The sequence below is a fragment of the Gracilinanus agilis genome, chromosome 3 (genome assembly GCF_016433145.1).
Source record: "Gracilinanus agilis isolate LMUSP501 chromosome 3, AgileGrace, whole genome shotgun sequence".
Classification (NCBI taxonomy): Eukaryota; Metazoa; Chordata; class Mammalia; order Didelphimorphia; family Didelphidae; genus Gracilinanus; species Gracilinanus agilis.
Window position 1 is genome coordinate 673,365,702 of NC_058132.1, and position 72,089 is coordinate 673,437,790.

A 72,089-nucleotide genomic window follows, 5' to 3' on the forward strand; every position below is an offset into this window, starting at 1 on the left:
ATCATGTCACCATGGAAAAATATTCTCAATAAAATGTAAAAAAAAGGGTAATTGATGGATTCTTTATATTTTTAGTTTCCCTTCTTGTTCAAGAATTTCAGAGCATTTTTCTTTCACTAAGGTGTATAAGTTCTTGTTTGTTTGTTTGTTTTTAATCATGCTTTTCAGGCAATCTGATGATTCTTAAATTATTTCTCCTGGATCCGTTTTCCAGGTTGTTTTTCCAGTGAGCAATTTCAAATTTTCTTTTTTTTTTTATTGTTTCCTGCTATTTATAAAATCATTAGCTTCCATTTGTCCAATTATATTTTTAGGGAGCAATTTTGATATTTTGTACTTCCTTTCCTAGGGAGTTAATTTCCTGTTTGAATTATTGCATTTCCTTTTTTAAGAAAACTGTTTTCTTTAGTAAGTTTTTGTTCCAAGCTTTTGATTTTTTCTATATTTTTCTTCTCCAATTTTTCTTCTAAGTTTCTTATTATTTGTTTTTTATATCCTTTTTTGGAGCTTTTTAGAGGTTCATTTTGGAAATTACATTCTTTTCCTTTGAGGCTTCACATATTTTCATTTTTGTATTGCTATCCTTTTTTGAGCTTTTTTTTTTGGTCATCTTTTTTTTTGTCGAAATATTTTTCTAGTATCAGGCTCATTTGAGGGCTATTTTTTTCCCTTGACTTTGTTGTTATGCTGAAGCTTAACTCTGTTCCTGGGGTTGAAAGAGTACTACACCACACCTATACTAAGATGTAAGATATGCGTGATGTTGGAATTGGCTCAGGTATTTCTTTCTTAGATTCAGCAGAGGTGGCCTGGTTGTTCTGCTCTATAGAGGTTTGCAGTCATTCAGTTCATCTGGTTTCAAGTTGAATTCTGCCTAATCCTGTTGAGGTCGAACTTTGTTGACTAAGTTATTTTCTTCCTACTGCTTGTTTTATGTTGTATTGGCTTCTGCTGTTACCCTAGTGAAGCTTGTATCTTATAGGGGGCCATGCCTCTATATGATTTTTTGCGGTCCTGAGCGGCGTGGTGGCATAGGATGGTTAAAGCAGGAGAAAGAAAATGAGAACAACTAGACTAGAGGTTAGCCCATGCTTTCCAAATTCTGTGGGCTTGGGAGTTTATTATATACTGGTTTCAAACAAAGAACACAGCTATGAAGGGGTAACAGATCATACATAACCCATTAAAGTCTAAAGAGTAAAGGTATAAGTACCAAGACAATGGCCAAATTCCAACCATCAATTAGTAGGGATAATTCTGGGAGAGGAAATATTTTTATGGAGATACTCACTTATTGAGTTCTGTCTTCCAGGATTATAGGCACCTGGACAAATAAAGTCAAGACTAAAAGCGCCATACTTATCTAAGTATGCAGACTTATCTTAAGTAATGTTTGTTAGGGTTCAGGCTTCTTAATTATCAAGGAGAGGAATCATTAACTCAGTAGATGCTGGTCTGCCACTTCAAAGTTTTCCAATAGGAGTTCTAAGAAAGGTGGGGATCAAAACTGAGTCAAAAGAGGAGCCTCAGATTTTTACCTTAGATGGCCCATTCTGTCTGCATTCCTGACATGCAGTGCAGAAAAATCATACGCACAGTTTTACTTGCCGATGATTTTGTAATGGGATCCAGATAAAATATCTGTAACAGACTCTGTTTCTCTAAATGACTCCTAATAGCCTCTTGGAGGGATCAAGTTGATTTTGGATTAACCTACCTGCTGGTACCAGAGCTTTTCGGGGCTCAGGTGACCAGAACCAAACACAAAGACTGCCTCAGTCTGGATTGGTCACGTAGGGAATCCAGATAACAGGCCCTAAATTTGATCCTATTTCTCCAAAGGTTTTAATATATCGAACGGCTTCCCACAGTATCTTTTCCATTGTTACTTGTTCTATATAGAATTTGACTTCCACTAAGACTGGTAATGAGTCTATCCTCTCCTGGGTTCTCTTGAGGGTTGTATAGGACTTTATCCTTGTACCCCAGTGAAATGAGTCTTCCTTGCTGTCATTCCATGATTGTTCTGGATCAGAGCACTGTTTCATTCCTTCTATTGGTTCTGCTGCATCAGTATTCATTTTGAAGTCTTTTTGATCTTCCATGGTTATTTGGAGGGTGGTTGGCTGGCTTCAGGCATTTTTTACTTTGTCATCTTTGCTTGATCTTTTCAGTATTCTCCATTTTTACAAAATTTAATATTTATTTCCTGACACTCTATAATCCATTTTATCTCCCTCCTTTAAAAAAAGAAATAGGAGGGGAAAGAGAACCAGATGCAGATAGTGGTAGATCCACTTAGGGAGTCCCCCTGAATACCCAGCCAGGTATTCTAACCTCCGGTTAGTGAGAGTGAAACAGAATCACTTTCCCTCACTGGGCCAGTTGCGCAAATACCTTGGAGACAATTACATATATATATTAAAAGGGGTTACAAACTGAGGACCAGAACAAAGGGTCCCTAACTCTAAGGGATCTAGCTATTTTCCCCAAATCCTCTACATCCTTAGCAAGAGGGAGCCTTCTGGTTTTCTAGCTAACTTATCAGCTCCCTGTTTCTATCTAGGTGTTCTCCAAAATCTGACTAAGCTACCTACCTGTGACCCTCAGTAGTTGGCTAGATTTATTTACCAAAAGTATTCTCTGAAAACCATTATGATTAAGCTCAAAGGGTAAAACCTCAAATCCGATCTGATGGGATTTTTTTAGATAATACCTTCTGAAAAGCACAGCAGGTATGGTCAGATCCTTATCTAGATCTTTCCCAGGTAAATAGAATACCTCCAAAGATGAATTAGGAGAATACTCCTTCTCCACAGTCAGGTTGAGGTAGATGAGCTCTGATAAGCCTGCCTTTCCTCTACCATTCCCAGATATGAAGCCTCAGACCTCCTACAGAAAGTCACTACTGTCTAGCAGTTGTCACTTCCAATGTTCCTTCTCTGCCTTCTTCCTGCTAAAATCCCTTCCCTTGAGTTCCTAGTATGTGCCTTAAAGACAGCCTTCCACTTCTCTTAAATCTTATTCTATCTCTATCCTTTTCCCTTTAAACCTTCCATTCCCGCCTCCCCAAGAAGGCAGGTAATATAAGTTGTACAAACATGAACACATAATACGTATTCCCATGTTTGTCAATGCTATAAAAAAAGACACATATTGCTTACACTAGAGAGAAATTCATGAAAGAAATATGGACAAGAATGGTATGTTTCAATTTGCATTTGGAGTCTGTCTGGTCCTTCTATAGTAGTGGATAGACTTTTTTTTTGTTATGAGTCCCTTGTAGTTGTCCTGGATGCCAGTGTCCTTTCTAATGTGTGGTTCCTAGAACTAGACACCATCCTTCCAATGTGCCCTCACGTGTTCTGGAAGCTATGAGTCTATTGCCCCTTCAGTTGTGGATCTCATGTTTCCATCACTACAGCCCGAGATTCATTAGGATTTTTGGCTGCCATACTATTCTGGTGACTCATTTTGAGATTTCAATCCATTGAAACTTTCATCCAAGGCTCTGTCATGTGAATTCTAGTCTCATTATCATACTTTCAGAAATGTTTCACACGTAGCCTGAGGCAGCAGAGTGAAGTTGGCATTATTCAAAATATGCAAATTCCCTTTTGTATTTACTTAGATGTGAACATATTGTTTCCTCTGGTAGAATGTCAACTCCTGGAGGTCAGGGACAATTCCTTTTTTTTTTCCTTTTGGTTTAGTGGTCACAGTACCAAAATAGTTTCAAAAGAGAGATGACTATTGATTAACTGATCAGTAATTAGCAACAATACTTCATATTTAGTGCTTTAAGATTTCCCTAATGTTTATCTCCCAGTAGCTTTATGCAGTCAGAAATATAAGTATTATTTCCCTCGTTTTGGAGTTAGGAAAACTGAGGCTTTAAAGAAATGAATTGATTTTTCCAGGGTTCTATGATGTTTAAGTTTCAGAATAAGTTTGGTTTATTATTGTGCATTGCACATTGTATGTTTCATAACTGTTTAGTCATTCATAAGTTACAAAAAAGGAAAGAGTTTATTCACTGGGAATTCTCCACACTAGTGAAATCACACAGTGGGTCCAGAAAAATGTTCTACTAGAGTATTGTAGTTCCATCATAAAATATGGCTATCCAGCATACAAGGTAATAGGGAAGGACCTAAAGGAATTAATATAGAAGGAAACTAATAGAAGCCAAATAGTTTAAAAACTAGTATCTGTTCTTATTAAATTAATTGACTAGAAAACATTTCCTAAATACTTACTCTAAGTCAAACTATGGTAAGTACAGAAAATAGGGGAAAAAGGCAAGTGATCTGATTATGAAATTTCAGTTTTGCCTGGAAGGAGACAGTACATAAATAATTTTATTTATCCATTGCTTCTCAATTTTTTTGGTTCTATCTTGTCAAAAGAAGAGGGATGGATTTTGGTAAGATTTTTCATCTTTGCTTATTATGTTTATTTAATTGTGGTTTTTTTGTTGTTCACAGTTATTAATTAAAAAAAAGTTTAAAAAACTCAGTGGCCTTACACTGCCACATTTCCTTTCATTCTTATTCTAAGAGGCAAAAGAAGAATCAGGAGATATGAGTATAGGGGAAGCTAGGTGGTGTAGTGGAGAAGGAAATGGCAAACTATCCCAGTATCTTTGCTAAATGAGGTCAAGAAGATTTGGAAATGACTGAAAAGTGACTGAACAACAATTTAAAAAACAGATTTTTTTTAATCTTGGAAAGATCTTAAAGGTCATCTAGTTCAATCCGTTGTTTTACAGATGAGAAAGTGACTCAACAAAGGTCAAGTGATTTTTCCCAGACTGAAATATAATAAAGGATTGAGTCAAGATTTGAACTCAGTCCGCTGAGTATAGACAGAAATAATTATTATAACAACAATAACAATCAGTTTTATAATTAAAATAACAATATTAAGAAATTTATAGAGTATGGTGCTTTATAGTCATTAATGAAATTTATATAAATTTTCTTATTTGAGTTTCATAAAAACCCTGTGAGTTGGATACTAGAGATATTACCATTTTACAGATAAAAAAAACAAAAACTCAGGGAGCCTGAAGAATTTGCAAATTTAAGAATTTTGTGTTTTATTCTAGAGCAGGGGTTCTTAACCGTGTTTGTGTGTGTGTGTGTGTGTGTGTGTGTGTGTGTGTGTGTGTGTTTGTGATAGACTGCCCTTTGATAGTCTGGTAATGCCCATGGAATGCTTTTCAGAATAATATTTTTAAATAATTGAAGGATATCTTACATATCAGTTGGATGTTAATGAAAATAGAGATGTAATTTTTTCTCCATCCCAGTCCTATGGCCCCCTGAAATCTCTTCATAAAAAGCTCTGGATTTCAAAAGAAGAAATGTATTTTAGAGACAAATTGGAGCCAATGGAGATTTTGATCATGCAATAGGACATTTTTCTAACTGCATTTTAGAAATATTACTTTGTAACTCGTGTGGAAAAATGTTTTACATAATGGAACATTTAAAATCTGTATCAGGTTTAGAGCAAGGGAAGGGAAGGAGGAAATGAAGGAGGGAGCCCATGAGGGAGAGAGTATCTAGAACTCAAAATTAAAAAAATATTTGAGATTGTATATAATTGGGGAAAATATTAAATATAATTATTAATTTTTCTTTATTTTTTAATTATTTAAATAAATTATAATATTAAAATATTATTTAAGAAGCAAATATCATTTTGGCAACTGAGTAGAATAGGAACTGAACATGGAGGAGCAATTCTCCAATTATAGGGCTGATTGGTGTTTTTAAAATTTTTTGTTACTACAAATAGAAAAAAGGGATATTTTTATAGTAGGTCTTTTATATTTTCTTTGCTTTTTAAAATGTTTTTGGGGTAGAGTTCAGGGAATGGAAATACAGGGTCAAAACATATGATTAGTTCTGTGGCTTGTTGTGTATTTCCATATTGCTCTCCAAAACACCTGCACCAGACTGCAGGCTCACTACCAATCTAGCCCCAGAAGCCAAAAACAGAGTGGGAAGGTGTGATTGCATTTTCTCTAAAGGGCAGTGGGTCACGGTGGAAGGATCCAGAATGTAATGTTAGAGAAGCTCTGTTTAGTTGTTGGATCAGGTACTTACTAGCAATGATTCTTAGCTTAATTGGACTTTGGTTTTTTCATTGGCAAAATGTGGTATTGGACTCCATCTAAATCCTGTGGCTTTTCTTTAGCTTTAATTATTTGTCCCTAGCAACAGAATGCAAACTGTGAGCAGGGAAAGAAAGGTATGGGACCAGGGCACATGGAGGAAGCCTGAAAGATGCGCCTAGTGTTTGTCTTTTTCAGTGTTTGTCATGCATATTAAAAAAAAATTGTTCCTCTTGTCAATGTACATTGGCTCACAGAATTATATAAAAACTATTATCTGGTAAAAAAAAAAAAACAGTGAACAGAACAAAATTTTTTCTATATACATAAATAACTAGTAAGGTTATTTAAGGGCAGTTAATTGGCACAGCAGATAAAATGCCAGACCTAGAGTCAGGAGAACTCATCTTCCTGAGTTCAAATCTAGTTTCAAAAATCTATTGGGTGGGTAACCTTAAGCAAGTCACTTAATCCTCTTTGCTTCAGTTTCCTCATCTGTAAAATGAACTGGAGAAGGAAACAACAAACCATTCTAGCATCTTAGTTGTGTGACCCTGGGCAAGTCATTTAACCTTGTTTGCCTCAGTTTCCTTATCTGTAAAATAAGCTTGAGAAGGAAATGGCAAATCAATCCAATATTTTTGTCCAAAAAGTCTAATTGGGGTCATGAAAAAACAACTGAACAATAACAAGATTCCTTTAACTAAGATATAACCGGGTTCTCAATAGACACCAGAAGACCACAGATCAGAGTTACAAGGGACCTTAGTAGCCACCTACCCCAACCTCCTTGTTTTTAGCTAATGAAACTGAGACCCAGAAAAGGCCCCAGAGATCCTCCCAAGGTTATGTAAGTAGTGCCAGAGATGGGATTTGGTCTCAGATCTTCTGACTAGGCATCCAGTAGTCTATCCAGTGTTCCAAGATAACTCTTTTCTTTAAAATGAGAAGGATGGACCTGTAAGATACCTCTGTTCTCTAGAGAAATAATCTTGTTTCCAGCCTTGCCTCTAAAGACATCATCAAAAGCAATAACTCGAGTGAAATGGGGTTTGCTATCATGGGCAAATACCATTGCCATCATCCAGGGGAAATCTTCCCAAAGATGAGACCTTGCAATAGACTGTGTGGGTGCAGCATCCCCAATTTCCTCAGTAGCCATGAGGATGAAACTTGCTACCCCTAAAGAAGGTTCTCATTGCCAAAGTCCTTTCCATTGTCAAATGTTTAATCATTTTTCAGTCATACCCAACTCTCCAGGACCTCATTTGGCGTTTTCTTGGCAGAGATACTAGAGAGGTTTGCCATTGCCTTTTCCAACTCATTTTACAGATGAGGAAACTGAGGCAAAAAAGGTTAAACGACTTGCCCAGGGTCAGACAGCTCATGAGTATCTTAGGCTGAATCTGAACTCAGGAATATGGGTCTTCCTGATTCCTGGCCTGGCACTCTATCTACTGAGCCACCAAGCTGCCCTAAACATTAGAAATAGACATGGTTTTATCAATAGAAGTGATGTTCTTGAAAACATATTATCATCATATTTGTCACTGCACCCTTAGGACTGTGGGGCTTTCCATCTGACTACCTTTTATTAACGTCTCTGCCATTAGAATATGGGCTCCTGGAGAGCAAGCACTGTTTTCTATTTCTTTTTGTAATCTCAGTGCTTTGTGCAAGGCTCAACACAGAATAAGCCTAACTAAATGCTCTTTTGTTGTTCCACCCAAGCATTCCTTTAAGATGAGAGGGTTGGACAGGATGACCTTTGAGCTCCCTTTAATCTACGGAATAATTTCTTTGTGATCTGAAAATTGAGTTCTATTTCTTGCTTAAGCTTAGCAAGATATTTCCTATGAAGTGATCATTATTTTTGGAAATATTAGAATTATTTGACTGAGTTAAAATCCACTAAAAGTAAAAGCCTTTGTAATGTTTTCATTGACATAGGGTTAGGCACTGAGCTTATAATCTTATTGATGGAGCATTCTCTCAAGTGAATAGATTTCTACACCATAGAAGGACCACAACTTGTAGTCTTAGAAAGTTGTCTAGAGCAGAGGTGCCAACACTTTGCCCTATCTAATTAGTGCCCCAGGAACTAGATTAAAATATAATTGGGAAATTTTTAACAATCCACAAAAAAATACAATAAAATAAAGAGAGTATTCATTTGTGATTTTTCTAAGTCAGTATGTGGGTAGGAGGGTTCCTTCTGGATGATTTTTGGGTCCCTGTTTCTATTTGAATTTGATAACTTTGGGTCTCAAGCACTGAGAGATTAAGAGATTTGTCCAGTTACACACCTACTAGGTACCAAAGGCAAGCCTTGAACTGGATGCCTTTTGGTTCCAGACAGCTCTCCTTCCCATTGATGACTTTACATTGCCACTTGATCTAGAAGGAAAAATAGAAATAATCCCTGCACAAGAGGTCATCCAGCCTTTGCTCAAAGAGCTCAGTGGAAGAGGGAATGATAAGGACTTCGGAAACTTAAGTTAGAAAGGGTGTTCTGTGAGCACACAGTCAGTCCATATATTCATACCATTCAGCCTTTCCTTAACGACTTCAGAAAAATGGGAACACTAGGCTTCCTGGGACTGCCCATTCCACTTCTTTGATACTCCAATAATTGTTAGGCAACTTTCCCTGACATCTTCCTCCTCCTCCTTCTAGTTTTAGCTCCTGGCCAAGTTGAACAAGTCTGATCCCTCTTTCACATGACAGCCCTTTGAATATTCAGAAACATCTATCATGTCCTTCTCCATGAAAAACCTCAATTTCTTTCCCTAGTGGCTCATATGGCAGGATCTCAGGGTGCTTCTCCATATTGATTACACTCCAGTTTATCAATCTGAACAGTTCTTTTGAATAGCTCTAATCCCCCAGGTCCTCCTGCAAACTGAGATCACCACCTGCTACCTCAAAGAGAAATGCATATTCAGAGCAAGCCTTTGCTAGACTGATGACTGGTCTGAGCCATTTAAATGGAACATAATTGTTTAGTTCAATGGGTCACAGTTAATGCATTCTTGCCTTCTTGTCACATGAATGCCTACAGATGGCATTATGGCCACATAATACAGAATGGGCGGCCTATTGGATAGCATTTGAATAAGTTTGCTTGACCTGCCAGTCTTAACCTAATTATTGTGACTGACAGTCTGAAGGAACTGCTAAATGTCAGAAGCTTCATTTCCCCCCCAGAAAACCACAGAAGACAATAGCTCTCCTGACTCGAAGGTTCTGGCTCTAGTTTCAAAAGGCGGGCAGCAATTCAGACACCCACCAGCCGTGGGTATAAAGTGACAAAATATGGAGAAAAAGGAATTCCAGTAGATGCTGAGCATGATTTAAGCTCTGTCCAGGCCAAAAGTAAATTTTCAGCTTTGGAAAATGAACTCCTTCCTTCTGACATTACATCATGGATCCAATGATAGCTTCATGTGCGGTGAAATCAGTGATTCTGCTTTGGAAAGCTCTGATCTCTACTCCTCACCTATGAAATATCCACCCTCTGCTCTGGAGGAGTCTAACATCAGAGCATCACTCATTCCTTCTATGGCTTTTGTCTCTGTTAAAATCCATTTTGGGTATGCATTCCTCTGCGTACATGCTACTTTTCCCAAGTTGTAGGGAGGAAGAGTGAGGAAAAAGCATTTATTAAGTACCTTCTATGTGGCAGAAACTGTCCATTGAAGCACTTGAAAACATTATCTCACTAGATATAACAACCCTGTGTGGTAGGTGGTATTATTATTATTATTATTATTATTATTTTAAACCCTTACTTTCCATCTTAGAATCAATACTGAGTATTGGTTCTAAAGCAGAAGAATGATAAGAGCTAGGCAATGGGGGTTAGACTTGTCCAGGGTCACACAGCTAAGAATGTCTGAGGCAAAATTTGAACCTAGGATCTCCCATCTCTGGGCCTGGCTCTCAATCCATTGAATCACCCAGCTGCCCCTGGTAGATGATATTATTAATCCCTATTTTAGAATGGTGGAAATTGAGGCAGACAGATTAAGTGACTTGCCTAGGGATATCACATAGTCTCAGCTGAGATTTTAACTCAGATCTTTCTGCCATTGTGACCAGTGTTCTATCTACTGCACCATCTACATGCCCTGATTCAATATGTTGCTCAATAATTTTTCAGTTTTGACTGATTCTTCATGATCACATTTTGAATTTTCTTTTTTAAAATAAAGTTTCTTTTTCCCAGATGATATGTCAGTATAATTTTTAATATTGTTTTTCTGATATTTTGTTACCTATGTTCTTTCTCTTTCTTCTATGCCTGATCTTTTCCTAAGAAGGCAGGTATTGTGAACCTTTTAGAGACTGAGTGTCCAAACTGCAACCTTCATGCTGCATGTGTTCACATGGGAAGGGAAGAAGTGCTCCCACTGGGCTGCTGGGCAGAAAGGCAGGTGATGTGAAAAATATCCTCAGACATAGTGGAGAGGGTGAGGAGAGCAGCTCCCACTGGCATGCATGCCATAGATAGGTTCACCAACACGGATATAGGTTGTGAATATATCTTTATAAATATAGATAGATAAATATATATATTATGTATTTGTTTATATTTATGATACATTTTAATTAATTCATATATAATAATATATATACACAACCTATATCTGTGTTGGTGATACATTTTTATATAACATTCAATATAATATATACACAATATATAAACAACAAAGATATAACATATCTTTATATAATAACATATAATATATATTATGTAATGCATATTTCCAAATTTATCATGGTATTTAAGATAAAACATCTTGCTTACATTAGAGAAAAATTCATAGGGGAAATAAAGTAAAGAATAATGTTTCAATTCTCTCCCCAATGGATCTGGTTGTTCTTCCCTCTCTGAGTGAATTCCAATGAGCATAAGATTTAAGTATTACCTGTTGCCATCCTCTTCCACCCTTCCATTGTATTGGTCTTCTCCTCTCCTCCCCCTGTGTACTTCTTTATGAAAAATATATTTACCCCATTTTTTCTTTTCCCATTTCTCTTATTGTTAGCCTTTTTTTTTAACCTCTAGTTTTCTATATATTTTTTGACATATCATTCTTCCAATTTGTCACTGTAACCTCTAAGTATACTTCTTCTAGCTACCCCAATGGTTATAGCAATTTTTAAGAGTTACCATTATTATCTTTTTATATAGGAATGCAAATCATTTGAACTTATTGGGTCCCTTAAAATGTTCTTCTCCCTTCCCCTCTCCCTCCTTTTATTAACTGCCTTTTGATGATTCTCTTGAGTTCTGTATTTGGGCATGAAATTTTCTGTTTGTCTGGTCTTCCCTTCAGGAATGCTTGAAAATCTTCTATTTTATTAAATGACCTTACTTTCCCTGGGAGAATAGTCAATTTTGCTGGGTAGTTGATTCTTGGGTGTAGACCCAGTTCCCTTGCTTTCCAGAATATCATATTCCATGCCTTCTGGTCCTTCAGTGTGGGTGCAACCAGGTCCTGTGTAATCCTGACTATGGCTCGATGATATCTGAATCATTTCTTTGTAGCCTCATATAGTATCTTTTCCTTGGTCTGGAAGTTTTTGAACTTGGCTATAACATTCCTGGGCATTGTCATTTGGGGATATAATGCAGGACTTGATCTTTAGATTCTTTCATTCTCTAATTTACTCTCTTGTTCAAGAATAACAGGGCAGTTTTCTTGGATAATTTACTATAGAATGATGACCAGGCTTTTTTCTTTTTTTCTTTTTTTTTTTTTGTCATGAATTTCTGGCAATCCAATAATTCTTAAATTGTCTCTCCTAGATCTATTTTCCAGGTCTTTTGTTTTGTCAATGATGTGTTTCATATTTTCCTTAATTTTTCATTCTTTTGATTTCATTTTAAAGACTCTTGCTGCCTTGTGAAGTTATTTGCTTCTAGTTGTTTGATTCTTATTTTTAAAGACTGAATTTGATCCCTGGCTTTTTTATCTTCCTTTTCCTTTTGATCTATTTTTCTTTGTAGGTCATCTTTCACTTTTTTTTGCCTTGTTTTCAAGCTGGTCAATTCTGGCTTTCAAGATACTATTTTCTTGTTTTAGTTCATGTGTCTCTGTTTCCAGATGACCTATTTGCTTTTTATCTTCTTTCCCCAATTTACCTCAGCCTCTTAATTGTTTTTGAATTGTGTTTTGAGTTCTTCCAAAGCCTGAGTCCAATTTACTGGAGTTCCTGGGTTTTTGCTTGGCTTTCTTTGGTACTCCTCTGTTCCATTTGTTCTTTGTTCATTACATTAATGGAATCTGTGGACTGTAATTTATTTTTTCTTTTTCTGTTGTTTACTCATATTTTTTTCCCTTTCCCTCTCTCCTTATTGGTGGTATTCTTGTTCCTCTGTTTATTTGCTAGATCTGTGAGTTCAGGCTTTTCTGCCCTGAAGGTGCTTCTTCTCTGTTTTGCTGATTAACTGGATTAGGCTGATGGAGCCATCCTGTTGTATTAATGTGCCCTGAGGCCAAATCTTCCCAACTGCCAGCAGAAGCTGAAGGTGAAAGTGAAGGTGTGGAGGCTGAAGGTTGTTACCCTTATCCTCCTTTCTTCCTTTCTGCCAGCTGCCTTATTGCCAGATGCCTGGTCAGAGCCCCGAGCTTTCCATGGTGGTACCAAGGTACTCTGTCTTAGTTTCAGCTTTTCCCTAGGATCCCAGTCAACCAGATTCTTACCACAGGTCTCAGAGCAATAGATGAGGGAGGGTTATTGGAGATTGAGTTTCTCTGCCCTCTGAAGGCTTTTATCTGCACTATTGATAGGCTGCATTAATCCAGTTGACTTTTTCTGCAGAGCTGAATGTGCCCTAAGGCCAAAACTTCAAGAGGCAGAGGCTCAAAATGGAGGAATGGTGGCTGAAGCCTGGGACCAGGCTGCGCTCCTCTCTGACCCTCTCCTCCAGCTGCCTCCCTGCCAACTGTGGTCAGAGTCCTGAGCCTTGAGTAGATGTAGTAGCAAGGCACTCCCTCCAAGCTGGAGCTCTTGCCCCAAGATCCCACCAACTGCCTGAGTCTCAGCACTGCAGGTGGGGGAGTAGTCCTGGGCTTTCCTTCTTCCCCTACCCCACTTAAACTCTAGAATTCAACCTTCTCTGCATACCTTTTAAGTTGAATAGAACAGGAGGGTCCCCCAGCTCTGTCCAGCTGTTGAATTTGGTTTTCTGTCCTCCTCAAAGCACATTATTTTTGATTGGTGTGGAGAGGTTTTCATAGAGGAATTGACTTTTGCTGCTTATAAGCTACTATCTTGAATCTGTCCCCCAAGGTAAGAATGATATTTCAATCTACAATCTCTTCCTTCTACAGTAATGGGTATCTTTTTCATCATGAGCCCCTTAGAGTTGTCCTAGACCCTTGCCTTGATGATAATCATTCAGTCATTTACAGTTGACCATCCATTGTTGTTTCAGTGTACCAGGTTCTCCTGGTTTGGCTCATTTCATTTTGTATCAATTCATATAAGTTTTTAATTTTTTTTGTGACCATCTTGTTTGTCATTTCTTATGACACAACAGTATCTCATGACAAGCATATGCCATATCTTGTTCAACCATTCTCCAATTTATGGGCATCCCTTCACTTTCCACTTCTTTGCCACCACAAAAAGAGCTACTATAAATATTTTTGTACAGGTAGGATCTTTTCCCCCATCTTTAATGTCTTTGGGATACAGACCTAGTAGTGGTCTGTATTGCCACTTTGGCTGTGTTTCCGGATTGTTCTCCAGAACAGTCATATCATTTTACAGTTCCACTAACACTGTGTTCGTGTTCTAATTTTTCCACATCCCATTACAGCATTTATACTTTTTCTTTTTTGATATTAGCCAGTCTGTTGGATGTGAGGTGGCATCTCAGAATTGTTTTAATTCTAATTTCATTAATCAGTAGTCATTTAGAGCATTTTTTTATATGACTAGAGAGCTTTAATGTGATATCCCTAGACAAGTCACTTACTCTGTCTGCCTCAATTTCCTCCACTCTAAAATAGGAATTAATAATATCACCTATCTTTCAGGGATGTTATTTCAAATGAGACATCACTTCCCATGTGCTCATGTTGCACAATTTTTGCCACACACTAGGTGCTTAATAAATGCTTTTCCCTCATTCCACCTCTCCTCCTACTTGGGAAAAGTAACATGTTCTATCTTTTGACCATTTGCCTATTGGGGAATGCTTCATACACTTATATATTTGCATTTTGGGTTTTCTTGGCAAGGACAATAGAATAATTTGCCATTTCTTCCTTCAACTCATTCTAGAATTGAGAAAATGGCTCTAAACAGGGTTAAGTGACTTGCTCAGGACCACATAATAAATGTTTGAGGTCAGATTTGAACTCAGGAAGGTAAGTCTTCTTGACCCTATACATGACACCCTATCTACTGTACCACTTAGCAAGCCTCAGACAACATTGGAGCTCTCTAAAAGTGGAACAAGCTGCCTTGGAAGTTGGGAGTTAGTTGGTTATCCTTGTAAGCTCTGAATAAAGGCAAAATGACTTATTGGGGAAGAGGTAGTAGAATTCCTATCCAGGCATATTTTAGACTAAAGATTCCTTCTGTTCCTTAAATTCTGTGATAAAGAACAAACACAGAGCTATATTTTTTAACAAGTATATTCCAATGATGTGCCTATGTGTGTTTATATGAAAATAAATACATGTATATTAATGCATGCGTATTATACACATATAAATACATATATGTGTATAAACACACTTACAGATTACTGTATAAGTTGCCTCTCTGCCTCCTAGTTTTCCACAGAGGGGCTGTAATGCCATTTGTTCTGTTGAATGTTTCCTTTATGTCAGCACATTAGCCTGAAATGATTTTGTTGATAAACTAGGAGCCAATTCTTTGTCTTGACACACACACATCCTTCTTTTTCAACTTGACATTAGTGTGTATGCATTTTTTATGAATCCCTCTGGCTTTGAAAGCTTATGTGACTAGTCTTGAATGATTTGCTACCCTGGGTAAATGTTCAGCATGTGGGAAATGCAGACAGGGCTCAGGGAATCTGATAGTGCAATAGGGTAGAGAAGAAGCCTAGCTTTGACGTCAAAAGCTGTGGGTTCCAATCCCAACTCTGATCTTTCTCATCCATGTAAACCAAGAATCTGCTTTTAATTTTTCCCCCTCTTGACCTCAGTTTTTTTCATTTATGAAATGGAGAAGGGGATGATTATATGATATGATCTCTTCTAGCTCTAAACACTTTTTTCATTTATAAATTATTATTAATATATTTAGTTTAAAACTCTTACCTTCTGTCTTAGAGTTGATATGAAACATTGGTTCTAAGGCAAGAGAATAGTAAGGGATAGTCAATGGGAGTTAAATAACTTGCCTGGGCATCATATAGTGAGGAAGTACAGGGATCAGATTTGAACCCAGGATCTCCCATCTTTAGACCTGACTATCCACTAAGCCACCTAGCTGCCCCCAATATCTTCTGTTTTTCTATCTCTTTCATTTTCAAATATGTTCTCTGGCTCTGCATTTCTTAGGGAGCTATTTCATGCAAAAAAGAAAAGAATAAAGAAAAAAACAATACCTCAGAAAAACTAACTAATACATCACTGCAGATAGGGCTCTAGTATGGAAGTCAGTAAGACCTGCATTCAAATTCAGCCTCAGAATTGTTTTCTACTTGACCCTGGGCAAATCACTTAGCTACTGTCTACATTGGTTCTTTTTTTTCTCCATAAAATGAGGATAATAGCAGTACCTGTCTCCCATGGTTGTGAGAATAAAATTAAATAACATTCTTAAAGTTTTATGTAGATATCGTTCCATGTTATCAACTGAGTCTGACAGTATATGGAATACCCTGTACTGACAGTCCTCTCAGCAGAAAAGGAAAGAATGTCAACGTCTAATCCTGAAGGTTACAAAACTTATTAGCAAAAGGAGATTACTCCAGAAAAAGCAACGGAGAAGGAATGTTGAGAAAAGGAACAGTTGGGAAACTCCCTCAAAGTCTCAAAGTCCAGTTATCTTTCTGGTGCCCTAATCCCATGTTGGTGAACCTATGGCAAGTGTTCCAGAGCATGATGGAAGGGGCTGCTCCCTTTCCCCTCTCTATGTGTGCCTGAGGACATTTTAAACATTACCTTTCTCTCTGCCCAGCAACCTAATGGGAGTACAAGGTAGGGGGCTCACATGCAACATGAGAGCTGCAGTTTGGGCACTTGGTCTTTAAAGTCTCTAAAAGGTTCACCATCACTGCAATTGATGCTCTTTGCATAGTGTAGCCAAATGCACCACAGAGCAGGTAGAACCAGTGATATTTGAAATCATGGCTGAACCCATGGTCCATTAGGGACAGATGTCACACTGGACCCCAGAAGGCAACTCAGAGTACATGGTTTGAATAATCCAGAATAGATCTCTTAAAGGAGTATGTCTATTCAACAACAATTCCATTCAGTAGATATTTATTGAACCTATTAATATGCACCCAAGTTGTACTTAGTTCTGGTGATGACACAAATTAAGCAGTTCTAGTCTGCAAGGACCTCATATTCTGCTGGGGGATTCTCTTTTGGCGGGGTCAGCTCTTGTTAACAGTGGGAGAGTTTCTGTCTTTTGACATCCAGAGCTTGAACAAGTGTAAGTATGGAGGGAATTCAGACACTGGGAGTCCCTTTACAGGAACATAAGTGGTCCAGTCCTAGGGTCTAATACATGGAATCCACAGGGTAGGAAAATAGGAGTTGACCCAGAGGAGCTATCTGTTATGGAATTCAGGATCCTGAGATAGAATGGCTTGTGTAAAATAAATTACACACTGAATATTGAAATTCAAAAAAGTCTTGACAGGTACAATGTTGAGCAAAATCTAATAAGCTGAATTTGACTTTTTAAAGGACAAATTTGAAGACATACTTTGTTTCAAAAGAGTATTGTCACAAGTAACATATGCAAAGGGCATGATTAGCAACTTCTCTTGAAAAAAAAAAAGATCTGAGAGTCTTAATGGACTGCAAGCTGAAGCTGAAAGTGATCCAACAGTAAAATATGATAGAGTAGCCAATTCAATCTTGTGGTTCATTGAGAGACACATTGCTTCTTTGCTTCTAAATAACAGCTAGAATATCATCCTCAACTGTAGATATCAGAGTTTAGAAAAGGATGTTGAAAAATTGGAAACATTTCAGAATAAGGCAACCAAAATTCTGATCTGGTGCGTCATATGGAAAATGCTTGAAGTAAATGGGAAATCTATAGCCTAGAGAAGAGAATTCTCAGGAGTCACAGGATAACTATGTCAAATATTTAAAGGATTGTCTATTACCTTTTTTCTGATTACCCTGCCTCCCATGTCTTGAATGATATTCTCTCTCTTTACTTCAACTTCCTGGTTAACATGGTATCCCTTCAAGGCTCAACCAGCCTTCTGCTAGAGGTCTCACTTGATTTCTTCCCACATAGTAATTTTTAAATAAATGTTGCTTATTAGCACTAAGAGGGATTAGATTTGATCTGTAAGGTTCTAGCAGGCAAAACCAAGAGCAAATAATAAATTAAAAATCAGCAAATTTTGTCTTTTTTTTGGAAGGGGGTTAGGTAAATCCTCTTGATTTCAGCTCTGCAGAAATGTAATGGGCAGTCTAAGCATAGAGTGGGTTCCATTTCATGAGAGGTCTCCAAGCAGAAAATGGATGATCCCTTGGTATAATGAGAAGCTCTTTATAGGCAGCTGAGTTCCAATTCCACTCTGAAATTCTTTGTGAAGGTTTTGATCATGTCAATGACTGAGTTTTATGCCCAGACTTTTAAAGACTACAGGCTATATCTATTTCATGTGCAACTAACTTTCCTTCTTTCTCTGAGCCTCTCCATCAGCACTCATTCCTCATTATCTTCCACATCTGGGAAACTGAAGCCAACAGAGGGGAGAAAAATGGCTGTCCTCTATCAGCCCAGTATCTTTAAAGAGTGCCTACTATGTGCAAGCCCCTCAAGAAGCATGACTTCTCTCTTCCTGGTGGCAATCTCTAAATATCTTTTAAGAGTTGAATTTTCAATCATTATAAAGACATGACCCTAGACTGGGCTCCATGCCAAATACAGAAGAGCATGAGATAATATAAAAAAGCTTATTCATTTCTTCTGATAAATTATTGGACTGAAGATTGTCATGAGGGAAAATTCTATAAATATATATTTCATCTAACATTTTTAAAAGGAGCTTTTGGGGAAATGACACTAACAATTGATGTAACGATTATTGATCAATGTGGTCATGAAATTGATCTGGAAATTTTCCTCACATATAAGCTACTTTCTATGGACATGTGACATATTTTTGTAAGTTACCTTGCCATCAAATCTCCCTTCAGTAAAGGATGAATAGACTCATTCAGAGTTTTTGTGAAAGAAGGAATAAGATTTTCATAGTTGTAGCAGGTGGTATAATTAATGGAAAGTATATTAGATTTGAGGGTCCAAAGATAAAAGTTGTATTCTTGGTTGGAAATTTGCTATGTATGTGACTATCAGTGAATTTCTTGACTTCTGTGAGCCCTATTTACACTGTTGTGGGGAAAGTCAGTCAGTCATTAAGCATCTGTTGAGCTCATACTATGTGTTGGACATTGTTCTAAGCACTTGAAATACAAAAATCAGTAGAAAAACAGTCCTTTTTCACAGGGAGCTTACATTCTGATGAGGAAAGACATTACATAAAGGTAATCTGGAATGGAAGGGAAAAGGAAGGAAGAAGGGATCCACATTGGGGAATGACAGAAAGTGTGTAAAGTCAGGAATGGAGCTGGGAAAGAAACAATAACTAGACTAGCCTATGAACTTGCCTTAAATGAGGGTTTGAGAAGAACCAGACAATGAGAGGAAGGGACCATAGGGCAGAGAAGGCAGCTGTGATATGGTGAAGAAAATATGGAGAGAAATGAAGACATGGCTGGGCTGGGCAATTTCTATAAAATGGAGATTAGGGGAGTACCTTGTAAACCTTCAACTTTAAGGTTTAAAGCATTACATCAAAGTGAGTTATTCATATAGGAAGCAGTATTGTAGAAGCATTACTTTACTGATCATCTTCAGAATCCTCTTCATCTTATTCTCTTAACCTTAGGAAATTATAAAAGCACATCATGGGGAAAGTCCTGTTCAGAATCAATTGTGTTACTTTTGCTCATCGTGTCCCAGCATGAAATGGCTCTTCTCCCCTTGGTTGATGAGATCAAGTTGCTTATTTAATAGAACATGTTTGGAACACAGACTTCTGGAATTGAAAAGAAGTAAGGAGATGAAGAGGGAGATGGGGGGGAGGTAGAAAGTGTAAAAGTGAAATTTGGGAAATGCCATCTAAAAGTGTATATATTTCTATGGACAGGGGAAATGTATCAAAACTACATTTCCCGTGATCCAACATGGTCCAACTGGTTTCAGTTTCCGGGTTTTTGGGCTTGGGGAGGCCTACGTCTTGATGCAGGGAAGAGTTTATAATCTCCTGGGTTAGGAGGGCTCTCTCTCTTGGCCAGCAGATTTGGGAGGAGACTCGAGACAGTAATGGAGGCGGCAGTTTTGAATGCTTACAAGCGCATGGTCTAATTATCTATCAGCATGGCTTTAATTAAAATACTAATATATATATTTATACCAGCCTTTATCATTTTTAATATTAATAAAAGGGAGACATAGACAGAGTCCAAAAGAGAAAGACAAGATAAATAGAGATGGACAGGGAAATAGAGATTGAAACAGAAAAACAGAAGCAGAGGAGAGGAAGGGAGAAGAATAGGGAGAGGAGAGAGAAAGAGAGAAAAGTACTTTTTGTTATTTTTTCAGAATTTTGGATGGAGATATTTTAGAAAGGGAAGATTGCTTCCTTGATTACTTTATTTAAGTCTTTAGAACATTTACCCCTGGGGAGGTACTGAGTTTCCCTTCACTAGGTAGAGGGATTTTATTTCTTTTTAAACCTTTACTTTCCATCTTAGATCAATACTTTGTATTGGTTCCAAGGCAGAAGAGTAGTAAGGACTAGGTAATGGGGATTAAGTGATTTGCCCAGGTTTACACAGCTAGGAAGTGTCTGAGGCCAGATTTGAACAGAGGTTTTCTCTTCTCTAGGCCTGGCTTTCAATCCACTGAGCTGCCCAGGCACCCCCAAATTGTGTGATCTTTAAGCAAAGACTAGATGATAACTTGACAAGGTGAGTGTTGTAGAGGGGATTCCCAATGTGGATTATGTTAGATCATTTCTAAGTTTCCCTCCCAGTCCAGAGAATCTATGATTCTGTAATTTGACTTTTTTTTTGTGATTTATCAGCATCATCCTTAAATATATTCATTATTATGATAGGACATACTTAAGGTGTTATTGGTTCAGGGCCAGGTGGTACCTGCTACTGGTTTCCATTTAATCTCAGAAGAGACATGAGCCTCCAAGAAGTTTTTGAGCTGGATTACGTACTGGGTTTGGAATTTGTTCTTCCAGTCTGAAAGTCATGGTGCAGAGAGTCACCCATATAAGCCAGTCCATAAAGACAACTCTCTATTCAATGACTGATTTTTGTTGTTCAGTCTTTTAAGTCATACCTGACATTTTGTGACCCTATTTTGGGTATTCTTGGCAGAAATACTGTATTGGTTTGCCATTTTCTTCTCCAACTCGTTTTGCAGATGAAGTAACTGGGTCAAACAGGGTTAAATGACTTGCTTAGGGTCATGCAGCTAGCAAGTGTCTTAAGTCAGATTTGAATTCAGTAATATGAGTCCTTCTGACTCTAGGCCTGGCGCTCAATCCACTGTGCCATGTCACTGCCCCAATGACTGATTTACCAAAGGCTGAATTGTACATCTTGAAGACTAAATGCTTGGGAAGGATGCTTTCGGCTGTGGTTAATTATAAACTACCTGTAAAACACCCAGTCAAAAGGTCTACTTTCCTATGCAATGGGTATCTTCTTTCCGCCACTGTTACAGTATATATAAAAATATATTGTAAACTTTTAAGCACTCTATCAATTCTCCTCCACTCCTTTTTAGCAGTTAAGAAACTCCAGATGTGGAGACTCTCTTGGAAAATGCAGAATAGCCCCTCAGTTGCAGTTCAGTCTTATGTTCCTTGAAGCAGTGAGTTTTTAAGGGACTTGACCAAGGACACAAAGTAGAATATTTCAGAGGCAAAACTGACTCAAATTCAAATTTTACCTGGTTCTCCATCTGACTGTCTCTCCTAATTGTCAATATCAAATAAAAAGGGATTTAATGTGCATATGTGTTTTCCCATTATGTTTTTTGGAACAGGATTTGAGTAAGGATGAAAAATGCTTCTTGAATACTTACATGCCTAACTGTAATCAATTTCCTTCATTTAAAAAAATGGATTGTGTCCTAATTGATAGAGTTAACAGTGTACCAATTTGGAGTCAGGAAGAACTGAGTTCAAATCTTGTGCCAGATTCTTAGCAGCTGTGTGTAATCCTGGGCCACTCATTTCTCCTCGGCCTCCCTCAGTTTGCTTATCTGTAACACTAATATAATTATAAGAGAATCTGCATCCCAAGGATGTTGCAAATGTCAAAAGAGATAATACATGGAAAAACCTTTTCAAGTGTTAAAGGGCTATTTAAATGCTATCTATTATTATCATGATTAAGCACCAGACAAAACTCAAGGTTGTGTATCTGATAGTCTGATTATACATTTTGAAGTGTGAGGGATGTGACACTATTACCATTATGATTTTTACTACATATTAAAAGGGAATATTTGCTCCTTTATAACTCTTCAGTTGTGTCTGATTCTTTGTGGTCCCTTTTTGAGATTGATTTTCAAAGATACTGGAGTGGTTTGCCATTTCCTTCTCCAATTCATTTTACAAATAAAGAAACTGAGGCAAACAAGATGTATATGACCTACCAAGAGTCTCACAGCTAGTGTCTGAGGCTGAATTTGAACTTTTCTTCTGGATTCCAGGCCCACCACTCTATCCATTGCATCACCCACTTGCCCAAAAGGGAATATACAGGTTTTATAAGTGTTAAAAGTATATTTCCAGTACCTCCCTCCTCTCGGCAGTCAGAAGACTACATGGACAGAATGTTATATATACTGCCAAAATCTATGGGTTGTTTTGGTTTAACTGTTTTTCTTTATTAGAAAAAAAGTATTTATTTCCAAGGGGAGGGCCCTGAAAGGAATTAAATGAAGAAATGAGTAAAATGGAAAAACAAATAGCAACAATAAAACTTACTTTTAAAAATAGTATGTTTCTAGCTATCTTGTGATGATGGCCAGCTTCATTCTGCCATTTGCAATTTATTTCCTTACATTTTTAAAAAAATTACACTTCAGTCAATTAAAATTCACCTTTCCATTCCATCTCCTCCACATCCTATTTGGAATAAAATGTATATTTGTTGTGGGGGGAGCTAGTTGGCTCAGTGGGATAGAGAGCAAGACCTTAAGCCGGTAAGACCCGAGTTCAAATGTGATGTTAAATACTTCTTATCTGTGTGACTTTAGGGTCACTTAACCTCATTTGCTTAGCCTTTACTACTCTTCTGCCTTGGAACCTCAAAATACTCAAAGACAGGTGAGGTTTTTTGTTTGTTTGTTTGTTGATTTTTTTTAAAGATGCCTGCTGTGTGCCTTGATAGACTGTAAGGTTCTTGAGGGCAAGGACTTGTCTTTGTGTTCCAAGGACTTAGTAAAATGTCTGATAAAGAATGGGAGGTGCTTAATAAATGCTAGTTGATTGGTTGGTTGACAGATTAGGGGCTAGTGTATATTTTTTGCCTTGTTAAAGACTGTCTTCAGTCCTCCTCCATTCTTTTCTCATTGAAAGAAACCCAGAAGCCTAGCCGTCAAAGTGGAGAGTCGTCATTTCGTATCTAGGACGTTTCCTTCTAGCAGAATCTACTTCTCTCAGATTCACATGTAATGATATTTGAAAAAAAAAAATTCTTCCGCACCTATTTGAGTATAGTGATTATGCCATCCTGTCTTTCTATTCTTATCACTCGTATTGTTCCTAGCCTGAGAAAGCTTTTCAGATGGGAAATTCAAGTCTAAAATTTAAAATGAAAAATGAGAAAAGGGAAAATAGCAATTACTGGTCCCCAAAGTAAAAGAAACATGGATCAGTTCCATTAACCCCCAAAGGATGTAGTCAATGGAAGCAGGGAATAGAATCACAGAATTTAGTGGTAGAAGATACCATCTAGTCCAATTTAAACAAAAATCCCCTCTAATGTATATTCAATAAATAGGCATTCAACTCTTTCTTAAAGAGATCCCAGGATGGAGAAGCCATCCCTTCTAAGCAGTTTTCCTTTGGGACAGACAGCTCTAATGATTGGTAAAATTTTCCTTACTTCATATCTAAATACGCCTCTTTGATACTTCCATCCATCACTCCATAGTTCTACTCTCTGGGGGGTGAGGAACAGATCTAATATCTTTTTTTTTTTTAAACCCTTACCTTCCGTCTTGGAATCAATACTGTGTATTGGTTCCAAGGCAGAAGAATGGTAAGGGTAGGCAATGGGGGGTCAAGTGAGTTGCCCAGGGTCACACAGCTGGGAAGTGTCTGAGGCCATATTTGAACCCAGGACCTCCCGTCTCTAGGCCTGGCTCTCAATCCACTGAGCTACCCAGCTGCCCCCTTCTAATATCTTTTACATGGCAGTCTTTCACATATTTCAAGTCAGGGACCTTATTCTCTTCTGATAAATCAGTCATCAAGCATATTAGCCCTTACAATGTGCCAGATTCTGGCATAAAAAGACATAGAAAGGTCAAGACATAGTCTATGCTCTCAAGGAGCTCTCATTCTCATGAGGGATATCCATGGCATTCTCTTTCCCAAGCTAAATACCCCCAGGTGCACTTGATCCTCATACAACATCATATTCATTAACCTGATTGCATCCAGTCCTTCCTCTGCCTACTTTTTAGTTTATCGATGGCTTTACTACATTATGACAACCAGAACAGAAAGTGTCACTCCAGATGTGGCCTGAGCAGTGTGCCTGAGGAACAGGAGCTGTGTCCTAGACATAGCTTAGTCCTAGATGATGTATTTCTCCTGATGTAGCCCGAGTTGACACTAGCTCTTTTTGGTAGCTTCATGACATTAAAACATTTTAGAAATTGGTATTTTCTGTTTTTATGTCCCCTTCATTTCCCAGTCATATGCCTTTCCCTCGTCTTATCTAGTGAGCCATCCTTATTAAAGAACAATAGAGAAGGAAACATAGCATCTGATTCCACCAACAGAACAACTATGTCCAAGAGGCTCTGGAACATATCTCACAATTATAGCCATAGACCTCTTCAAAGAAGGGAGGGGGTTATGGTTCTTGGTCAGATATAAGCTTTCTCATTGGGATCACAGAACATTTGGTTTCATTTTCAGGTGATTCTTATTTAAATCATTGTAGTTATCTGGTATGTTATTTTGCTGCTTCTGCTTAGCTCATATGGTATCAAGTTTATAGAAGTATTTCATTGTCACCAATTTTTTTAACCTTTACCTTCCATCTTAGAAACAATACTGTATATTGTTCTAAGGCAGAAGAGTGGTAAGGGTTAGGCAATGGGGATAAATGGCTCACCCAGGGTCACACAGCTAGGAAGTGTCTGAGTCCAGATTTGAATCTGGGACTTCCAGTGTCTAGGCCTGGTTTTCAACCCCCTGAGCCATCTAGTTGTCTCTCATCATTTCTTTTGGGCCATCAATGTTCCAACACATTCATGAACCATAATTTGTTAATCCATTTATCAAACAAATTATATTGGACAGTGGAGTAAAACTAATCTTGAAGTTCTCTGATGCTCTCTAAAGCACAGCTCTATGATACTTCTTGCCAAAAAGCCATCACCTGTAGAGAAAAATTCAGAACCCTTAACATGGTGTTTAACGCATTCCACAAATTTCACTTTGGTTATGGGAGGGGGGTGGGAGGAGGGAAGGAAAGAACATGAATCATGTAAACATAGAAACATTTTCTTAATCAATTAAAACATATATATATATATATATATGCCCCATGAAAGCAGGAATTACTTTCTGGGGATTTTTGTTTGTTTTTGTCTTTATTTATAACCCTAGTGCTTAACAGAAAATCCACTAAATAGTATTTAATAAATGCATATTGATTGAATGCTGAAAAAATAAATAAAGTATCTCACAATCTCATTCCATCTACTTTTCTAGACTTATTTACAAATTCTGTATTTCAGTCAAACTAAATGACCAATTGTTCTATCAGTTTTATTACCCTGCCCCCTTTCTGCACCCATTTTACCCAAGCTGTCCCCTATGCTTAGAATGCATTCCTTTCTCATCTTCTTGTCATTAGAGTCTTTGTCTTCTTTTAAGGCTCCATCTTAATGCTACTTTCTCTTTGAATACTCCTCAAAAGTTAGTGCTGCCCTTGTCCTCATATTTTCTTATCCTCTTCTGATTTTTGTAGCTGCCATTTCCTTCTAGTAAAGGTTTTTTTTTGTTCCTTGTCTGTTCCTTAAAGGCAAAGGCTGTGTCATTTTTAACCTTTATAGTTTCTTCACCTATTGTAGCACAGGCACTTAATAAACATGAATTAGAGTGATTTTATTCAACTTGTTACACTTTACGTTTCTTCCATTCCAAATTGATTTCCCCCCCATTTGCTCAGTTATCTAGTTTGCTGTGAACATTTTGTATTCTAACAGTAATTAAATATACTTTAACTAGTCAGTCACCAAACACTTGTTAATTACCTACTATGTGCCAGACACAGTGTGATGCAATGGGGATATAAAGAAATACAAAAAATAGTCACTGACTTATAAGAACTTGCAGGCTACTACAATTTTCCTCTTGTAGTCTTGAGTCTTGTGCCATTTTGATAAATATGACCCCAATCCCTTCATGTAGGTCACTGATGGAGATATAAAGTACCACAGTGCCAGGTACAGAGCCACAAAACCTAGGTAAAACAAAATAGGTTTTGTAGTAGTAATAGGAAGCAACTGATTTTCACAGGAGTATAATTTAGAGCTGGAAAAAACAAACAAACTTAGAATGATTCCAACCCTTTAATTTTGTAGATGATGGAATGGTACCCCAGAGAAGGGAAGTGATTTGTCCAACTTTGGAGAGTTAATATTTATAGAGATCTGGAATTTTTCTTCTGTCTAGAAATCCAAATCTCCTCCTATTATATATACCACAATACTTAAAAAGGAAACTTGAAAAATTCATCTCCTCTCTGTTAATGGAGCCATGATATGCTATCATCTCATTCAGGTCCCATATAGCATATTTACTTCACTCTGACATGTAATTTACCATTGATGGTTTGAGATCTCTGAAAGTGAGGATGGAGTTGGATGTATGGTGCTCATTTGGCTTTGACAATCTTCCTGCTCATCACCCTGATATAAGAGAGTTTAGCAAGTATATGGATTTCTTTCATCCATTTCTGAGCCTCTATTTACTCATCTATAGTAATAGAGGTTGGGATGATTGACCTCTGCAATTTCACCAATCATATTGCCTATAACAGTATATTCTGCATTCACTCACCCTTCCATTTGTAGAACCATGAAATATGATCAGATCAGCTCTGCCCTAGTTTCTAGATGAGTTGTGTCAGTTTACTTCCCAATAATCTTATTCACTCTCCCTATAACTTTTTGGAGCAAAGGACCCCTCCTTGGCCATTACTCCTCTATGTTTCTTGTGTCCTCCATTAAAATGTAAGTTTCTTGAGGGCAACAACTATCTCTATTTTTCTATTTATACCCTAAGTATTTAGTACATCATACATGGTACATAAGTACTTTTTCATTCAATCATTCATGACCTCTATTAATCTTTGCATAACATTTCTCAAATAGTCCATGTGAAATGAATAAGTACATTTTAGGGAAGCAGAAAAATGAACAATTATGTAGTTTAATCTAGAGTACTATTATCTGGAATAATAACTTACATTTTATATATATGCTTAAAAACTGGAGAAGGAATATATTGTATTATATAGAGCACTGGATGTGGAGTCAGAAAGAATTGGGTTCAAATAATGTGTCAAAGATGACATATAGCTATCTTTATAAATCTGAACAAATCATTTTACATCTTTTCAAAGCTCTTTATAGCCTAGCCCCATCCCATAATTCAGGTCTTCTTACATCTTACTCCCCAATATGGACTCTTTATTCAGTGGCTGTTGCATAAACAAAACACTCCATCTCTTGGCTCTGGGCATTTTCTCTGGCTATGTCCCATGTCTGGAATGCTCTCACTCCTTGTTTCTGCTTTCTGGGCTTCTTTTCAATCACAGCTAAAAGTTCATCTTCTAATGGGAGATTTCCCAGCCTACCCTAATTCTAGTGCTTACTCTCTCATTGATTTCCTATTAGTCTTCTTTAATGTTTCCTATATAGAGCTAGTGTGCTTACTCTATGTCTTTATTATTTTTCTATTAAAATAATGAAGAACAAGTCTAGAGGGAGGGAAGAAAAGGTGGAAGATAGAAGATTATTACTGGGAGTAAAAATACAAAGGTTCATTTCTTGAAATTTGTGACATTCCATGAGATGGAATGTCTAAGGGTGACTTTCTTAGCTAGTGGGTAGAGAATTAGGTCATTGTGGTCCTACAGTTACAGCCATAACTAGGATGGGGACATTAGAACTTTGCTCAAGGGTACCCAATTTAGAGATGACTGAATTTATAGGGTGCTTTGTACCTAATTAGCAAATTATCAAGACAAAATAGTTAAACTAGGATGGTTCCAGGGTCAGATTTAGAGTAAACTCATGCCCTCCTCCCCTCAGCTGAGAACCACTTTGTGCCGCTTACCCTTTGGTTTATGTGTTCCTTGCCCTAGAAGCATAGACTTCCTAGGTACAGCTCTACCTATCCTTATAGACCTGTCATATATTCCCAGATCTCCATGTTCAGTGATGTATTTGCTTTGTGATTATACCATTTCTTTATCTATGAATCGTTGATTTTTTACAACTTGTTTTCAGTATCTTAAAAATTCATTTCAGTATCCAAACACTTGTAAATATCTAATACCAATTCTATTATGCTCGAATTCTATCCTGACTTTTAAATAAGATGCATGAAACTCAAAATAAATACATAAAATTCAAATAATAATAACAATAATAATAATAACAATAATACCAGCAGGAACGATAACAATATCATAAATTTATATAACATTTTATAGCTTTCAAAGTACATTTTGGTGCATTATTGCATATTAGTCTATGGTTTAGGACTTTATCTCATTTTAAGTTCCCTCTGGATTTATGAATTGAATTTGATGGGGCATATTTTCCCTTGACTATAAATAGTAGAGTAAATGCTATTTTCCATCATCAAAGTAATCTTCACCAGTGCACTGGTAAGTGGCATTTGCATGCTTTGGGATGGTGGAGCCAATTTTCTGTCTTTATTCATAGATGATCTGGGATGAAAAAGCAAGAATCATATGTGAATGCCATTTGAGGATCAGAGAAGAGCCTACATGCTTATAAGGACTGGATATTTGGTAGCAATAATATTCAGTTGCAATAAAAGTTTACATGGCATCATGCATTTAGAGCTGGCAAGGACCTCGGAGGCCATTTAGTCCTCTGTTATTTGACAGATAGACACAGAAGCCTAGATAATTTAAATGAAATGCCAAAGAAATAGAAATGAGAAATAAGTGGCAAAAGTTGGATTTGAACTCAGATTCTTATCATCTTCTTCTTCATCATCATCATCATCATTAATCATAATTATAATAAAAGAATAGTGCAGTGGTTAGAGGTCTGAGCCTAGAGTCAGGAATACTGATTTCTCTGAGTTCAAATCTGCTCCTAGATGCTTACTAGCTATGTGAATCTGGGCAAGTCACTTAACTTGTTTGCCTCAGTTCCTTTTCTATAAAATAAGCTGGTAAAGGATATGGCAAGCTGGCCCAGTATTTTTGCCAAGAAAATCCAACAGGGATCTTGAAGAGGCAGGAGTGATTGAACAGGACTGAAGGACAGCAATAAACTCTACAATGCTTTTGTAAATAGTAGGTAAGAGAATATAGTAAATTATTTTGCTTTTCATTAAGCCTGAAATTTAGGTCTACTAAATTAATTATGATATGATTGCTATTTCTTTTTGTCCAGACTCATCTTTTATTTGATCAATGTAGGGGACTCTGAGTGTGGAAACTCCTCAACTGTAGCATATCAACAACTTATCCTTCCAGGGCAACTAGAGTTGCCTCTAAGGACTGAAAGATTAAGCGATTTGGCCATGATCATCACACAGCAATATGTGTCAGAGCTAGACTTGAACCCAGGTGTTCATGATTCTAATATTAGTGTCCTTTCCAATATCAAACTGCATTTCCACACTTCATGTAGTGGATAGAATGCTGGGAATGGAATCCAAAAGATCTGGCCTCAAATCCTAACCTCTTCAATTTATCACATGACCATGGGCAAATCATTTCAGTCTTGGAACCTCAATTTTCCCATCTATTTTATAAGGTCAATCATACTCCAACTCACTGGCTTATTATGTAGATAAAATTAGATATCTCTAAAGTAGCACACTGGCCTTATTATTATGATGATCATTATTATAACCCTTACCTTCCATCTTAAAGTTAATACTAAGTATTGGTTCCAAGTCAGAAGAGTGGTAAAGGCTATGAGATTGGGGTTAAGTCACTCGTGTAACACAGTTAGGATATCTCTGAGGCCAGATTTGAATCCAAGACCTCCTATCTCTAGGTCTAACTCTTTATCCACTGAGCAATCCAGCTGCTCTTAGAGTTGCCATATTATTCAATATTATTCTTAATATGAATTACTTTTATGTCTCTATTTCAAGGTGAATCATACAAAAATTTTCTAATTGCTGGCTATAATTTTCCTCTTATTTGCTCTTTGTAATTCTAACAATTATGAATTTCTTATACTCTTCCCCCTTCCCCAACGCTGGAGCTCTGCACTGATTCCCCGCCATCACCACATTTTTCAAATATATATTTTATTGATTTTTGAGGGGTTTTATATCAGCTACATTTTCCTCTGTATCTCTCTCATCCTATAAAGCTAGACCTTATGACAAACCTTTTTATTTTCCCTTTTTTTTCCTTAAAGAGGAGAGAAGAAAAGCAAACAGGAAAACCAATGTATTCATTTAAAAATATTTCTTATTTAATATGTTATATCTGTGGATCCTGCCCTGCCCCCCCACAAAAGAACACATGGAAGTAACTTTTCATATTTCTTTCTTGGGGCCAGGCTTCTTGTTGTTGTTGGTTTTTTTTGTTTTTTGTTTTTTGTTTTTGGTATTTTTATAACATTCACATTTTATTGTTTTGTGGTGGTTGTTCTTTCGGATAGGAGGCATTGGGTGGATCGTTTTCTTGGTTCTGTTGGTGACTTCACTCTGCACCAGCTCATGAAAAATTTCCCATGTCTTTCAGTATTTATCATATTTATTCCTTTTTTTTTAAAATTATTTTTTGTTTTAGTAACGACTCTAATGTAGAATGGTGGTAAGGGATAGGCAAAAGGGATTAAGTGACTTTCCCAGCATCACACAGTGAGCAAGTGTCTGAAAGCAGATCTGAATCCAGGTCCTCTTGGCTCCGGGCTTGGTGCTCTATCCACCATGACATCTAGCTGCCCCATCTTCATTATTTCTCACAGCACAGTCATCTTCTGTTACAATTATGTGCCATAATTTGCTTACCATTCCCCCAATCAAAGGACATCTACTTTATTTCCAATTCATTGCTATCATGATGTAAAACATTTTGGTGTATGGAGCCTTTCATTTTGTTAATGACTTTTTGGGTACTATGTCTAGCTGTGAAATTTCTGAGCTCAAAAGTATGGCGATTTTAGTTATTCAAATAGTCCTAAATTGTTTTCCAAAATGATTGTACCATTTCACAGCTCCATCAACAATGTATTAGTCTCAATATTACCTCTTAATGCACTGTTGAACACAATTCAATTTAGAAATTCACCTAATTGGAATCCTGTCATATCATTTCCATAGGTCATATTGGGTTCAGTGGTTTGCTTTTTTTCATCCAATTTATTCGATGCTCAACTTTTACTGTCAAAAATGAAGTGAAGACAATTTATCTGATTACCTGACTATCTTAGAGCTAAAACTTTATAAAATCATTGTAGTAAATCTAGCTTTAAGGTGAAATTTGACTTGGTTCCATCTACCTAATTGATGTGATGGGAATATTACTTTTGGGGCTCATATACCCAAACAATGATTTATCAAAAATGTGACTACCTTTCAACACCTCTTGTCATCACCTTCTGTACCTTACTGAAAGACTTCCTAGGAGCAAAAAGAGAAAGCTTCTGGTGGATTTCAGGTACCTTAAGAAAAGAAGTTTACTAGGATGGAAACTCTATTCACTTTGGGGACCTGAGACCAAACAAAAGAGAACAGATAGATAACAAAACTTATAAATACTTTCTCAGTCCTTTGAAGAGTGTCAGATCAGTTGTTTGGGGACTATGTTTTCTTTTTTCTTTTTCTTCTTTATCATAATGGAAGGAAGTGGAATTTAAATAAATACCTTAAGGGCATAGACCATCTCATTTTGGAATTTTTTTTCTAATTCCTACAATAGTGCCTAGCACATAGGTGGTGCTCAATAAATTCTTGGTCCATTGATTGTTTGCTTTATCAGCTGATCATATCATTTCATTTTGGAGAGAAAGGCTTTGACTTCAAATAGTTTACATCCTTCTGAGGCTGTAGAAGACACCACTCATATGTGGAGAAGTGAATGCATAGGATCATACATGTAGAGCTGAAAGAAACCTTAGAGGTCATTTTCTTCTTCATGTTGCAGTTGAAGAAACTGAGGCATAGGGAGATTAAATGAATTGCCAAAGGTCTCACAAGTAGCAATCATCTAAGGTGGGATTTGGTCAAGCTTCTTTAACTCAAGGAATACAAAGAGGGCAAAACAATTTAATTTATGGTCTTGGGACATCGCTAACTATGTGGGGTAGTCAAAAAAGGCCTTGTGGAGAAGGCAGCATCTGAACTGACTGGATTGTCTATCATCACTATAATAGCAGTAGCATCTTCTCTGTAATCTTAGGCTTGAGTTTATTTCTCCATATTCATATTGTGTCCTTTCCCCTTTGAATATCCAAAATCCCTTCTTTAAAAATGGTGTAAATCATTATTTCTCCAATAACAACTAATGAATTTAATTGTATGGTCACAATACCTTTGCCTTTTTCTCTACTGATGAAATATAGAACTTTCTTTTCTTGGAGGGTTAGCAGGCAAAGTCCTTAAAGGCATTTTCCATTGAACTGAACATCTATATTTTTGTAACTTAAGTGCAGAACTTAGCACACAGTCAGTGCTTAAGAAAGGTTTACTCAATTTGACCTTAAGAACCAAGACTTCAGCTATTTCACTGAATCTTGATTCTTTATGAAAGAAAGATCTGGGTATCACTTTTTCCATTTTGTACTTAACACTACTTTCAATAAGAGTGACTATCCACTCAATGGCTTTGATGCTGATGCCACCAGGGTCAGCATGATTAAGTGAATGCCATATTTATTTCTTTGACTTGGTCACATCCTCAGTACAAGTCAATGATATCACTATTTTGAAGTAAAAAATTAGTTAGAAAGCATGTATTAAGTGCCTACTATGTGTTAAGCACTCTACTAAGCACTGGGGATTTGACAAAATGGAAAAGACAGTCCTCAACTCTAAGTAACATGGCCTTTCTCTTTTTGAAACTCCGGAGAGACAAATGGAAGTATTAGAAGGCAGAGTTTTAACTTGGCATTGTGATCACTTAGCATTCATTTCTTTTAAAATGTTCTCACTGCCCAGATGTTTGAAATTTATTAATTTTCTTATTGGCTCTTGGGCTGGGTTCTTACAAGAAATATGGTGGGTGCCAGGAGCTAAATAACCTTTTGTCATCCCGCTGAGTAAAGGATTGTTTGTGTTGTACAGCTGATGAATTATTCCCCTGCCTTATCATTATGAAAAGAAACTCATCTTGCCCTGTGGACTGGCAGAGGATGGGAAGGCTCTAGAGAGAGCCCAGAGAGTTTGTTCCCCTCACAAATCACCCAGAGGAGGTGCACTTTGAGTCCTGCTTGGAAATAAATGTGGAAAGAACCCAACATGAAGTGGAAAACTTTGATCTTATCTGACTGATATATGTTAGATTATTACAGAGTCAAAGGCTTAAACATCTGCTTTTATCCATCCTAAATTATTGTTTTTTTTTTGCTGGGCACTAATTCTTGCATAGATAAATAAGCCTTTCTGTGGGATGGGGAAAGCAGAGAGGGGGCAAAGCTTAGAATTCAAGGAAGATGAGGTTGCTTTAGTCATCTTGTGATTATCCCTCTACTAACTTGGGATGGGCTAGATGGTAAACATTTGACCTCAGAGTAGTAGAAGTTTTACAGTGAAGACAAAAGATTTAGTTCTTTGGCAATCTCACTCTTTCATCAAGATAAAAAAGTAAGGAAACTCACGATTGTACAAATCAATGAGCTGTTTCCTCTTCATTTAATTAAATCAGAAGCACCAACTTTCAGAATTCCCAAGGACTATCCCAACCAGTTTGATAAATATCTTTCTTATACTCAGAGCTAAGATGACAAACTGTTGGGGGGATGGAATGACAAATCTCTGGTTTTTTTTAACACATTGATGTACCCCCCTCCCCAAAATCAATCTGCCCAGATTAAAGGCAAAATTCATTAGAAAATCAATTCATACCATGTTTATTTAGAAGGTTTTCAGAGTCTTATCTTTATTGTAATGGAAGGAAACTTTGAGATCATCTAGGGCAAGACCATTTATCAGTTGGGAAAGCTGAGACCTGAGTATTTAAGTGACTTGCTCAAGATTACACAGGTATTAAGTGGCAAAGCTGAATCCTCATTTTTCAAATTGGGAATGACAATATGTGCATTTGTTACTATATACAGAATAATAAACATAAAATTAATAACAAAGTAGTTAAGTAATGTAAACACTAATTGTGGTTATCAAGAATTTCTCCATGGAGTACTTGAAGTGCATATTTTTTTAGAAGTTCTTCTCTTAGTTCTCAAGCCAGCCTGCTATCTATTCCACTATACAAAATCTAAAAGTCAAAAGACACTTCATAAGACACTAAATTCAAGAGGTAACAAGGTAATGCTTTTCTATTTCCTTTCCTTTTGTTTGCTGACTGGATGTTAAAATTTTCCTTTATCTGTTCAATTCCTTCAGTCATCAATACCATAGTCTACTCTTTGACCGTTATTTCCACTTTCTTGCCATCATGCTTTCAGACACTGTACCCAAAGAGGAAGTTGTTCATGTTGATATTATTCACTGAATGAATGAAAAAGCATAGGTTCTTAATATGTATAAAGCAATGAGTAAGGGCTAGGGATACAAATACAAAACTAAAAAGAGTCTTTAGGCTAAAGTACAAATTCTAACTGGGAAGAGAACACATATATGGGAGAGGTGGTTAGAGAAGGAAGTTCCTGTCTTGGGAGTCACAAGGATGGTAACCAAGGAGTCCTAAGAGTAGAAGTAATCTTAAGAGACCATTCAACCCATTTTCCTGCATCTTTCTTCAAAGAAACTCAAATTCTCCTTTTTTTCTTCTTCTGTGAAGTCAGTACCATTCTTCTGAAGAGGCCTTTCATTTTTTCGCCAGTGATTATGTCCTTTTTAGAGCATGATTTACCCAAAATTTCCTAACCTGTAAATGCATCTTATTATTTCTTTCAGATTAGAATACTTGTATACAATGGAATGCATTTTTAAAAATGAAGAACAATACTGTCAGGCAACAAAATTAAACTTACTAAATGCCAAATCTGTGCTCAGGAATTTAGTTGATATTCCAAGAGATATAGAATGTTTTACTGAAGAGATGAAACATAAACTGGCCTTTGAAAGATTAGTAGGAGAATAAGGGGCAATAAGAGGCAATTGATTATGGAAACAATAATGTCAACAGTAATTTTTTTTTAAACCCTTACCTTCAAGGCAGAAGAGTGGTAAGGGCTAGGCAATGGGGGTTAAGTGACTTGCCCAGGGTCTCACAGCTAGGAAGTGTCTGAGGCCAGACTTGAGCCCAGGACTTCCCTTCTCTAGGTCTGGCTTTCAATCCACTGAGCCACCCAGCTGCCCCCTAACAGTAGCTTTTTAAAAAAAAATCTTTATTTTCTGTCTTAGAATCAATACTGTGTATTGGTTGTGAGGCAAAAGAACAGTAAGGGTTAGATAGTGGGGGATAAATGACCAGCCCAGGGTCACACAGCTGGGAAGTGTCTGAGGCCTGGTTTGAACCTAGGACCTCCTGTCTCTAGGCCTGACTCTCACTCCACTGAGCTACCCAGCTGCCCCCCCTCCCCCCAGGAGTAACTTTTAAGGAAACCATTTCCTTATTTGCAAGATGAAGGAGAGGGACTAGATGACATCTAAGGTCCCTTCTAGTCCTAAATCTATAATCTGGTGAGCCTTTCACCATGGACAAAGCAATGTATCAATCACTGGGATAAATATAGAGATAACTACAACACAGTTCCTGTCCTAAGGGAGTTTATAATTTAGGAGGGGCTTCAGAAGATTATATTTGGGTGGACAACTCTATATGATAACATAGGATCATAGTGTTTCAAATTGGAAGGGGCCTCAGAGATAATCTAATCCAACCTTTCATGGAAGAGGAAACAGGTCCAGGGAGATTAAATGGTTTTCCCAGGGTGATACAGCTAATAGTTGGCAGATCCAGGATTTGAACTCAAACTCTTAACTTGAGATCTGAAAGGGAATCAGTGTCCTCTAGTGACAATGTATAGTCTATGGCTATCCTAGTCTTGGGTATTGCTGATGAGAAATCAAAATAGAACTTGACAGGATAAAGGAGGTTATAGGAACTTCTGGGAAAGCCTGTCCTTCAATGCCTGACTCAATAAGAATCAAGTAGTCCCTTTGGGGTTCTATCTGTTCTGGCCCTTCATAACATTATAGATTTAGGGGCTGAGAGATGATCTAATGCTCCCTCCCATCTTATTTTGTATTGTGCCAGTCCCCCTACAGAATGTAAAGTCAATTTTAGAAGTTGGTAGTTTTTATTTATTTTCTGACATTTAATTTGTATGTGATTATATTTATAGCTTTTATATCATCCCATATATACACATATGCATATGTATGTAGGCTATATGAGGCAATGGTTAGAAGAGCCGACCTCAAAGTCAGGATGACTTGGGTTCAAAAACCACCACTGATATACACTGGATTGTATGTCCAAGGGCAACTCATTTAGTGTCTTCTTTAAGTGCTAGGCAGCTTTGTAAGGCACGGAGAAAGGACTGATCTACATTGGTCAAGGGAATCTCCTCATTCAGAGTTTCCTATCCCAAAGAAATCATCAGTATCTTTTCTACCCTTCCCTAGCCTCCATACTGATGCTGGTATGTCTTATCTTCCAGAAGGAATCTAAGCTCATTGAGGCCAGGGACTACTATTTGTTTTTTGTCTTTGTAGAGATGCCCAATGCCAAAGAAATCTGCAAGTCTCTTCCTATACAGCTAGACTCTTAGAAATGGTCCCCCCAAGTCGAGCTGAGCTTAATGTACTCCAAATGTAGCTTGAGAAAAGGGAAGGAATCCTGGGATCCAGAATATCCAGGGAGTCATCCAGAGAGATACCAAAATCTCTAAGGAGAATAGGAGGGGGAAGAATGGAAACTGAGTGCTGTGGTCGCCTACGCTGATAGGATTGAGTCCTGGTAGGAGGTAGACAACAGAAGCAACAATATTTGAGGACTGTCATTTCCCGACGTGAGTTTAACTGGCCTTTCCCCCAGATATTTAAAAGAATGAACGAAATAGGCATTTCCATTATTCTCCTTTCACTTTACACTTCAGTGTGAGTGTTACTCACATTGGTCTTTTATCAGTGAAGAAAACTTATTATTGAGTTAATTGTCATTTTAGTTGTTAAGCAGCTGGATTTTTTTTTTTAATTCCTCACCTTTCGGCTTGTAAATCTGATTGGGTTTGAATCAAATGCTTTCTCTTCCCTTCAGAGCTGAAGATAGATTCTAAATAATTGCTCCATAGTCTGACTCTCTCTTTACACTTCATCACTTCTCTCTTGTCAGTTGCTTAGTGTATAATTATGTTTAAAATATCCTCACGGATTCGTTGAGATTCTTTGCGCCATTTGATGCTCATTTTTCAATTTGGCTTCTTCAAGTATGTTTGATTGCCTAAGGCTTTTGTGATCATTTACATAATCCTCCAGTTTTCGGGATCCTTTGTACCTTTTTAAAAATCATCTTTTTATCCTTGATACTGTTTTCAGTATTTCTTGACCCAGAGTGGCTCTTCATTTTCAGTCCAGCTTTGATAGGTTTTATTAAAACAATGGAATGGCCTTAGCATGGTATGATAGAAGGAGTGCTAGTTGGGAAGCCAAAGGATTGGAATTCAATACTTGAATGCACAACTTACTACATAAACAAGTGGAGATAAGTCACAAACTTTGAGGACTTTGATTCCTCCTCTATAAAATAAGGGGGTTGGAATAGATGATCTCAAATATCCTTCCCAGCTTTAATATATGATGCTATGATCATTTCTTTAAAAAAAACCCTTACCTTCTACCTTAGAATTAATACTTTAGATGGGTTCTATAAGGGCTAGGCAATAGGAGCTAAGTGACTTGCCCAGGATCACAGAGCTAGGAAGTGTCTGAGGTCAAATTTGAACCCAGGTCCTCCTATCTCTATGCCTGACTCTTAATCCACTGAATCATCTACCTGACCTGCCATCCCTACCCCATGATAATTTCTTGCAATTCTTGACTTAATTTTTTTCTCTTTTTAAAGTTTTATTTAATATTTTTGGTTATATTTTAAGTTCCAAAATGTCTCCCTCCCTCCTGCCTGATTTTCTTGACACATTCAAAGTATGAAACATATTCTTTTATGACCCAACTGTAGACAGATATGTGCCTTTGGACTCTATCTTTTGTAAATATTTGAATACTAGTTAGGTTACATCTTGTGTTGGACTGTAAAATGTTGGACTGGAGTCAAAGAACCCTGTTTGACAGTTATTAGCTTTGTGGCCACAGACATTCCATTTAATCTCTCTGAGACTCACTTTGCTCATCTTTAAAGTGGATCTAGTCATCTCTGCAGTATCTACCTTGCAAGGTCAGATGAGATGATGCATGTAAAGAACTTTGAGAACTTTAGAACTCTCTATAAATGTCAGTCAGTATTATTATTAACCGATATCTGACTTTTAGTCTTAGACCACAAAAATAGCCATAGTATGGGTAAAGTGGTAGACTTAGATTCAGGAAGACCTAGGTTAAAATCCCACCACTGACACTTACTAGCTGTTCAGATGGACAAGTCATCTAAACCCTATGAATCTTCATTTCCTCATCTTCAAACTCTGACAGTTGAGTGAAACGATCTCTACAATCCCTTTTAGTTCCAAAAATCTCAGAGCACTATAGTCTGTGAAGAAGCTATGCGGTCTTGGGCAAATCATTTGCCTCTATTGCCTAACCCTAACCCAATGTATACTTCTGCTTTGGAATCAATAATTAGTATTGGTTCCAAGATGGAAGGTAAAAGTTGTTTTATTTTAAAGGAATTAACAAAAGATCATTTATTAGAGGTGGGAGGGACATTGGAGGTCATCTATTCCAACCCCCTTATTTTCTAGATGAGGAATCAAAGTCCTCAGAGGCGTGAGCAGTATGCTAATTATTGCAAAGCAGGAATGATGCAGAAGTGATAGAAAAAATATCATCAAGGAAATATATTATAGGGGAAAAAAGGACTAGCAAAGTAACAAGAGAGAAAAGCAGCTAACAAATGACATATGATCTACTGGTTTCCATGCTGTGAAGGGAAAAGAAGGATGTGCCTCTGTATGCTGGATAGACTTCTGATCATGAGTTTATGGGAGGATAAACAAAGGCTGGGCAGCCCTTTGAGGGGATTTCCACATGAATGAGAACCCAGATGTACTGGAAAATTGAAGCTGGTCATTATTACTATTACCTAAGATTTACATAAGCAGGAGCATCTAAGGAGTATATAATGGGCATAATTCCTAAATTATCTATTTTTTGAAGGATTATAAAGGTGGGGAGACATCTTTGGAAAGAAAGGCAGCTTGTGAATTAGGTAGAGCACTTCACTGTGAGTCAAGAACCTGGATTCAAGTTCTGGCTTTCCAACTTCCAATGTGACCTTAAAAGAATTAACTTCTATTCCTCAGCCTCCACATTTATCATGCAAGTGCGATGGACCAAATGACCTCTATTATCTCTTCTACCTTTAGTAATCTATGATTTTAAACAGATGTGAAGGAAATTTAATAGTATCCAGTACCAAGTCCTTCTTTCAGGAATTTAAACTTATTCCTTGTGAAGAGTAGCATTTTAATAGCTCAATGACCTTTTCCACTATGAGTATTTATACTTCTCCAATTTTTGTCCTAAGATCCCATTTTCTATTCCCCTCTTCCACTTTGCTTCTTTATTTCTAGTTACAATGATGTAATACCTTGTTTGGATTCCTTGTTGGTTTCATTTTTATTTCTATTCATTTTTACTTGTTCAGAATATCATGTTATTAGTCAGTCCATGTTCTCATTTCCTCTGTCAGCTGAACTCCCAGCTATCTATAAATCCTGAACCTCCTATCATTCACAGCCAAGGTAGCCAATTATTTAAACATGTAATTCTCGGTAGATCAAAGCTTCCCCCCATGATTGGCAGCAGACCCAAAGCTCTACCTTACCCTTTATTCCTTTAATCCTCCAGATCGGGTATTTGATCCTTGTGTAAGTCCTTAGCTTTTCTTTGCCCTCATGTCACTCATCTGCTTGGAAAATGCTGCATTTCATTATGAACTTCGTATAGAGCTGAAAATGGCTTTTTCTCTTGTTGAGTTTCCTTAGCTTCTCTGGATAAAATGGATTTAGGGTCTATAAAAATGTCATCCTACTATTCTATCTCTCTCCTCCTTCTGGCCTTCCCTTAATGAAAGGTGTTCGTTGTGTCCATTGTTTTTGTGTCTTCTCTAGAATTTTTCTCAACCTCCTTTAATTGGGCTTCAATTTTCAACACTTCACTGAAAATTGACTCATTAAGTTTGCCAATGGTTGTCTCTTGGGAAAATCCAATAGTCTCCATTCTATTTTTAATCTTTCTTTCATTTGGCTGTTTAGATCATTCAAACTCCCTGAGCTTTCTCTTTTCCCCTAGCCTCAGCAACAAGGAAATCAAACTTTCTTTTTTGATCTCATATAAATCCAGCAATTCTTAACCTGAGGTTTGTGAACTTTTCTTTTTAAACATTTTGATAATTATGTTTCAGTACAATTGGTTTACTTCATCATTTTACTAATTTTATCTTTTTAGTTTCAAAACATTAGTTTTAAGAAGGGGTACACAGGCTCCCCCAGATAGCTAATGGGATGTATAACATAGAAAAGGATAAGCATCCCTGCCCTGGAACAGATAATAATTGCCTAGAGTACATATTGATCATAGGGTTAAAGAGTTACATACTTAGAGCTAAAAAGGACTTTAGTGGCAATTAAGTTTATACTCCCAACCCCATTTTAAAGATGAGAAAAATAAGACTAATAGAGGTTAAGTAATTTGTCTAGATTCACACAATTGGTAAGAGCTTGGACAGGATTTGAACTCAGACGTTCTTGACTCTAGATCCAGTACTCTATCCACTGTGTTGCTTGTTGATCCTAGATATGAGAATTGGTAGAAGGAAATGGGATGCTTGACCCAGAAAAAGAATAAACTTAAAATAGACAGAAAATTCACCTTCAGAATTGAAAGGACTGTCTTCTTAAGGGGGAATTATATTTCTTCAGGTTAGCTCTGGAGGAATTAGAATAGGTAGATCTAACCTAAGGTATCATGGCCTGCATTTTGTGGTTCAAGTTCACTAGAGGTCTACAGGCAAGAACTGCTTGTTGGGTATATTGTACAGGGATTTCTTCTTCTTCTTTTTTAAACCCTTACTTTCTGTCTTAGAGTCAATATTAGGTATTGAGTCCAAGGCAGAAGAGCAGGAAGGTCTAGGCAATTGGAATTAAGTGACTTGCCCAGGGTCACCAAGCTAGGAAGTGTCTAAGGCTAGATTTGAACCCAGGACCTCCAGGACTGGCTCTCTATCCACTGAGCCACCTAGTTGTCCCCTTAGAGGTATTTCTTGATTAGGTAGGAGTCAGACTAGATGTTGATGTCTCTTACAATTGTGTGATTCGATCTTCTTGCTTGAGTTTGCCATCACTTTTCTCCCATGAAGTTTGAAGAGAAGATCATACTCTTGAATTTCAGAGGCACAGCATAGGGATGGGTCCTGTGATTTCATTAATGTGAGGAACTCTCAGGGGGGTTCTGTACCTTCTCTGCCACTCACTGCCTTAAGAGTGACCTTGAAGACCTACAGCCAGCAAATGTCAGAGATGCGACTTGGACCAAGGGCTTTCCAGCTCTTTGCCCACTATTCCCAGGTGCCTCTCATTTCAAAGGCATAACAGTTATCAAACCATCATAATCACATCTCCATGATGGTGTCCATCACATATCACCTCCAAACTGTCATTGAGAGCCGTGAAGAGATTATGGATCTTTTATAATCTAAGGCATGTCAGTTCTAATGCTCCGTGAAGACTCCCACTACTTTCTTCTTCTTTACTGACATAGACTAAGGGCCTCCTGAGCCTTGCTGTCCACACTCTTAGCATATCCAGATCTCTACATTCACTGCACAGCTCAATTTGTTTTATATATTGTCTCCTTTGGAGTGAGCTCTTTGAGAAGAGGGACTATTTCACTTATAAAATATTGTATCACAAGAATAGGGCAGCTAGAAGGTGCAGCATGGGATAGATTCAAATACAGGGTGCAGAGTTAGAAAGACTCATCTTCCTTTGTTTAAATCTGATCTCAAACACTTACTGGCTGTGGGCTCCTGAGCAAGTGATTTAATCCTGTTTGCCTCAGTTTCCTCATCTGTAAAATGAGCCGAAGAAGGAAATAGCAAACCATTCTAGTATCTTTGTCAAGAAAACCCCAAATGGGGTCACAAAGAGTTGGACACAACTGAAATAATGCCTGAAAAGTAACAACATGTATTTTTGTGCCCATTTTGCAAACAGACTGCTATGGTAGACCTTTTGGAGTGGAGGATGTAGAAATATACTTAAAATATAGTACCTGATCTCAGGAAACTCACATTCTAATATGGGCAACACACACATAAGTATAATCATTGCATAGTAGGTTAAGTTCAGACTAGCATATGATAAGACTAGTTAACCTGCTAGATGAATGTCATGATTCAAGATGTGCCTTGTGACTAGAATAAATAAAATTTAAATAAATACATAAATTTATACAAATAAATTTTATGTAAATAAAATTTGACCAAATCAAATCAGATCGAATTTATAGAAATAAGTAGAAATCCATGTGAGTTCAAAAACCAACTTCAGAAGAACAAGATGGGGAAATCTCTGTGTCACTGCAGTTAAGCTGAAAGTATATGATGTTTTTCATAGTTTACAAGCAGGAGATTATTCACCAGTGAAGTAGAGCAACTAAGAAAGTGAATTGAGTCTTGGATGCTAGTGAGAGGCTTAGAATCCGGGAACGAGCTGAGGTTTGGGACTCATGTGTTCTGTCTTAATCAAAATGCATCTCAAATACTGTGTTCAACCCAGGGCGCCACATTTTAGGGAGATAAATGATCATCTGAGAAGTGACAATCAATCAACAGGTATTTATTATGCACCTCCTATAGGCAAGGCACTGTTTGGCATGTTGGGGGTAAGAAGACAACAGACAAAATAATACTGACACAACATGGGTACACATAACTGGAGACAAATAATATGTAAAGCTTCTGTGAAGTGATTTGGTGGAGGGAAGTACCAGTAGGTTGAGGAAGGAAGACTTTAGGAAATACATCATGCAAAAGATGGCACATCTTTGATGAAATTGAGGATTCTAAGACATGAAGGGAGGAGGAAGGGAACACATTTTAGTGAGTCTGGACACCCAAGTACTGCCACTTCGAGGATATTGTATTATATGGTCCAGCACTGTGCCATGATTCAGAAAATTCATAGTTGACAAGGTTAGGCTGAAGCTATTCCAAGGCAACTCTTTCCAAGGATCTGACACAGATGGAATGGGATATTTTGAAAATTACAACTGACCCTTTTCACCTTTTCATCCAAAGTGATCGAGATCCCAGAATATGAGAAATCCTGATCAGTTTTCTTAATGAACCAGACAAAAACGCTGAGCATTCTTGTTTTCTTTCTCTCCATAGTCTATCCTAGAGACACGGATCACATCCTGCCTGAATCTTTTTTAATTTTTTTTATAATTTTAAAAAAATTTAAACCCTAATATCTTTTATATATATCCTTCTATATTAATTTTATTTGTTACAGGGCTAGGCAACTGGGTCTTTTTAAAAATGATCTTAACTTTTAAATTTTTCTTTTTTTCGATACTTAAGAATCATCAAATAAAATGAACATTTATATGAATATGGGAACACAGAGAAAAGTGGATTGTTTGTGAAACTGTAGTTCTGTTATGTACAATTTGTTCTTCATAAATACATAATAAATTCAACTATCTCAAAGCTTCCCTTCTTTTCTTTGACCTTCCTTCTGAATTAATAAAAAGATCCTCTCTCTCTCTCTCTCTCTCTCTCTCTCTCTCTCTCTCTCTCTCTCTCTCTCTCTCTTTCTCTCTCTCTGTCTCCCCCAAAAGATCCTGTCTTTTTCTTTTATTTTTTCTACCTCATTCCTATCTTCCTTTCTTCCTCTACATATTGGGGAAAAATAGAGAAAAATAAAAACAAAGCCATGTAAAAAGATGCGGAATTCAGCAAAACAATTTCTTTCATTGACTGTGTCCATCTACTTCTGGAGTCTGTCACCTCTATGTAAAGAGGTAGGTCATATGCAGGGTTGTGCTGGAACATGTTTAATGACTGACAAAAAATAAATATATGCAGGACACATTTTTAAGTTTAATCTGCATTAATAGCATTTTCTCCATCTATCCCTTTGCTAAGTCTAGACAATCAACAAAGCAATAAATCAACTCCTGATTTGTAGCATTTGCTGATTTTCAAGGTGTCAATGCTTACACTGAAAATTTAACAATTGGCTCTTGTGAGTCAATGGAGTTGGCTCCAAAATAACCCAGCACATGTTTCATCATGGGTCCTTTGGAACTGAGGTTGGTTATTTCATGATAATAGTAATGATGATGATGATGATGATGATGATAATCATAACAAAAACAATAATTAGCATTTGTAGAGCTTTTAAGGTTTGTAAAAGTGGTTTTTATATATTATCTCATTTAATCTTCATGATAACCTTATAAAGTAGGTGTTCTTCTTATTCTCATTTTATAAATGAGGAAAATGAGTCAGAGAGAGGTTAATTGATTTGTCTAGAGTCTTACTATTAGTCAGTATCTGAGGTAGAATTTGAACTTAGATCTTCTTGATTCTATCTCCAGAACACTATCCACTATACCATTAACCTTATCTACATGGTAAGGATTCTCAAGTCTTTTCAAAGTATTTTTCTATTTTGATATTGTTTTTTCTGATGAATAAATTATGCATATACTCCTGGTTCTGCTCATTTAATTCTTCATCAATTCATATACATTCCCAAGTTTCTCTTAAATAGTTCTTTTCATCAAATATTATAGCCCAATACTATTCCATCATATGAAATGTACTTTGGAAAGCCATTGTCCAAAATATGTGTTTATACTCAGTTTTCAGAGGGTTTTTGTTACTACAAAAAAGAGTCCATAACTACTTTTCAATATATGAGATCTTTTCCTCTTCTTCTGATTTCTTTGTGGTATATTGACTAGTATTTGCTCCAGCCCCAGATACCAACTTTCTGGGAAGGGGTGTTCTGTGCTTAACTAGGATGAAGTCAAAGTCCATTGATTATAATAATGATGATAATAACTACAAGTACAGAAAATTTATCTCCTCATTTCATAAGATGGAGTTCAGGAAGAACTAGTTTCAAGATATAGGTGTCACAGTCAATAAAGTGCCAGACTCGTAGGTAGGAAGACTTGAACTCAAATCTGACCTCTGCCTTTACTATATTTATGATACTGGATAGGTCACAAATCTCTGTTTCAATTTCCTTATCTATAAAATTGGAGTAATAAATCGACTCTCTCCCATGGTTTTTGTCAAGATAAAATGAGATAATATTTGCAAAGCATGTCGCTAACCTTAAAGCATTATGTGAGTGTAAGTTATTATTATTAAAGAAACAGTCTTGGAAGAGTTGCTCTCCCATCATTTTTCTTTTATATTTAATATTCTAAGAGCTACTGCTTAAGTAGATAAAATGGCTAATTTTTTTTAACTTTTTAAGAGAGAATGAAATAGTTAGAGATCTGATCATGCTGAGTTGTGACCCTAGACATTAATCTCTCAATGTCCTAGGCAACTTAATAATAATAAATAAATAACATTTATATAGTGCTTATTATGTACCAGGCAATGTGATAAGCACTTTACAATTATTATCTCATTTCACAATGTAAACTATAAATTGCAGAGAAGGTACTGACTTGCATGAGTAAATGGAATTTACTCATCTCACAATTGACTTAGTCAAGTCAACAATTAATCAAGTCAATAAGCACTTATTAGGAACTTCTGAACAAGACAGTCTATAGGTCCAGCCCTTGTACTATCTTGTCTTTTTGCTATTGGATTCAGGTTTTATTTTAAAAGTTTATCCCTTATGGGTTCTTTAAAAACATTTGTTGAACTCTAATGACAGTGATCCCTCTTATCCCATGCTTTAAAAATAAAAAAGAAAGCTTACCTTGTGTCTTAGAATTGATACTAAGTATTGGTTCTAAGTCAGTAGAGCAATAAAGTCTAAGCAATTGGGATTGTGACTTGCCCAAAGTCATATACTAGAAGGAGTCTGAGGCCGTATTTGAACCTCATATCTCCCATCTCCTGTCCTGACTCTCTATTCACCGAGCCCCCAGCCTCCTCTGTTCACATGCTTTTGATCTCTGCTAGTTCTTTATACTTTGAAATATTTTTCTTACATATATTTTGGACATCATGAGTTTTTGGAATGAGGATTTTTACTAAGCAAGTTCTTAATTTTTCAGATTGACGTTGTGTCTGAGTGATTGTTTACACAATCTGATTTATGATGGAAGTACTATTACAACACATTTTGGTAACTAGGAATATTTTGGAGTTTATGCTTATAATGGGGAGATTTGTATTCCATAAGTCCATGAAAGATAATGAGTGCCTCTAGTATAACTATAGTCATCATCTCATATCTTGGTTGGTGTTCACTGGTGCTAAATGAAATCCTCAGGGCTGCCATGTTTTTGTCTTTGTAAATCCACTGAATAACATTGCGTTTTTTTTTTTTGCCAATAAATGCTTAATAAGTTTTGAATTAAATTGAAGGACAATCACTTGACAAAGCCTCTGAGGTAGAGGTTTATAGTCATTGTTATGCCCATTTTCAGGGAAAAAAGCTGCTCGGGAGAGGTCAAGTGACTTGCCCATGCTCTTCCTTAAAGCTTTCTAATTCACCAGGTCTTTTGTTCCATTTGAATAACAGTGAAGAACTCAGGGTCACCTCCTGATCATAAATGGTGATCAGGCATTGGAAGAGAGCTTTCCTGGAGAATGCTGCTGCCCAATATCAATCATGTTGGCAAGAAAAGTCTGGGATGACTTCTAAGTACATTCTCCTCTAATGGCATAAAAATATTGGCAAACCCACTCAGTCCAGACACATTAACAGTCTATACTGTATTCATATTTATGTAAATATATAATAGAACATTTTAACACTGAAAAATAGTAGACCTGAAAATCTCAGGGAAGAGCTTTCCATAAGCATAAAAGTTAATTACTGAAGGAAAGTAATAATTTCTGGCTACATTTTGTAAAGCATTTTCTTTACAATAGCAGCAGCATCTGTAATAATAACAATAGTTATTAGTAATAAAGATTTATTGAGTTCCAGCACTGTGCATCACACCACTCAGAATATGGAATGAGTCCCAGTTTCTAGCCAATGAACTCATACATAGAGAATTTAGGTGAGTTCTCTCTGGCTTTTGAAAGTTTTCTAGAACTTTCTTATAGAAAACATATGAATAATAAATCCATCCATCAATCAGCAAACATGAAGTGCTCCCTATGTGCCATATACTGTCCTAAGGGCTGGGAATATGCAACAAAAGAGGAATGGTTCTTACCTTCAGGGACCCTACATTCTAGGAGAAAGATAGCATTTAAGTAGATCATACTGATATTATCTTTAATTTGCAGATGAAGAAAAGGTGTATCAGAGAAAGTGAGTAGTTTCCAAGTGGTCACACAAGTAGTATCAGGGATGTGAGTTGAATCCAGATTTTATCTGACCCAAATTCCTGTGCTTTTCCCACTATGCCACAATACTCCTTTATAAAAGAATTGCAGTCTGTGTCAAGCACAGATTCTTAAAGCATTGGTACATCCACCTGGGTTTCTTTAGTGAAAGAAGTTTACATGTGATAACAATTACTGTAACTTATAAAGTGCTTTGATGTTAATAGAGAATTTTTATGTTGTGTAATTAGGATTTGTTCCCCAGGACTCTAAATCCCAGCTTCCCATGTTCCTTCTTACATTACATCTTTACGTTTTGGAGATAAAGTTTGTGTGTGACCCCGCTCCTCTCTCTCTTTTCCTGCAAACATGGCTGGGAAAGCTTTCTTTACTCAGGTTTTTACTTTTGTTCTTTTATTTCTTCTAATTCAAGTGATTATTAATAAATCTTATAAAATATAATACTTGGAGTCATTGGATATTAATTTAAATCTTACATGTATTATCTCATTTTACCCTCACAATAGCCAATTCTCATTAGATTTACTAGTATTATTCTCCCTATTTCACAGGTGAGGACATCAAGGCTGAATTAAGAGATTTTCCCAAAGTCAAACAACAAGTAGGGAATTGAAGCAATAAATGAAGTCAAATCCTTATGGCATCAATTTCAGAGCTCTAGGTATTATGCCATAATGCCTTCTGCTTCCATATATATATATATATATATATATATATATATATATATATATATATATTTTAAATAAATCATTTAGTATATTGTTCAGGTCCTTTAGTCATTTGAAATTCCATCTTATCTTGAGTCATTGATAGATACCTCATCTCTGGGTGGTGGTGTGGTTTTTTTTTTTTTTTTAGTTTAATGAGACTCCACACATTTAGATTATATTTTAAATTAAATTACCATGTTATATATCTTTTCTATTTATTGGAAAGGGATATTTAGGTGCTCAGAGAAGTTATAATCAGTCCCTTGATGTTTTCCCATAGAAAAAAAGAGGGGTTACATATATTAGAGTTGGAGTGATACAAATTGTTTGACTGTGGGAAAATAAATACACTTCATATAAATTATTGGTATTAGTAACTCACCCATATGACCTCCTAAGTACTAAAGTTGTTAATGAAGCAAACTCTAGGTATACCCCATGTGAGAGGGAATGGAGAAGGTCAACTATGCTAGCTTTAGGCTAGCAGCTACTTTTTATTTCTCCATGATCGTGACCATAATTATCATTTGTTACTAATGATGAGTTTTGATGGCCAAGAGTTCTGGGCTTAAGAGGGAACCAATAATATTGATCAAGGAGTAATTAGAATTCAAGTTACCCTTGGAGATCAAATGATCAAGTTATAAGGGATATTGAATTGCTATAAAGGAATAAGATCGATAAATATAGGACCATACTTATTCTATCTGAGATCTCATCATAGCAACTCCTTCTTCCAATGGAATTGATTACAACCGATAAAAGCTGTGGGATTTCTGTTCTATAGGAAGATAGAGATCTTTAGCTGGGCTTTTCTCCATTTAGGCTTCCTTTCCATAGTACGGTGATGACACTGGTCGATTGAAGCTATTCTGACACAATGCCAGCTTTTGCAAACATCACCAAGTTGGAAAGGTTTTCAGTATGGTTTGCATTAGAGACAGTTTATGAAGTCCCTTCCAGTTTTATTGGCTATGCATGTGTAGGATGTAGGGTGAAGAAAAGAGAGTCCCTTGATATGATGGCAATACAGTGTAAGAGAACAGAGAATGATCATCTACTAGTCCTTAGGCAAGACTTTATGCCTTGATTGCTTTGATAGACCTTTGTGAAATGCAGCAAAGAGGTGTTGCTTTCCTAACTTGGAGACCTTTTCCTTTCTATCATAATTTTAGTTAGTTTTTTTATCCTAATGAATAGGGAAGTGATGGTTAAGTTGCTGATGATTCCATGGTTACAAAATAGTTCTGATTTATTGTATTTATTATTTTTTCATGGGGAGAGTTACTTTTTGAGAAGCTGGGAGAGCAATGTGTTCAGGACCTTATTTCAACAGTTAGCTCATAGCCACATTGTGTACCCTTCCCATTCAGAGAATTTACAGTTAATTGGCAACCCTATAACTAGCCTTAAGCACAAACCTGAATGGTTTATCTGTGTACAAGGAAATTAAACCATTGGAATGAAGGAAATAGGAATATTTAGCTTACAGAAGACTTTAAGGCGACATGCTTGCCTTCTCTAATATGTTTGAAGGGCCATCATGTAAAAGAGGTATTCAAATTGTTCTGCTTGACTTTAGACTGGGTCAAGTAGACCGAACTAGGAACAACAAAGGGGAACTGCAGAAAGGCAGATTTCAGTTCAATATTAAGAAAAAAACCCAAACAAACCTATTTCTGGTATCCAGCAGCAGAATGGTCTATTTCACTAGAGAGTGAGTTCCCTGTTGACAGTATTTAAGCAAACTTGATAGGGTATTATAAAGGATACTCCCACTTTGGAGCATATGAAATGTCAGAGAGGACTAGAATTTCTGGTAGGAGAGCTTTCCAAGCCCTTTTCAGGGTCAACCAACTCTAAACTGGGGCAAAGAAGCTACAGCAGCACCCACACCCCAGTAAAACCATCTTGGCAGATGGCTAAACTAGGTTGAGGATAGATAACAGGTTTTAAATCTGTTGGGGATATAAGGGCATGTCTGCTCCAAGCATCAGAAGACTTTTCTTGGTGGAAGAGAATAATTTGTTCCAATTGCCATGAAGGTGACTAAAGTAAGTATTGTGGAGCACTTAGAATTTAATAAAACATCAGAGATGTCGAAGTCATCAACTGCATCCCAGGACGTTGCTGGTCATCCTGATTTTTGTCTTGTCACTGAACATTGAGCACTCTGGAAGAGAGAGTGAGGCTGACAATTCTGCATAACTCTGCCTCACCAAAATCCAATTCATGTGCAAGTCAAGATATCATTCATTATGATGTCATTGGTTTTCTTCAAAAACAAAGGACAAACCACAACAATAACATTACACATTGCGTCTGTTGATCTCAGACCAGATGACCTCTGGTCTCATAAGACATGGAGATGCTTATCAGAAGGAAGATTGGTACTAGACAATAAATTCTTTGGATATGACAAGCCATTCTGCTTAGGCAGGGTACTAACCCTTTTTCTGAAGCCTGAAAAATGCCTTTTCTGTCAGTAATATGAAGATGTTTATACTAGACAGTTATAAGTGGATAGCAAACTGGAATCAGAGACAGAAAGGCATGAGTTCAAATCTCCATTCTGGCACTTCCTAGCTCTGTGACCCTGGGAAAATTATTTAATTTCAGCCTCAGTTTACTCATCTGTAAAATGGAAATATTATAGAATTCACCTCACAGTATGGTAGTGCTGATCTGATAAGATAATTTTTGTAAAATGCTTCCTAAATTTTAAATGTATAATCATCATCATCATGATAAACAACTATCCTTTGCCTCTTTAGTAAAATATTCAGAATAATGTGTAAGTACCTTGAGAGAAAGGACTTTTTGTTTTCATATCCCTAATACTTAGCAGAGTGTCTGATAAGGAATGTATTTCTTTTTTTTTTTTTTTTAAATTTTAAACCCTTAACTTCTGTGTATTGACTTATAGGTGGAAGATTGGTAAGGGTAGGCAATGGGGGTCAAGTGACTTGCCCAGGGTCACACTGCTGGGAAGTGTCTGAGGCCGGATTTGAACCTAGGACCTCCTGTCTCTAGGCCTGGCTCTCAATCCACTGAGCTACCCAGCTGCCCCCTGTATTTCTTTTCTTTTTTTTTTATTTTGAATATTTTCCCATGGTTATATATTTCAGGTTCTTTCCCTCTCCCAAGGAATATATTTCTAATAGATACTGATCAATTGCTAAGGTTCTATTCACCATTAATGCATTTTTAGGAATACTTCTAGTTTTTATGCACCATGTTAAAAAACTATGTAAGTTCATTCCTTAAAGGATAGCAAGCAATAGTTTTAATACCTTTTATTATTAAGTATTTTTTTAATAACTTGTAATATAGACTGACAATTCCAGTGTTGAAAGAGGGAAAAATTGGCATTAATTTTGGGGCTATAACATAGATTAAGATACTTCTCACTGTGGTTGACTATAAGTTCCTTGAGGGCAGAGATTGTTTCCAGTAGGTTTTTTGTTGTTGTTGTTGTTCCCAAAAGCCCAAGAAGTATGCCTTGCATATAGCAGCTATTCAATATATGTTTGTAGGACTGAACAGAGAGTTATTTTAGGCGTGAAGCAATCTTTTAAAATAAGATTTCTTGAATTTAATTTACAGAATTCTCTTTCTTATTTACTACTTGTTGATCTATGGATTTTATGAATGTACCTTTCCATTTCATAGATGGATACATGGAATGAGGGCTTTAGATATTTCATTATGGCATATGAATGTGATGGAATATGATTGTCCTATTATAAGAAATGCAGAAATAGTTCTTTTCAGGGAGACCTAGGGAGACTGATAGAAAGTGAAATGAGCAGAACCAAGAGAATAATGTATACTCTAACATCAATATTGTAAAAATGAACAATTATAAAGACTTAAGGCCTCAGATCAATTAAATAATCAAGCATGATTACAGAAGACTAATTGAAGAATACCACAATCCACTTGCCGATAGAGATGATGGACTAATAGAGAAAATAAGAAGTGCATTTTTGGATCTGGCCAGTGAAGGAATTTGTCTTGCCTGGTTCTGTTTATTCAGTGTGTTCTGTATTCAGTTCTTTGTTTCTTTCTTTAAAGTAAATGAGAGAAGAAATACATTCTTAATAATTAAAAATAAATAAATAAAATGAGGACATTGGCCAATATGAGATTAAGAAAGAAAGAAAGAAACAGCAAATAATGAAGGAGGGAAGGAAAAAAGGCTGGAAGAATGGAAAGAACTTTTCAAAAAGTGATCCAATCAATGTCACCCTTGTACCTTCCCACCTGTCCAAAAAGGGCTAAGTGAGATAAAATTCCTAGAATTAATTTAAATCTAGAATAAGAGGGTCATTTAGTATTCTTTGTCTTAGGACTCATGAGCAGGCTGTTTAGTAAAGGTTTCTGAAAGGCTGACTAAAGCCCTTTATAAGGACTTTGGATGTTAAAGGTACTGTGAGGTTCTAAGCCAGACATGGAGTCTCATTTTGATATTTAACACCAAGCATTGCCTCTGGTTGAGTTTTTTACCTGCCAGTAGGAAGGGCTGGGGAGGGAACAAGACTAGATTAAGCATGAGCAATTTAAACTTGATATTTATTTCAATGAGGAAGGTACCCATTTCTTTATTGAGTAAAGTTCGACAAATATAGCCACTTAAATTGTGCTGATTCTTGGAGGTTCCTTTTAGAGTGAAGATTCTATGATTTTATTATCCTCCATTTTCTGGCAGCAATGTCCGCTGAAGACCTACACACTTGGATTGTGCAACTAAAATTAGATTCCACGATTCACCTGGAAGCACCTACCTCAATTATAAGCAGAGAGCCTAAGAGGAAATTAACCTTTGCTGGCTAGCTTGGGCAAACTCAAATCTAAAAGGTAATTGTGAGCTTCATATACACTCAATTCCATAAGATTAAATAAATACACATAAGACAATTTGTTCTAGTGAGTATGATGTTGGGCTTGTAGCCAGAAGGACCTGCGTTTGATTCCTACCTCTGAGACCTTCTAGATTCATGATCTTGAGGTAGCCACTTAACATATATGTAGTTCATATAACTTGATAACTATATATTAAGGTTTGCAATTTATGTTCTATGATAATGGGGAGTTTTTACATTTTGAATGCCTTACTTTGGGAATACTTACTTTACTTATTATGGTACTCTAGTTGTCTTAACGTTTTTATATGTCACTATAATTCGGAATCTTCTTCTGATTTCCCCACCTTAATATGAAATTATATTCCTTCTGAGATGTCTCATTGGTATAGCAGAAATATCAAGAGAACATTATCTTGCAAGCCAGTTCTCCCCATTAGTTTTCTTACCTCTGGAATAGAGGAGAGACATTCAGTTCGACAGTAACTTCCATCTCTATATTCCATGATTTCCTATTCAAAAGTGGAAGTTAAAAAAAACACTGTATATTTTTTAATACAAATCCAGTATAGTGAAACATTATCTTATGCTCTTAAACAATCTTATTATGTGGTCTTCTACTTAATTGAATAATGCCCTATGTATCTTGCTTATAAATAGTTCTTATTTCAAATGGAAGAAAATCCTATAAATAAAAACAAATGCAGCTTCAGAAGTTGAAATTTGTAAACACAAAGCAGCATTGTACTATTTAGAACTGTTTTCAATAATTATATCCTGATAATAAGCTCTTCTTCTGGATGAGAGTGCAAATACAATGGAGAAACTCTTGCTCTACAATTCCATCTTGGTGTTTTAACATTCCATTTTATTTCATATTAAGAGGAAACTTCCCTGAAAGATCAGGCAGCAAAATAGCATCTTTTATAGTCTCTGTAGCTTCAACTACTTTTAAAGTTTTCCTTTAATTTTTTAAATTTTTTGATTTATTAATTATAATATTTTTATTTATCATAAATAAATATAATATAATAAATAAATATTATAAATATTGTATTTATTAATTATAATAATTTTATTAATTTTTAAATTTACTAATGTTCCAACTCCTGCCTATCTTCCTCGTATCACAAAATGCATCGTCTAAGAGGCAGACATGTTCATACACATTAAGTCTTTCATGTTCACTTTCTAGAGGGAATATTCACAATTTATTCTTCCAGTATTAAATCTGTAGTGGTATATGATGCTCTCTTGATTCTACTCTTTTCATTGTTCATCATTCTGTGTAGTTCTTTCCAAGTTGTTTTTTCCAATTAGTCTGCTCAACCATTCTTATGGTTCACTTTTAAAGTTTCCAATGAGGACACATTTTTGGATGATTCATTTATTAATTCTCATGTAATCAATGTGAATATTGTTCTACTAAGAAAGGATTCTATTTGCTAGGAAATTATGATTAACATCTCGTTCTGGAAAGAATCTCAGAAGCCATTTACTTGAAAATACACCTGAAATAAAATCCTTTCCTTGTCATACCTGACAGGTGGACATCCTGATTTTCCTGAAGATCTTCAATGAAGGGAAACCCCCTACCTCCTGAGATGCTGCCCTTGAGTCTCTCTGTCAAATACTTTAAGTTTCTCAAGCTTGTCAAAGCACAGAAATACTGAAACCAGATCAGAAAATGTGGTGAAAGAGAGTGAATAATGAAATGAGCATGGACAGAGAGGTGTTAAAAGTAGGAGTTGTGAAAATATAAAAATTAATATTACCTCTAGGTTTTACTGCAAAAGTTTAACTGATTTTTTGCTGTATTAATTTTATAATTGCAACAGCTTTTCCTCTGAGTTAGTTTAAAGTTACAAGTTAACTAGTTATCATCCCCAAAAGGTATATTGCCCATCCTTGGGTCTTATCTGTAGAGGTTCAGAAATAACAAATCATGGGAATGGTAAACATATATTAAAAATCTGATGCCAATGGGCAAGAAGTCCATGGGTCAGACTTATTTGAATATATGTTTACCATTCCCATGATTTGTTATTTCTGAACCTCTCCATTATTTCCTTAACAAACTCCTCTTGGCACCTAGGCGTCTGTTAACCCAGGTCTATTAACAAAGTCTGCAAGTTGTTGATGGAACCATTAAACAACTAATATTCCTTAATTGTTAGAGAGGTGGTCACTAGTCCCATTCCCATGTGCTATCCTGCTTTCTTTAAAATAATCAATCATGGGGGCAGCTGGGTAGCTCAGTGGATTGAGAGTCAGGTCTAGAGACGGGAGGTCCTAGGTTCAAATCCAGCCTCAGACACTTCCCAGCTGTGTGACCCTGGGCAAGTCACTTGACCCCCATTGCCTACCCTTACCACTCTTCCACCTAGGAGCCAATGCACAGAAGTTAAGGGTTTAAAAAATGTAAAAAAATAATACTACTAATAATAAAATAATCAATCATATTGTCCCCACCGCAACAACACTGTCTACTTTATAGCCAATCATGTTTTCCCCTCCTGCCCAACTCTGTACTTCCCCAAACTAAATTAAGACCGGTGAACCCTTCCTCATTTGCTGGTCATTGAGAAAAGCCATTTACCCAGCTTATTGGTTACTGATAACTTAAATGCTCAGACCATTGACTCTCAGTTTACCACAATTTTCATATAAACAGTTAAAAGCTTTTAGAAAAGAATATATATATATATATATATATATATATATATATATATATATATATATAAATGTATTTGGTTCTTCCAAAAATTCATGACCCTGATGAGAATTGAAAATTTGTGCATTGGCCACATCTGAAATGTAAATGTATCATTCTTTCCCCTGTGTCCATCCCCTCTGTATCAGGAGGAGGGTAGCATCGTTCATCATCAATCTTCTAGGATTAGTGTTGGTCATTCCGTAGCTCAGAGTTCTCAAGTCTTTCAAAGGAGTTTTTGTCTTGACAATATTATTGCTATAGTGTAAATTGTTCTCTTGGTTCTCCTCACCCTGTTCTGTGTAACTTCAAAGAGATCTTCCCAGATATCCCTGAAACTACACATAACAACATTTTATTGTATTCATATACCAAAAAGAAAATGACAAATGTTGGAAGGACTAAGGGATTGTAGGCTCCTTAATAAACTGTTGGTGGAATTGTAAATTGGTACCCCTGTTCTAAAAAGCAATTTGGAATTATGCATCAAAAGTAACTAAACCACGTAAGAGATCAAAGGAAGGGGAGAAAAGGATCTTTTAGGTACCAAAATAATTAGAGCAGATCTTTTGTTAGTGGCAAGGAATAATATCTCCCCAGGTGTTAGTAATCTCTCCTCTTGCCCTCTCCCCATATGTTTTGCTTTTCTATGTGTATCATTACCTCTTCCAGATAGCATTGGTTTTTTATGTATATCATTACCTCTTCCAGATAGCATTGGCTTTTTATGGTTACATCTTTGGTTCCTAGTGCAGTGCCTGGCATATCATTAGGGGCTCAGTAGGTGCTTTGTAGTTGTTGAACTAAAAACAATCTACTTTCACTAAAGAGAGAACAACATGGGGATCTGGGATCAGAAGTCTTTTTTGTTACCCTTATCTTCCATCTTAGAATCAATATTGTATATTGGTTCTAAGGCAGAAGAATGGTAAGGACTAGGCAATGGGGGTTAAGTGACATGCCCAGGGACACACAGCTAGGAACCATCTGAGGCCACATTTGAACCCAGGATCTCCTGTCTCTAGGCCTGGCTCTCCATCCACTGAGCTCACTAGTTCCCCACCAGAAGAGTCTTCTTTTTCTTAATTTTTAAAAATTTCATTTAACTAACTAATTTAGAATATTTTCCCATGGTTACAAGATTCATGTTCTTTCCCTCTCCTACTCCTACACTCTCCCATAGCTGATGCACAATTCCACTGGGTTTTACATGTGTCATTGATCAAGACCTATTTCATATTATTGATATTTGCACTAGGGTGATCATCTAGATTCTGCATCCCCAATCATATCCCCATCAACCCATGTGATCATGCACTCGTTTTCCAGAAGAGTCTTCTGAAAGGACATGCCAGATAAACTTATCCTAGAAAAGAAGTTAGGAATTCTAAAAGGTAGAGATGAAGGAGAAATGTATTCCAAGTTTGTGCAAACATATGGAGAAGAGAGCAGGAATTCCAGTTTGGGAAAGAGCAAATGGACTGGTCTGGCTGTGATGAAGAGTAGGGTAAGATGAGATATATAAAAGACCAGAAATTAAATGAGGTTACAGACAGATTAACGGATGCTTTAAAATGGCAGGATGAAGGGGATCTATTTGTCCTAGAGGCAATAGGGAGCTAATGAAGATTTTTGACTGGGAGACTGAGATAGTCAGAACTATTCTTTGGAAGAGTATTTTGACAGTTGTGATTAGGATGGACAAGAGCAGCAAGAGCTTAGAAACCAAGAGGCTGAATAGGAGGTTAATAGACAATGGAAGAAATAGATAATGAGTAATGAGTCAATAATGAGTCACTAGAAGCTGCACATGTGAGGAGAAAGAGATGAATTCAAGAGTTGTTATAGAGATAGGTTAACTAGATTTGACAATTGTTTGCCAGAGGGGATAGAGCATTGGATTTGGAATGAGGAAGAAGTGTTTGAATCCTGCCTTTGTCACTTAATGGATGTGCAATGCTGGCCAAGTCTGTTTTACCCTCCATTTCATTATCTGTAAATGGAAGATAATGACACCTATTTCATGGAATTTTGGGGACTCTCAAGTGAGATAATTCTTAAGGTATTATTTAAATATTAAATATCATCATCCTCATCATTGTTATCATTGTTAATTTTATTGCATAAGTAAAGATGAGGAAGAGGAGAGGATCAAAGAAAATACTGAGATTATAAACTTAGGTGACTGGGAATATTGAGGTGTTATCTATGAAAAGAGATAATTTTGGGTGTTTTTAGTGGAAAGATAATGTATTTAATTTGGGATCTGGCATGTTTGAGATACCTGTGAGATATTCAGGTGGAGATTGTAGTGGCTAGTTGATGATGTGGGATTAAAGAGAGAATTTAGGGTTGAGATATAGAGAGATAGATGGATAGACAGACAGACAGACAGATAGATAGACTCTAAATCTGATGAGGTCACCCAAAAGGAAAGTAAAAAAAAAAAGAGCAAAAAGAAAGTTTATTATTGTTGAAATCAAGAAGATATGAGCTAATCACAATTTAGGATTTCCTCTTCTTCAAGCATCCTGTTCTGGTCTACCTATGATTCTTGGGCCTGAAATGTTTGTTCCATTTATTCCTTTTAGTCATGATGACTCCAGATGGAACAACAGTCTCTATCTTGTCAAAGCCACTTGTTTTCCATCCTTCAGGCTGTAGCGTCTGCAATCCATGTTTTCATTCATCTCTAGTTTCAATTGTGTACATCTTTTATTCACTCCTCTACAAGGATTCTGGTCTGGACTCTGAGAGCAGCACTTCATCCTAATTAGTTCCACAGGTGCCTTGCTTTTCAAAAAGAAATCGTCTCCACACTGTCTCTAGAAGAATGTTTTTGGGTCATTATCCCTTTGATAAATGAACTCACTGCTCAGCAGGTGTTTCCCTAAAGGGACTCTGTGAGGCACAGAAATGCTGGGTTCAAACTTTTAATCCATGATAGCCCTAATTTTCTCAATTTATCCAATGCTATTCCCAGAAATATAGTCCCCCATCACTAGTGAAACCGCCCTGATGCTTTCTTGTTGATATTAGACACTTATTTGTCCTCTAGTTGCTACTAAACATAAGTTCTTTTCTTCATGCTGAGTATTTCATGTCAGCTTGTACCGAATTAGATAGTTTATGGGATTGGTGCAAGGATAAAGAACCTGCAGACAATGGTTTAGTGGTTTGAATGCCTCCCTGGCCATCAGTAATCAAAAGATGTTAGTGCTCTCTTGTGGTCCATATAAAGTAGAGGTGGTCAGAATGTGATTCCAAGCAAGCAGGAAAGTATCCAGTCCAGTGATAAAGAGAATGGGCCCAAGAATCAGAAGGTGACTAGACTGGAGTTTTCTTCTTTTAAGGTGCTTTTTAAAACAAATTTAAAAAAACCTAAAAATAACAAAGAATCCAAAACCTCTTACATTTTTGTTCCAATTAATTTATTGGAAATAAAATACACCGTTTTCCCATTTTCATTATCTTTATTCTTCAAGCAAGATCAAGATGAAAAGGGACCTGTAGGGGCAGCTGGGTAGCTCAGTGGATTGAGAGTCAGGCCTAGAGATGGAGGTCCTAGGTTCAAAGCCGGCCTCAGACACTTCCCAGCTGTGTGACCCTGGGCAAGTCACTTGACCCCCATTGCCCACCCTTACCACTCTTTCACCTAGGAGCCAATACTCAGAAGTTAAGGGTTTAAAAAAAAGAAAAGAAAAGGGACCTGTACTTTGGACCCAGGATTAATTAAATGAACATACCTAGGAAAACTTTGGCTACCTTAGATTGGGAAAGTGATCTTGATAGGTTTAGGAATTTTTTAGAGGTATCTTTTTCCAGTCTTCCTGGAAAAATATCATATAGGACAAAATTAACCTATTTTTACAATTAAAAAAATCAGTCTTTTCCCCCAATGTTCTTCTAATGTTTTGTCATAATAGCTTAAGAAATAATACACCAATAGATATTTTTGTCTTTTCTACAATATTTAGATGCTACAAATTTATTATTTTATAATTCTCTAGTTCTTAATTTGCTAACTTCTATGTAAAAAAGTTCTAGCTAGGCCTTTTCTGTTGTATTTCTAGAGATTAACATCATTTCAAAGAGCTACGGGTAGACTAAATGTTGCTACCCTGATAGATATCTTGGAAATGAGGTCTGAGAGAGAGAACTTACAAGTGCATTTATTTATTTATTAAACAAATTTTTTAAACCCTTAACTTCTGTGCATTGGCTCCTTGGTGGAAGAGTGGCAAGGGTGGGCAAAGGGGGTCAAGTGACTTCCCCAGGGTCACACAGCTGGGAAGTGTCTGAGGCTGGCTTTGAATCTAGGACCTCCCGTCTCTAGGCTTGACTCTCAATCCACTGAGCTACCCAGCTGCTCCCTAGGTGCAATTATTTAGAGAGGTGTAGTGACTAGGACTAGGGAGGTGCTATAGTCTCTGGATTGTGTCTTGTTTAGGCTAAGATGGGAACATTCTATTCATTTTCCAGCCTAAGAGTTCATAAAGGATATTGATCACCTCGAAGGAGGTGCTATGAGGAGAAGAACCATAAAGGTAAATGATCTGCATTCATAATATATAAAGATTAGTGGAAACATTATTTGATGTTTACTTTGCAGGAGAGAAAATGCCAGGTAGGACTGATAGATATCTTTAAGTATTCTTTGGTTAGCTTAGTGGAAGGGGAATAAGTTCTGTTCTGTATGGGTCAAGAGGGAGAAAATAAGAGTAATGGTGAGATGTTTCAAAAAAGTCAAATTTAGACGACAAGGGGAAAAAATAAACACTTTTCTAAAAGTTAGAAGTGTCCACATGTAGCATGGGAAGCGTTGAGAGGGAATAGGTAAGTAGCACTTGGAAGGCCAATTGTTTGGCACTTGATGCTTAGTCATTTATGGATTAGTCTAAATGGCCAACCACTAAGGTTCCTTCCAAACCTAAGATTTGATGATTTAGATCAGTAATTCCCAAAGTGGGTGCTACTGCCTCCTGGTGGGTGCTGCAGAGATCCAGAAGAGTGGTGATGGCCACAGGTGCATTTATCTTTCCTATTCATTGCTATTAAAATTTAAAAGAAATTAATTTCCAGGGGGCTAAGTAATATTTTTTTTTCTGGAAAGGGGGTGGTAGGCCAAAAAAGTTTGAGAATCACTGAAATTTTAGATTATAAGCACTGTGCCTTTGCTTGAAGTTCATAATAAATATTATATACCCTTTGGGATCAGGAAATTTTTAGAATTTTTCTCAAGAGTTACCGCATTATCTAAATTTTACTTTGGTTAAATATCTTGGAGCAATATAAAGGTACAGTAGCTTGATCACACTTGGTGCTTAAGAATATCATTATTGTGATTCCTTAATAAATGAAAACATGTATCTTCCTATAATCTAAACAACTTCCCTCAAGAGTAGTTTTCACCTCCGTTAGAAAATGGCAATCTAAGATCCAAATGCCTTGAGATACAATTATAGCTACTGGCACCTTGTTAGGTGTAAGAATTCATTTTAGCAGTAACTACAGGAGGATGACTGGGGCATTGTTTCAAGGGACTGAAATTTAGAAGGTACTGACAGTACTTGCACTCTTTTAGCAAGTAGATACAATTAAATTTTGGACTTAGTTAATGAGAATAATTAACTGAATTTGAAGGTAGCAGATGGAATAGTTCCTTTTCCAAATCATCACACTGCAGATGAGTTCTTCACAGGTTCTATTCTACCCTGATCTTCCTTTTTCCCATCCTAATTCCCACCAACCTTCTGAGAAACAGCTTCAAAAGGTTCTGGGTATCTCTGTCTCTCCCTGATAGGGCAGAGTTCTGGAGTCTCCTCTACCCATAAGCTGAAATGAATGTTGTTTTGATTTGAAGGTAATGGGAGAAACATTTTGTGGTACCTGCTCTGGGCAGCAAATAGACAGTTTCCAGCTCTGATTACCAAAAATTGTAAATGAAAGCCAAAATATTTCTACCTGTTTGTTTTTTTCTGAGCCAACAACTCTAATACTGCCCCATTCCATTTCCATAGATTATCTATTTACGTATACACATCTACACACTAGTTTGCATATATGCATGTACATGATTTTATAAAGTCAATATATTAGGTTTGAACCCAGACTTTCCTGGTTTCACGACCAGCTCTGCTTCCCATATTTCCTCTTAAACACAGAAATGTATATAGATATAAACACACATATATGATGTTCAATATTTCTTCTTTGAAAGAGATGAAAGAAAATAAAACATTTCAAACTTTAGTTGCACAGACAAAGCAATTGTGTATCTATCTATCTTCTCCTGGCAAGTCTGTTTCAATTTAGTTTTAGTGAACCATATATATGTATATATTTTTTTCTTATTTACTGGTCCATCCTTCGATACTCATCTGTCAGTAAAAAGGATTACTCTCATTTTATACTCAAACTTACCTATCCCTGAATGAAACCAATGCTCTTGTTTTATTAGTTTAAATTATATACAGGATAAAATCTAAATCATGAAATGCAGGTTATAAACATAGTTTGGGCCAGTTCTTTATGATGCTTGTATTACCCAGGGAAGATGTGCATGCATATTTCAGAACCAAGTTTGGCCGACTGACATTAATCCTTGGGAGATGGAGGACATTCTTAATCTCTGCTAGTTAAATAAACAGCTTTTAAAGACTAGATTTTTCCCACTTTATTTATTTTTTCAGATTAAATGCCAATACAATTTTTAATAATCATCTTCTGCCATTTTGCAATCGATGTTCTCCCCCTCCCTTCTACTTCTTCCCCTTCTACAAGAAGGCAGGTAATATGATATTGGTTCTGCATAAGCTATTATGCAATACATACTTCCATGTTCATCATGTTGTGAAAAAAGACATGTTGCTTACACTAGAGAAAAATTCTTGGAGGAAATTAAATGAAGAATGGTATGCTTGAATGTGCATGACTCTGTCAGTTCCTTCTATGGGAATGTATAACCTTTTTTCTTCATGAGTCTCTTGCAGTTGTCCTGGATCCTTACTTTGTTGATAATAGTAAGTCATTTGACTTTGTTGTTACTGGGTATATAACATTCTCCTGGTTCTGCCCACTTCACTCTGCATCACTTCATATAAGTCTTTCTAGGTTTTATTGTGATCATCATTTGTCATTTTTATGACACAATAATATTGCATTTTCCCAAGCATTTACCAAAACTCATTTAGCCAATTTCCAATTGATGGACATCCCTTCGCTTTCCATTTCTTTGCTACCACAAGAAGAATTGATATAAATATTTTTGTGCAAGTAGGTAATTTTCCCTATTTTTAATTTCTTTGGAATACAGACTTCATAGTGGTATTGTTGGATCAAAGGGTATGGACTGTTTTATGGCCCTTTGGATATGATTCCAGATTGCCTCCAGAATGGTTGTATCAGTTCACAGTTCCACCAACAATGTTGGCATCCTAATTTTATTAGTGTCTCAATTTTCCTACATCCCATCTAACATATAGCATTTTTCTTTTTTCTTATGTTAGTCAATCTGATAGTTGTGAGATGGTACCTCAGGGTTATTTTAATTTACATTCCTCTAATTAATTGTGATTTGGAGTGCTTTTTCAAATGACTAAAGATAGCTTTAATTTCTTCATCTGAGAATTGCCTGTTCATAGCTTCTGACCACTTGTCAACTCAAGAAAAAACTAGATTGTAATTAAAAGGATTTGGATAAAAACCCTAGCTTTACCATTTATGAATTACATGATCTTGAAAAAGTCTTTCCCAATCTGGTCCTTAGTTTCCTGATATGAAAAATGAGGGATTTGGATGGTCTAGTAGTGTTTCTAAATCTATGATCTTGCTGCTCACCCATACCCACCCCCAATCTTTAAACAGAAATCAGTCATATTCTTCTCTTCAACCTCACCTGTCCCAGTATACCACCATAAGTTTGCCAAGTGATTCAGTCTAAATGTCTCTCTTGATGTCAGGTTCCACAAATCACCAACAGATGACAATTTTCAAAACATATGTGGTTACAAAACATACATGGTTAGAAAGCAAGAATAATTATCACTCTTTTGGAGTGCACAATCAACATTCTAGAAGGGATTGTCATGGATCCATCTAGCCTGCAGAGAGGGTTTTACAAAAACAATACCAAATGCTTCCCATTCAAGATACTGGGTTTTTCTTCTCCTTAGCCAATGTGTGGAACCCCCCCCCCACCACTTCTTTTAGCTGAAACAGTTTTTTTTTTAACCCTTGTACTTCGGTGTATTGTCTCATAGGTGGAAGATTGGTAAGGGTGGGCAATGGGAGTCAAGTGACTTGCCCAGGGTCGCACAGCTGGGAAGTGGCTGAGGCCGGGTTTGAACCTAGGACCTCCTGTCTCTAGGCCTGACTCTCACTCCACTGAGCTACCCAGCTGCCCCAGCTGAAACAGTTTTGAGAAATATAATTGATCATTCCCCCTTTCCCATTTGGTTTGATGCAAAGTTATGATTGAGAACGAATTCCACAGAGTGATAGAGGTCGTGATTTCTCCTAAACTGAGGAACAGGAAGGAGCATGCTAGAGGGAAAATGGGGAGACCAAGTGGTGATTTAGGATAAAGAATGTCTTCTAGAAAACCATAGGCTCACTGATTCATTACTGGAAAGAATCTCAGATACCATGGAGTCCAAATACCTCATTTCACAAATGAGGAATGTGGACCCAGGGAAGTTAAGCAAAAAGCCCAAAGTAACTATGATGTCATTTCTCCTTTTACCCCTATGTCCATGTTTGAGAAAATATATATTAGAACCAAGATCCAATAAAGTTCAGTATCTAGAACAAAAGTTCTAGAATATACTCGAGAGTTTCCAAAGAGGGATTTGCAGCTGCCTCTCATCTCCATAAATATCCCGATTTTTTTCTCAAGCAAGAAATACAGAAACTAAGCTGAGAATGTTTTTGCCAAAGGTTTTTCTGAGACCTTTTGTGGATTCCTTTGCATCATAAACACACATACAGAACAGGGCAAGAAAGGACAAATGATTTTGAAGTCATATTTGGCCATTTGGAAATTAGTCTATTCATTTCTCACATTTAATGCCTGATAACGACATGGTCTTAAGAGGATTGTTGCTAAAATTTCTTGATAGTTTGAGTTTAGTATGAGTTAGATTAGCCAGGAGGTAGAATATATTGCTCTTTTCTATAATAGGATGTGGATGGTATCATGCAAAGAGGTAACCAAAATTGGGCGAATATTCGTGTGTGTGTGTGTGTGTGTGTGTGTGTGTGTGTGTGTGTGTGTGTGTTTTCCCAAAGGTACCAAGGGTAGTTGACATCTGGGGAGTGTGCTTTCTTCCTCTCATAGACCTCTGATTTGCTGGTCCTGCGCCTCTCAGTCTTCCCATAGCCCAGTATGATGCAACAAGTGCTACTCCTTCACCCATATTCCAGGTTGATACAGCTTGGTCTGCCATTGTTGGTCTGGCAATATTGGTTCTTGGTACTGAATTTGATCTGCATGCCAGAGTTCTTCATAATAGCTCTAGTAATAGGTACTTAGGAGAAAATGAATCTTCTTTATATAACAAAATGAAATCTATCAGCGGGCAAAATTTTATTCTAAAAATACATATATTTTAAACTATTGACATACCAATTCCATATATTCCTTGACATTTAGGTACCATATTGTAAACAGTGCTGGACCTTGAGTCTGGAAGATGAGTTCAAATGTGACCTCAGACACTTTCTAGATGTATGACCCTGGGTAAATCACTTAACCCATGTCAGCCTCAGTTTCCTAATCTATAACTATCTCCCAGAGTTGTGAGGATAATATTAGATAATGCAAAGCACTTTTCAAACCATAAAATGTTAAATAAATGTTAGTGTTTATTCTTCTTTTTAGTATATAACTTGGAGTGTCAGACCTTTATTAGATATTTAAGTTACAAAGATTCTTCCCAATAAACAATGTCTTATTTTATTCTAGTAACATTGTTTGCTCATGCAAAATTATTTTAGTACTATGTAATAAAAATTGGCTATTTTATTTTTTATGATCCTCTCTATCTCTTGTTTAGTTAAGAATTCTCTCCTTAGGCCAAAATAAAATACAATAGAATTTTTTTTACTTGCTATTTCCCTTTCAGATTCCTCTTATTAAGAATAATTACTACATTATTGGTCAAATGAGATTCAAATGACTTGAATAATAGTAATTATAATAATAACAATAACTAGTATTTAAATAGTGCTTTAAAGTTTGCAAAAAACTTTATGTATACATACATATATGTATATAATATGTAGAGAGTCATTTAATCCTTGCAACAATATGGTCAGGTGAGTATTATTATCTCCATTTTATAGATGAGGAAATTGAGGCACAGATTGACCAAGTGATCTCTCCAAAGTGACACAGCTTAGGTTGTATCAGGAAAGCTCTGGTTTTACTGATTCCAAATCTCTCTTTATACACTGTACCACCCAGCTTCCTATCTGCAACTGAGTTTACTCCCAGTGAATACTTTTAACTTTGGAGGAACTTGGATCACTTAATGTCTTTTTTTAGGGGGGGTATTGTTACATAAGGATGTATCATATAATTAAAGTGATTAGATCTAAGCCCTCTGCCACCCTCATATTGCTCCCCACCAGAACATTTGTCACACTTTGTGTCACCTCAAATCAAATACCTACATAGTATCAGCCTCACCCAAACTATAAAATCATTATTTCCCCGAATCTCCCATCATCTCAGAAGCTCAGAATCTGACTTAGCGATAGTCTCCAAAACCATCTAGTTGAACATGTACTCGGAAAAAAAATTAGTTATCCTGCCCTTCCATGACTTTGACCTTGATTCAGACTCTTACTCTGGCTCTCCCAGTTTCTCTTGCTTTTATATTTCCTCCTATAACTATGGTGGAAAAATCCCAAAGGAACAGGGGGCTATTGAGTGATGCCAGAGCTTTGAGAGGCAGTCAAAGTCATAGCCACAGAGTTTGTTGTGATCTCCGGGATTAGTGATATAGAAATAAAACAAGAAAGATTTTAGAGAACTTGGAGAAGTAGGATATTTACATCTTCAATAAAGAATGAGAAACTGATATAATTTTGCCATCGTTTCTATTCAGTGTCTACAAAATTATTGAGTTGCACTGAATCCACATTTTCTCTGTCATTTAGCTAATGTTTGATTAGAGGGTTAAAAGCTAAAAACAATCACTTTTTGTTTTTGAAGGCACATTTTGATAGATGTACTTTCATGATTTTGAGATTTGAGAGGGTTTCCTTTGGTTGTTTCTATGCATTTTGCCTTGTGTTTAACTTTTTCTATACACTGCAGTGAAGGAAGGGGATATCTGACACATTAAAACTTCAAGTTTTTCCAGTTTAACATTAATGCTTCCATTCAATAGAAATTTGTCTATTGTAGTACTTTTCTGAAACCTTTTAAATATATGATGGTAAAATACCCTCACAAACTCTCTGAAAATTGCCTAGACATATGGTTAATAGTGGAATGCTGACCTGGGAGGAAGTTTTCAAATATGTAAAATATAAAGACAGATATATTGCATATTTACAAATTCCCAAGAATATACCTGATGGGAGGGGGAAGATCTTTTTCCTTGAGACAGGAAAATAACTTCCTTTTCAATGGAAAGAGGATTACCACTGGATACTGATTGGATAAATCACTGCAGTCTGGTACATAATCTAAATCTTTCTCTCCAGGTTTTTGCCAAGTAGCTAGGAGCAGAGAATTTGTTTTCTCATTTCAAAAACAAAACAAAATGATGAGGGGTGGAGTGAGGACTAGTGGATAGAAAATGAGAGCTTAGCACCAAACTCACAGAATTTGGTGGCAATTAATTGCCAAATTTAAAGCCTTTAGAATAAATACTGTTGGATTTTAATATTTGGTAGAACTGACTAGAGGTCTCACAAATACAGAGAGACTTTAAGCAAGCCCCAAGTGTTTAAAGTGAATTATTTTTACTTGGTTGGTGTTACAAAATGGCTCATTTAAGTAGTGATTAAAAAAAAAACTGATCAGTGTTAATGAGATATTTAGTTTACTTCCTTGGCTACTCCACAAACTTGCTTTCACACTTGTAAGGCGATTTCCCTAGAAGGTGGTTTCTTCCTCAGATTCGGACTACTCTGCTGATTGGTAGTTCTAAAATTATTTGTTATGAGCCCCCACTGGTGACCTTCCCTTAAGTCAAAATTCCAGTAGACTTAACTAACACACACACACACACACACACACACACACACACACACACACAGCATTACTAAAATTGCACAATAGGAACAGCAACTACAAAACATTCTGTCCTTCAGGTTTGGGTGAATTCTTCTAGCAATACACAGTGTACATGTTAAGAGTATACACAAACTTAAGGTACCAATGAACACATTTAGTGAATTAGTGAATATATTTGGCCAAAGAAATTGATACCTCCAGTATTGCATGGCTTCCAAGTGTCCTCTTTTTTTCTCAAAGAGACCTTTGATCTTCTACAGGGCAGATGGTTCATTTGGGATTCTAGAATATTCTCTTCTTAATAGCTTGTTTCTTGATTGGCCTGGCTAGTTCTACCTTGATTCCTGGTTCCTCCCTTTTCTACTGCCAGTGTCTACACTTGTATTTTTTCCCCTTGTCTTTATGTCTCCCAAAATTTGTAAAATTCCATGGCTTGTGAGGACTGGAGGGAGGTGGGTAGGAGAAGAAAACATTCCATCCTTTATTGTCCTATTGTCCTCTAATCTAAGTGTAAAGGTCTGCTTCACAAATCTGATCTACCTTGGCTTGGGTTGTAGTACTAGCAAATAACCTTATAAGAGGCCATCATGGATAAGGACAATCTTCTCTGACCAATGGTTCTATCTCTTTGAAATCAAAGAAAACTCTGCCATGCATCTTCATGGAATACAAATGTAGATACTTCTTTTTTTTCTTTTCTTTTTTTTTTCAGGCAGCTGGAGTCACCTTACTGAAACTTAAAGGGGCTTGGAGCAAACAAGTAACCTCCTTTTCTCATTGTGCCCTCTGCAGGCGGATGCTCAAACACACAATGATTTTCACAATGAGGCTATAAATAGCCTTTCCCCCCTGGCCAAATGCATTTTGTTTTTTATACTTGTACAAGTTAGAAGCCTGGAAAAACAGACCCTGGGACTGCTGAGTAGAGAAGTTTATGAGAACTTCCCTGCTTATTTGAGTCTCAGAAGTTTCTTTTCTAATCACTTTAAAATAGGACCTGATTTAATTTCCACCATATGGTGATACCTGAAAATAAACATTAAAAATCTACAAGTATATATATATATATATATATATATATATATATATATATATATATGAAAAGTAGATTTTCAGCTTCATAAGGTCTATGAATGCCAGAAAAAGATGCAATATACATATAAGATAATTAGGAAATTAAGATGAAAAACTTTAATAAATCTGAAAATTAGATACATACTTATTTAAATGTGAACAATTAATTATATTATATAAACTTAGGAAATATGTATGTGATTGCACATATATATATATTTCATGTGAATAATCTATATTTATACATGTACATATAAACATCTATATATCATTACACATATATCTATCAACATTGATATTTTTGCGTGTGTCTGCATCTGTATTGAGATGTGTTTCTATGTTGTACGTATATATTTTATGTATAAGCATGTCTATACATAAATAGGCATATATGTATACACATACATATTTATTGATTCCTGTGTGTCTATTTCTCTTTATATGTATATGTCACTATATCTACATAGCAATAGATAAAGATTTTTGATATTGAGATAAAGAGATGATAGGTAAATGTTAGCTACATATACCAATGAATACTGGCAATTGTTCTTGCTCTGCAGTTTATAATTTTAGGTTGTTAACTAGATTGTGGAGAAATTAAGTGACCAATGTAAGGATGGGGGATGGCTTGCCTTCCTTTATTCTTATACCAATATGTATCAGAGGCTTGACTTACTGAACTTCCTGTCTCCAAGGACAATGCACTATCCATTATACCATGTTTTCCATCACATAGTAAGTGCTTGTTGAATTGATTTGAATGTGGCACTGGATGAGCTGAACCTTCTACATGAACATATTTAAAGTTTATATCATTTCTTTTTTAGAAGAGTTTATAAAAAAATTCTTCCTTTGGCATTCGTGTCTTATGTTTCAGAGATTTTCTCAGTATATCTGTGCAGCATATTCCTTCCCATCATGAGGGAGCTTTATCTTCATATCTTACCTTCCTGAAAGTTCTACAGAATATTGGCATGGGATAGGACACTCTTGCCTTGCTCGGATCTCTTCCCATTCTATTCTTTCTTCCACACGGTTAGCAACATTATTTTCCTGAAGTCTTGGTCAGGTCATATCATTTCTCACTTAATTGACTCTGCTATATTGTAATTAAGTGTTGATTGACTGATTCACAGCGAATCACATTTGCCTCTAAGACCAAATATAAATTTCTCTGATTGACATTTAAAACTCTTCTTACCTTTCCAGGTTTTCAGTCCATTCTGCCCCTTTCCATGGGCTGTATGATCTAGCTACATTTGCCTCCTTTCTGATTTGACACCCAACCCTTCATCTTCTTGTCTCCTTGCCTTTTCAATGGCTGCAACTTCTGATTGGTGTTCTCTTCTTTCTCACTCTCACCTCTCAAAATCACTAGTTTACTTTGAGAATCACCTCAAATGCCACCACCTAAAGGAGCCTCTCTTGACTCCTTCAGTTTCTAGAACCTTCATTAGTAAAGTTACCTTCAATGTGTTCTTTAGGTCTTATATGTATTTTTTTATTTACATGTTCTCTCCCCTATTAGCATGTATGCTTCTTAAGGGCAGGATATAATTTGTCATTCTTTGCATCCCTAGTGCAGCATTGGCAAACCTTTTCAAGATCGCATGTCCAAACTGCACCTTCGAGCAGCTTGTGGAACATCCCATCACCCTGCAGTACCCCAGAGAGTGGAGGGAGGAAATACTCCCATTGGGCAGCTGGAAAGAGGGACAGGACATGCAAAAAAAATGTCCTCAGGCACAGTGGAGAGGATAAATGGAGCAGCCCCCTCTGTGCCACCAGGGCACATATTCCACATTTTAGCCAACATGGCCCTAGTGCTTAGGACAGAACCTGGTATATAATAAGTATTTAAATAGATATTTATTAGTTTGTTTTTTTTTTTTTGGTAACTGGTGATAGGATTTATGCTATCCTACCTAAAAAAGTATTTTGAAATTTCCTTGTAAATATACCCATTTCCTTTTTAAAATCATTTGAGATATCAATCAGTGTTATCTTTGTCATATGTTCTTCTTTTATGTAGAAAATTTGTAGTTTGTAATAAGTGAATATGTTCAATGATCTTGGATTTCTCAAATCATTTTCAGTCTTGAGATTTTAATAACTCCTCAGTTTCATCTAACTAGACGGAGGAATAACATTTATTCCCTCCCTTTTCCTAGCTATATGTTGTTGTATGCCTTGCGGCGTGAGAGTATCCTTGACAAACAGCAATATGAAGGATGATGATATTTGTTCCCCATTTCATTTTCATATAAAACTGAGTCATTTACCTTTTCTTTCTATTTCATGTGTTCTGGTGACTTATTCACTACAGTAATCAACTCCAACTGCACTGATTTCCAGCAGATAGGATACTGGTATTTTGAATTTGTTCTCATATACATTGACTTCTTGTGGTTCCGTAGATGAAATAAAACCACTTCCTGTACCATTCTTTATGTCAAGTTTATCATTTCAATGGCTGTGAAGAGTGTCAGTCTGCAACATTGGGCTGCTCCATCTATTTCTTAGATTGTTAGAGAAAGATGCATCTCACTACTGAGGTATTAACCCAAGCAGAGATATTCCCAGGGCCCAATATGCAAGAATTTCAGGATTCCTTCTAAGACAGCTCTATAGCCTATTTTATTCTTTATTTTCTCCAAAGTTAATTCTACTTCATCAAAATATGTTTAATCTTTTAGAATAATCATAGGACTGGAAAGATAGAGCTATAATGAGAAGAGATCTTCAAGGTCATCTAGCCCAATCCTCTCATTTAA